We start from the raw sequence: 72,089 nt of genomic DNA on the forward strand, positions 1-72,089 counted from the left end.
GAAATGGTAAGAAGAGGGATTCAAATATATAAATTATAAGCTCACTTAAGGATATTTGGGACTAGTATTGTACATACGAGTCGTATTTTTAGATACAGTTTGAAAATGACACGTGTTTAGTGAGCCTGAGCATGAGCATGACTAGGTATAAAAAAATATATGCTACAAATTGACACGACACGAAAATATGAACTTAAATATACGACATGACACAACTATGCAAGCACAATTTTGATAATAGTAATAATATTTTGAGTATTTATTAATAAATATTTAAATATTAATAATTTTAACGATTTTGCTGTATAAATTTTTGTAAAATATTATTAAAAAATTATATAAAAATAATTGAAGCTTTAAAAAAAATATATATATAATTTAATAGTTTGGTAATTATCATATTAATTATAAAAATAAAATATGAAAAAGAAGAATAAAAATTTGAGTCTATATAAAAATCGGATCAGCATGAGTAAAGTACGACACAACACAATTCATATATTTTTATATGGCACAGTACATATAGGACCCACATTTTTAATAGGGTCACGAACATATCTTAAAAAGTACAAAAGAAAGAATCCTACTATTTATCCTAAGATTCCGACCGCTCCGATCCACGTAGCGGATGTGGGTTGGTCAATAAGTCTGAGGTCTGACTACAAACTAGTCGACCAATCCACATCCGCCACGTAGATCGGGTGGTCAGGATTCTCGAGATGAATGGCTTTATGCAAAAAAAAATATGGGTTTGCATGCACACAACACTATTTGGTACCAGGTGTGTATAGGATATTATTTTCGTGAGAAACCTTTAGTTATATATGGTGTAAAATTTGGGTTATTTTATAGAGTTTTCCATGATATATATACCTTTTTTTGACACATTCCAAGATATATACTTGGAACATGGAAATCACAATCTTTTTACACCAAAATATTCATTATAATTAGATTTTGTAGCCGCTTTCATGTTCTTATAAATTATTAAATTAATGTTTTAATAAGTTTTATTTTTTGGTCCGTACGTGTGTATGCTAGATGATTATGCATTGTTGACTAATGATATAATTGAAAGAATTTTCAAAAGTAATGTATAATTGCAATCTTCAGAATTGTTAGTATTTGACCTCATGCCCCTTAATTAATATATATATAAATATATATATATATATTTTTGATTGTGTGAATATGGTAGATTTTGTTGTTGTTGTTGACTAATGATGTAAGAAATTTTAGAGAAATATGTCAAAATGAAATGTCTTAATTGTTAAGATGTTTATTTAAGAAGCAAAAATGGTTGAACTAAGCCATTTGATTATGCAAATTAACTTTTTTATTGATCTCCCAAGTCAAATGATTTAATTCAACTTAAATTGGTAACGTATATGTTAAAGTGAAATTTAAAGCAACAATAATTGACATCTTGTTAGAGTAAAACATAAGAAAATTGTCGAATTTAGTAGTTGGAAAGTGAAAAATAATAATATTTACATTTTTTTTTTGACAAATGAGTTTATTTATTCTCAATATGTTAATTTTCAATCTGAATGAACCCTTTAAAATATTTATTGGTTTGAAGTGGGGTTGGGCTTGGACTTTTTTATAGGAAAACATTGGAATTTAAAATATTTATTGGTTACAAAAATATTTATTGGTTACAAAAATATTGGAATTTAAGTTAATTTTTACAAAAAATACTGTCACACAGAAATTTTTTCAAAATAGTGTATTTTTATAAAATAATAGTGAAACACAAAAAATAACAACGAAAAATAATAGTGAAACAACTAAAAAACAACCGTACAATAATAATAAAATTTTAACACAGTACACTAAAATAAAATATACACAGTATTTTTGAAAAAAATTCTGTCCCACTGTAAAAGAGTAAGAAAAATTTAAAACTTTCAGTGGTGTAAATATCTCTTCTTATATATAAACAGTGTGTGTGTATAATGAGGAAAAAGGTTGTTAAGTGCCCCAAAATGACTTCAATGAAGATAATAAACAATATTTTGTAATAATGCCATTTTTCAAAAGTAGTTTTAAGTCATTTTCTAGAACTGATGACTATGGGTCACAAACAATATACTAAGGTCAAATATGAATAAAATGGATGCACCTACTTACATTCCATTTTTCTTTTTTTAAAAAAAATAATAAATTAATAAATCATGTCATCAATTTTTAAATATATAATGACCATTAATAAAGTTAATTCCGTTTCCACTAGGAAAAGGAATCAATTGATCAAAATGAGGAAGATAAAAAATATAATTCCAAAACTATGTTAAGGTATAGTTTGGTAAAATTTTTATTTATTAATTTTCTAATCACAAAATAAAAGTAAAATTTTTGTTTTTAAAAAATAAAAATACATTTGGTAACTACTTTTGTTTTCTAATTTTAAAAACAAAAAACAAAAGTATGTTCTGTAAAGTTCATTTTTATTTTTTGAGTCTAGGTCTGAAGTCGAATTCGGGTTCGGGTTAGAGGTCGGGTTCAGTGGGAGGGATTTGGGTCCGGGTCTGGTCGGAGTTCAAAATATTAATTAAGAAAAAAAACTATTTAAAAAAATATTGAAAGTAACATTTTTCTATTTTTAAAATTTTGATTCTCAATTAAAAAATTAAAAAGTGAAAACAGTTTTATATAACATGTTTTTGAAAAATATTTTTACTTTTTCAATTTTAAAAATAGAAAACTGATTAAAAAAAAGTATTACCAAACACTACCTAAATTTTGTAAAAAAAACTCTCTCGATTTTTTAATGTTTGTAATTTTTATTTTGTTAATAAATCTTGTAAATTTATGGCCCATAATGTGGCCAAGTGGGCTTTCACTAACAATCAGTATGGTCGATTGTGTGTATCTTCGCTCCCAAACAATAACTTTTGTAATAACCGTGAGGTCTAATTTTATCTATGCACGTTTTCGTTTAAAAAAAACAATTAAAAGTGAACAAAAATAATTATTTTCTAAGCAAAAAAATAATAAATAATTATTTACCCAAAAAAACTATTAGAAATAATTAAATTTGAAATGCACTAAATTGCATTAAATTTGAGGTCTAAATGTGATTTTTAGTTTTAACAAAAATTTACTTGTGATTAAAATATGATATTTAGATACAAATTGTCACTAATTTAGTTTTAGTTACAAGTATTGTGACTAAAAATACATTTAATTACAACAATGTAATTTTGTAACTAATACTTTTAACCACAGACCTTTTAGTTATAACAGAAAAATAATTTATAATATTAGTCACAATTTTTTTTTTATTTTTTATTGTGACTAAAAATAAAATTTTTGTAGTAATATCTTATCTAAACGGGATCGGAAAAAGAAACATGCCTCATCTAAGAATTCTCATGTCCTTAATAGGGGGAGGGGACCCGAAGACCAACGGCCCCAAAAAGAGGGAATCCGAGAATAATAAATTTACACAAAATGGACCTAATTATATATTTTATTAATAAAACCATGGTGTCCAAAAGGAAAACAACGAGTTAAAGAAAAGAAAAATAAATTGTGTAATAAATAATTAATGAAATTGATTTTAATTTTTAATTCAATAAGATAATATTAAAAGAGAATTATTTTATATACTATTTTTTTTTTTTTTTTAAATTTACGATTTGGGTTTGTGAAGTAGTTACAGTACTAATTGCAATAAGAGTTTTTTTACGATTTTTTGTTGCAATTTAGGTTGCAGCGCTAGTTGCAATAGAAGTTTTTATGTAGAATTCCGTAAAAAAAAATTATTTTGAAGTGTAAAAATATAAAAGCCTCAATATTAAATTGATAATATATATATATATATATATGCATATTATATTAGTGAGCTGATTTTGTATTCCATGATGACTAGCTAAAAGTATTGTGTTATTCAAACCGAGTAGACATAACACTTATTTATTTATTTATTTTTATTTTTTTTAAATAACCGAGTACACAACAGTATTTGTTTGTCAAATAAAGTGTTTTTTTTTTCTTTGGAAATTAAAGTACGTACGTATGGACTTTCTCTAGAAGTAACTAATAGAGTCTAATAAACTATAATAATAATAATAATAATAATATGTAAAAGAAGATACTAATAAGGTCTTCGTAGAATGTATATATAATATATTATAATAAAATTTTAAGAAAATCGCAGAATCTGTGGCACTAATGGTGGAAAAATATGTCATGCACCAACAAATATTGTGACTATATTTATCTATTTATTTATTTATTTATTATGATTTAGTTCAATTAAGGACTTATTTAATCTTGTCAATTACTCCAAAAATACTCGTATGTCTGTACGTCATGATTTTATATTATCCCTCCACTAAATATATTCTTTATATATCTTCCAGAGAAAAAGAAAAAGTAAATATCCTTTATCCATATATTAAAAAAATAAGAATTTGAATTTGAAGAGGTAAGATATAAATAAATATCATGATGATGTAGAAAATTAAAGAATTAAATAATTTAAAATAATTTTTCAAAATTTGCAAAATATTTTCAACAAACATACTAATATACTATGATATTATCGATCTATATCGACTATAATTAATGATCATATACAGTAACATCTAAGCTTAACTATATAAATATTTTTAAATAAAAGATCAAAACACGTATCATAATATATATTTGACATATCATAATATATAATTTAAGTGTGCAAAAAATATACTTTATCAAGCTTTAAAAAAAAAATGTTTATCAATATATCAGTAATATTCTATTTTATATAAAATTAGAAGATTTCAGTTACAGTTAGTTAATAAATAATTACCAAAGTGTATATTTGCGGCAATAAGACTATTTCTAATAGAAAATTTAAAATTTATATTGTGTTTTATTGCACAAGATATAAAATAAGAAAGAATATAATAATAGTGATTATAATTTATTATTTTATTAAGAATACACAAAAATTATCATTTTTTATTCATTTATTAATTTAGAAAAATATACTAAATTTAACATAATTTTGAATATGTGACAAATTTAGTACATTTTTTAAAACATATTACACTAATAATTTTTTGACACTATGTTCTAATATCTATATATATATAAATGAAAATAATGTGTTCCTCATATTTTTATATATTAAAAGTGCCTATCTAACGGTATTTCTTGGTTTAATATTCTTGGTTTAACAGAATATACTTAAAAATAAAAGAATATTCTGTTAAATTTAACGATTAGGTTTGATCTCCCCTTAAAAATAAAAGAAGATTGATTGTGTTGGCTTAGAGATTTTTGGGCTTGGGCTTAAAAAAATAATTAAAAAAAAAAAGATGAAATGGGCTGTAATTAGTATTTACCTTATATGTTTGTGCTTATTTTTAGTTTTATTTTTAATTTTACCACCAAGAGGAGAAGGTTGAAAAATATTAGAATATGAAAATATTATTGGTGCTTATTAGTAATTTGCAAAGAATGTGAAAGTCTATAAATATATAGTTGTGTAGCTATTATTAGATATGAAATGAGATAATAGAACTTTTTTCAATTAGAAGATTAATGTACATTTTACTATTAATAACATACATTATTATAACACAACTATGTTTGACTTACTAAATATACTGACACATATTTTATTTTTATAAAACAAATCGTTCAAATAATTATATTATTTTAATTATTAATTAAAATAAAAAACTAAAATATTAAATAAAACTAACACTACGTGGCTTGGCACGTAACAATCACCTAGTATATATATATACCATTAAAATTAAATACAAATTCCCTAGTATGAAAAAACTATATATTTATAGATAAATTTAGTTATGACCCTTGCTAAATTAATTTAAATAATAAATGAGCTTAATTATATTTATAATATATAATATATATATAGCCCACCAAAGTTGTCATAGTGTAAAAATAATACAAAAAAGCATTGTGAACCACTGGCGCACATAACGACGTAGTAATGTTTTATAATATGCTCTTTCTTTTGCGTAAGAAAATTCAACGCTCAAAAAACTTAGTCAAACCACTGTGTTTGTTTGACCATATCAAATCCCCACGTTGACTTTCCCCTTAATTTACGTACATACGTGTACAAATAATATATATTAAAATCCAACCACACCTTATAAATAGAGATAGAATTTGAGAAATGAGAAAACCACAACAACAACAACAACAATATTATTACAATTCTCCAAAGAAAGAACTTCATCTCTCAATATTTTTGGTTATAATTATTTATAAATATATATAATTTATATTATTAATTATATTTGATCATGAAAATGGTGAAAGAGAGTAGTAAAGTGGCTCATAATAATAGAATGAAGTTAAAGCATGGTGCAATAGCTCCTAACCTTGTGAGATTACATCGCCGGCACCGGAAATATTCGACGGCGAATTGGCCAACGTTGGAGACAATTTTCGAAGAAGGACATCATAATCAAAATCATAGTATTAAACAAAATTATGGTGATGAGTACTTTCATTGTGATCAGATTATATCATCCTCAAAGAAGAGATCAGTTCTGTTTCTTCTTCCTGTTTTTGTTTCTTTTATTTCTTATGTTTTGGTTTGTAGACATGTAGCTTAATTAATTAAGCAATATATATATAATATATAAAAATATATATATGTGGAAAAAAGGTTTTTGTGTTATACATATAATGTGTTCAATAGACAAATATAATGATAATAATAAAAAACCATGAAAGTTGATCAAATCGTTTATATTTTCTTTTATTATTGCAGCAATTTGATTTTGCTTTGGCTGATAAACTTATAAATTTATATTTTATTTTATTATTTTTCTATATACATATTCGTCAATTATTAGGTAGGCCGAATAATAATATATAATATATAAAAAAGAATTAATAATTAATGCATGCATTAATTTTATCTACTTAAATTAATGCACCACACCTATACTTATGATGAAGAAGTCATTTTCAAATCTCCCTTAATAACATTCATTCAACTATATACAATTAATTCACTAATATTATATATATATTTATTTATTATTTTGTTATATAGAGATGGACTGTTTGGACCCGGAATTTACATAATTTAATTTCCATATATGGATAAATAATAATAATAATAATAATAATAATAATAATAATAATAATAGACATGTGTAGAAGTACAACACGTTAGGTAGTGTTGAATTATTGCTTGGATTTATATATATATGATTTTGCTGCCAATAAAGTATATTATATTGTAGTATATAGCTCACTATATATTTTCAATTTTGACGAAAATAATATCATTTAATTTCCTCACTATTATTATTATAGTTATAATACTTTGTCATATTTTGACCAAATTAGTTATATTTTGTTCCATTCTAATAACAATATGTATGTTTCTAAAACATTCATATGGCATTATTCTTATTTCCTTGATATGATTATAATGAGGATCCTTTCAACATATATATAAATTATGTATATATAATGAGGATATGAGAATATAATTATAGTCAAATTGAAACTATATATATTTGACCTTAAAGTATCGGAGACCACATATATATTGGTTATATATTAGGCTTTAACTTATTTAGATGGTGTCTATTAAGTTAAAACACTATATATTTTATGTGAAATTTATTATAAATGAACTCAGTTGTTTAAAAACAATTGCTATATTACACTAATTCTCTTAATTTTATATTTTTTTAAGAAAAAAAATTAGCCTCATTAAAACCCAAGGCCAACCCTAAAATTAATGGGCATTAAGAAAATAAAAATTATTGGACCCTTTGTTTAAAATATATATAGTATTTTTGAAAACTAATAATATATTTTTTTAAAGAAAAAATATATTTTGAGTCCTTGAACTGAGTAGGTCCTAGGCGCAAACCTAATTCATCTTAGCTCAAATTCGACCATGTTAAAACCTCTAATAAACTCATTAGGGGAATCCTCGAAAAGAAAACTAATAAAAAAAAAAAAGTGCCAAGAAATATTATTCATCAATAACCAGAACACTAAATATAATAATTATTCAAAAAAGAAAAAAAAAATAAACCTCTAGCCAATGAGTGAGTCACACAATTCTCTTAAAATTTTGAATGTATTTTTATCTACAAAGTTTATTAAATTAAGGGAAATCACTGTATATGTTTTAAATATTTTTGTCCACTTTGATGGTTTTTACTTTTATTTTTATTTTTACAGTTTGTGTTTTTTAATTTTACACTACCATTAGTTTTTTTAATTCATTTATAATTGCCATTTCTCTGCAGTAAACTTCCATCAATTAATATTCAACAAACCATATTTTTGTAAACTTTGTCTATTTTTTTTAGGGATTATTACGGTACCATTTTTTTTTTGTAAAAAAATTACACTTTTTAATTTTTTATATATATATTTTTACGATTTTTTATAGAAACAACAAGAATACTACATAAAAAATAACATCAAAACAATAATAAAAAATAACATACGGATAACAAAAAATTACCAATAAATTAACAAGAATACAACATAAAAAGACTATATTTTCTGTAAATAAAATCAAAAAAATCGTAAAAATATTTAAAATTCCGTGAAACTGTATTTTTGTAATTTTTTTTTTTGTTGTTTTTGTGTATTTGTAAAATAATTCTTTTTTATATATAAAAATAGAGATTTCTTTTTATATATCAATAATAAATAATTATGTAAAAATATTGAATTGTATTTTTTCTTTTTATTTGAATATTGAATTGTATATACTTTATATATAGAGTTGAACTTTAGTTTCTAGTTTCTACCTCCATCGAGAAGTTTTGTGACCCAATCAGAATAAAGTCAGCTGAGTTGATCCGATTGTAGGTACTACTTTGGGTTGTTTTTTCTTTTGAAAGGGAAGTAGGCTGCTTTGGGCTTTGTTTTTTCTTTCGAAAGGGAAGTAGGCTGCTTTGGGCTTAGTTTTGTCCATTTATTTCAACTTTTGTTATTTGAAAAGGAAAATTGTGGGAATTATTCTATATACTATTCTTTAAATTTATGATTTGGATTAATTTGGTAGTTTCTATGTGGGTTGCTATATTAATTTTAGTTGCGATTTAAGTTGGTCTGTTAATTGATATAGGGGTTTCTGTGTGAAATTCTGTAAAAATACAAAAAAAAAAAAAATATATTTTAAAGTGTAAAAATGAAAAAACCCCAAAAAACAATGTCTACTTTATTTAAATGAGAATAATAATAATATATATATATATAGGGATATGATTTTGTCCCGTGATTGTACTTTCACGGAATGCATTCCGTGATGTACGACAGCCGTCAGATGAGGGACTTATTTAATCTGACGGTTGAGATTGATCTAGGGGTAATTAGGGTTAAAAAGTAGAAACGTACCCTGACACTCATTTAATATACCCCGAGACCCATTTAATGTACCACGGAATACATTCTGTGAAAGTACATCACGGGACAAAATCATGTCCCTACATATATATTGTTAACGTACATTTTCGTTAACGATTATAAGCCTATTTTTGTAATAGGTTTAGCGCAGAAATTATAAGAAATCTAAGTAAGAATAACAGAAACAAAAATAGCACCAGATTTTTACGTAGTTTTAACTCTGGTTAGTCCACGAGTCAATCTTATTCAGATTTTTCTAATACAGAACTATGGTTCTTAACAATTAGTGCATTCCTTTTTTCTCTATAAGTTTTTTCGGTATAATCTGCTCCCTATTTATTGTAATATAAGTTGGCAGTTAATTACATTTAAGTTCAAATCCCATAGCAATATTCCTCGAAATTGTAGGCTTTAATTATGCTCCACGTAAATAAATATAGTTAATATTTGAAGACCACACAGTTGTGATTTAAACTGTTTTTAAGGGGTCAACGCTGACGTGGATTAGAACACGCTACAGAACGTACCTTGCTGAGGCGTCTCGCCTTGGGCATGGATGAATGGCTTAGCTTACATGCATTTCAACAATGGCAAGAGCATCAATGTACTGGGCAAACTTAAGAAATGCTCTTTGACCATAAGACCTTGCAGACTGGACAATCATGTCCTTCAAGTTATTGTAGCGTTTGGTTGGGAGGAATGAAAATATAGGAATAAGAATGGGAATGGGAATAGGAATAGGAATAGGAATAGAATGGAATAAAATTTAAAATGCATAAAAAATTGATAAAAAAATCATTAAATTTTTTCTCTTATTACATTGGAATGATGTTTACTTCCTTTTTAAAATGGAATAGTCATTCTACCAAAATGGTGGAAAGAGCATTCAATTAGAATGTCATTCCAATACTTTAAAATGTAATCAAACAAAAGAATGTAATGAAAATTGTTTCCTTTACATTCCATTTCATTTCATTACCTCCAACCAAACGCTACCTTAGTTACTATAATGTAAATCATACGCTAAGTGTTCTAACAACTTGTTCGCCTCGCCAATACCTCTTATACATAACGAGATGGATGTCTTGCTATGCGTTGTATATGTCCTATTTGGGACTATGCCTTCAGACGCGAAATAGTTTCTCGTAAATACGTGAATCAATAGTTTGTACATCCTTGTCTCGCTTAAGACTGTGCATTCAGCGAGTTATAGACATACTCTATTAATTCTACATTTAATGAGTTATTCCATTTTGTATTTAATAATATAATTGTCATTATATTTGCTGGTTCATATTCTTTGAGACTGACACGCGTCACTTTCTGAAGTAACAGCCGAATTTCGAGAACAACGTATTTATTCAAATGTGTATATCTTTTTCAATAAAATTAGTTTAACACAATAAAATATTTTCAAATAATAAAAGTTATGTATATACATAATTTTATAAAAATATTAGAGCAAATTAGTCTGAAATATAATTATGGAAAAACTTGTTATTTAGTTTCATTTATTACAATTAACTATTCATATAAATAAATTGGTGACAAAAATACTTATAAAGTTAATTATTAGCATATAGAAAAATTAATGGCATTCAAAACAGTTTTTTTTTTTTTTTTTTGCATTTTTACAAAATTTTACATAGAAACTTCTATTGCAACTAGCGCTGCAACTTAAATTGCAACAAAAAATCGTACAGAAATCCTTATTGCAACTAGCGCTGCAGCCACTTTAGAAACCCAAATCGTAAATTTGAAAAAAAAAAAATTAAAAAAATAGTATATGAGGTAATTCCCCAAAATTAATTTATAAGTAAAATTATTTTTAAGAAAATGAATACCTATATAAAAATAATTCAAATTAACTTTAAAAAAATAATAATAATTCAAATTAAAATTAATAAAAGTTGTAATTATTAATATTATTTTTAAAAAAAAAAAAAATAAATTTATCATTAAATATTATATTAATATTATATATACAAAATTTTAATTGTATACAAGCATATGTTGTAAGAATATACATCTTATGCCATAATGATAATATAATCTAAAATTATTTGTCGAAAAAACTTCTCTATCGGTAGAGATTTTATGCTATTGCTAAGTTATACTATAATTTTGTCCAATATATAAATATACATATTTATTGAAATAAAAAAGAAAACGGCCTATCACTTATATGAGCTCGAAGTTTCATTTGTAATTCTGGAACTTATTTTTCGTGGCTCTATTCCATGCCTCATTCATGGGGAACCTCACATATATTAAAAAAATAAATAAATAAATAAAAAGAAAGAAAAAGAAGTGAATTTGGTTTGTAACATTCAGTCCCCCTTGGAGTTGAACAACTTGCAGTAGTGAAGCATAATAAGTCCAAGTTTGATATTTATTTAAACATAAGCTTTGCATTGAATAAATAAATAAAAGGAATAATCAACCACAGTTTTTTCTGCAGTCTCCTTTATTATTTTTGGATAACAAAAACCACTGAACTTGGTATATAAAAACAAAAACAAAAACAAAATCAATTCAAAAATAATAAATAAGTATAAATTTTGATTCCATCGACAGTTTTGCTTGCTTGGATTCATACAATAAATATTATCGTATATTTTTTTTTATTATTATTATACAAAAAATTTGTATTGGAAAATTAAAAGAAATTTACAAAAATATTAGAATTTGAACTAATTTTTATAAAAATACTGTCATACGAATTTTTTTTAAAAAAATACTGTGTTTTTATATAACAACATGGAACACAAAATAAAACAACTAAAAACAACAGTAGAATAATTAAAAAATAATTGTAGAACAACAGTGAAAACTTAACACAGTATTTTTTTAAAAAATTCCACCCTATAATAAAAAGGTAAAAAAGTAAATTTTAGTATGCGGTGTAAATAACCCAAAATTAAATGAATGAAAAAATATTAACCAAACTAAAAATAAATAAGAAAGTAAAATTTAAAATATTTTCAAATCCCACATTAAAAATTTGGCTTTATGTTTTACCTTTTCAAGCATATAAAAGAAGAGTACTTTAATTATCATAATAACACAATATATATTTTTAATTTTTTCTCTATATACATACCATTTTCATCCCTCACATCTTCAAAATTCACCAAACTTTCCAATGATAATGTGAATTCATTTTCATTCGATGTTGAACATATTATTATTAGGAGAAGTACTATTTCATCACTTAAATATATATTAGAGTAGATAATGTTAATTGGGATTGATAATAATCTATTCTTATAATTTTTTTTTGTGAAAATAAAAAATCAAATGTATAATTAATTAACTTTTCGAAACTTTGAATAAATAAAACACAACCTTTAAAATATAAAGGGTAAATTGCGGCATAAATACTTAATGTTTCAGATTTTATACACTTAAATACCTAATGTTTATTTTTGGAGGTAAAAATACCTAATGTTACAATTCTCTTACATCGTTACTACTACTTCTGTTATTATTTCATAAATATGGACACGTGGAGGGCCCAAATGCATTACATTTATTTATTTTATTTTAAAATTTAATATTCTTAATATCAAAAAATAATTACTACTTATTTTTAAAAACAATAAGAGAGATGCAATACTAAATTACCATACCTGAGTGAACTAGTGTAGTATATGGAACATGATTATTGAATTGAAGTGCCAATATCATGTGAAAATTCTTATGAGAACAGATTTTTTTTTTTTTTTTGAAACAAGTAGCATTTAGTTTCTGAAATGAAAAATATTAAGTTTTAAAATAAAATAAAAATAAATATAATGCATCTGAACCCTCCATGTGTCCATATTTATGAGTTAATAACGAAAGTGGTAGTAGCGGTGTAAGAGAATTGTAACATTTTTTTTTTGCCTCCAAAAATAAATATTAGGTATTTAAGTGTATAAAATCTGAAACATTAGGTATTTATGCCGCAATTTACCCAAATATAAAATGTATACAATTAAAAGTGGTTTCATTTTTTTTTCTAGTGAAAAGCTGTACCATTTAAACAAGATATAAATACTCAAAGTTTTAAGATTATAAACAGAATAAATCTAATAATTTTTTTAGCGATAAATATTAATAAAATTGTAATTTTTTGTCAAATTCTATCAGTCCGGGCTCCGTTAGTATCATAAATTTATAATCAGACTTATTAGTTTTTAAATTTGTTGAAAGAAAAAATTTGAGAATAGTTACTAGTTACTACATGTTTCTGTGCAAAGCTTAATTATTTATAATTTAGACCTTACATATATCTTGTTAAGATACTAATAGAGTCTATAATGATAAAATTCAATTATTTAGAATTTAGGCTTTGTATATTAATGAAACTAGATGAAAATTACAATTTTACTAGTATTAGTACTTGTGTCGCTAAAAAAAATTATTGTATTTGTTTATTATAAATTCAAAATTTAAGTACTTATACCGTAATTTTTTTTAATTATTAAATTATTACTAATATATATACTAATATCATATATATTTTAAAAAGGTATTGTATATTTATTATAAAAAAAAAAAATAGGTATAAAAGTATAATATTTTAAAAATATTAAGTATTTTAATCATAATATACTTTAAGATAAAAACATTTAGTAAAAAATGGCACAATGAGTTCTTCACTTATTTGGCAATTCAATTCAATTACTGGTAAGATTAGGAGTAAAAATAGAGATTGGATTGAAAAGATTTGTACACGAAAGGGAATGAGTTTAAATGTTTGAATTGTAAGAATGGGAATGCTTTAAAGAATATTTAACTAATGTAAATTTATTTTAACTATTGGAGTGAAAAAATATGATAGAAAAATACATAATAATATGGCATCCCTCAATTAAATAGTAATATAATATTATTTTAATAATTTTTATAGGTATTTACTATTGAAGCATTTTAGAACAAAAAATATCAAAAATAATGTAGAAAAATGATAAAATAAAATATTATATTTTTAGGCAATGTGAAAATTTTTTATATTTTAAAATTGTTAACATTGGAGATGCTCTAAATGGTTCAATTTTAATTAAGAATAGTAATTTAAGTCACGACCTGCAAGTTTGACATGAATACGACTCGAGATTTTATGAGTTCGACATGGTACAATCGTGTTCGTGTTTTATAAATATTTTGTGTTGTAAATTGTGTTCGTGTCAGTCATTTAAAATAAATTTAAAAACTCCACACCATACAATAACACTAAAAATAGCAATTCAGCTTATTATCTGCCAACACACTACGAGATTTTACGGGTTCGACACGATATGAAATTTATCAAATCGAGTTCGTGTTTAACAAATTTTTTGTATCACGAGTCGTGTTCAGGTTAATAGTATTCGATACGCCAACACGAAATTGCCACCCTAATTTACCCAATAAAAAAAATCAAACCTAAGAATTTTGTAAGAAAAAAAAAATAATAAGAATTCAATTGCTATAACTTATAAAACCCAGATTTTAATTGCTAACTTTTTTCATAACTATTTGTTTGAAGGTTCTTTTGTAATTAAACATGAATTCTTTATGTGTTATTTGAACATTTTTTAATAGTTTATATTTAAAATTAAAAAAAAAAAATCAGTAATTACGCAGTATCATTAAAGAATAAAAAAGTGTAATAAAAATCCCTCAATTAACTCAAATTAAAAATTAAAATCCAATTCTACCATAGCTTTCCAATTCAAATAACAAGCTCTTATTAATGTATTCAATTTATGTTTGAAATTCCTAAACTTTTATGTAAACTGAAACTTGAACACATATGAATCTTGTACATTCATAAAAATTATACATTTATTTTATATGTGAACCAAAAAAAAAAACTAATCTGAGAAAAAAATTACTTGCTCAGTTCCTAACCAAAAAGAATTGTATTACAGAAGAAAAAATAAAAAACAACTCTTCTAGGCTAATAACAAAGACACCAACTCTTCTTATTTTCCTTGCTCAAATTCTTCTTGGATCAGACCAAAATGTGTTTATTTTCTCAGATTGTTAAGAAAAGTAACTCAAAAAGAGAAATTTGTGCACAAAACAAGGAAAAAAACAGCAGAGAACAGCAAAGGAAAAAAGCATAGAGACCCTTTTTGTGAGACTTCAAATCCTTCTGACCCTTCTTCCATTATGGGCTCTAATTTAGTATTTGAAGAAGAAGAAGAAGAAGAAGCTTTTTTCTGAGATATGAAAAGGGCTGGTGCAACTTCTCCCCAAGTTCTCATGTTTTTCACTTCCTTCACCATATTTTCAACCCCAAAAAAGAGTAAAGATTGGATTTTTATTTCTTTTGTATTGAAAAGATTGGATCTTGGGTTTTTCGATGGTTTTAGATTGTTTAGAGAAATGGGTTTTCTTTTTTTAGTTCTTTTGTATTGTAAAGATTGGATTTTTGGTTTTTGTTTGAGAGATTTGATGGTTTTAGATTGTTGGGGAAAATGGGTTTTTTTCTTTCTATTGAGTTGAGAAAGTTAGAGGTGAAGAGGGAGTGTATGTACATATATATAGACAAATATAATGATTTGAGTAGTGACCAAATGATAGAAAGAAAGAGAGAAGAAAGGACTAGGAAGCTTGTTGGAACTTTCAACCATAAACAACAATTTTTTTTTTTTTTTTTTAATTTGAGGGTGAGATTGCATTATATATTTATTAGTACTTATTTCATTTTCAGCTATGAAAAAAAAAAGAGTGCTGAAAGTTTAATTAAAGAAAGCATTTGACCTTTTCAAAATTATTTTTGGGTTAATTTTAACTTGAATATTGTGAAGTTCTATTTTCAGCCACTATTTTTTCATTTGTATTTTACTATACAAAGTGATGACAATGAGATCATCTTTTCAATCATTATCTGATAAAAATAATAAAAGAAAACTACCATTTAATCGATAAGTGATAGTGGGGTTTTTTGTATTTTAGTCCAAAATTATCCTAAAAATGAATAAATAAATTTCTTTCTTGGGTTGTTCAAAATCTACTGTAAAATGAATATGAAATAAATTTACAAATTTTTGAACACATAGTTCACATATTCTTTTTTGAAAAATAAGAAAATATATAATTTAATGAGTAATTTGCGGCATAAATACCTAAGTTTTATGCCGAGTAGCAGATAAATACCTAAGTCCTATTTTTGGCGGTAAAAATACCTTCCGTCACTACTCTGAAACTTCCGTAGGTACCTCTCCGTTATGTGCCAGGTTAGTGTCCACGTGTCACTACGTGATTAGTCCAGATTATTTTAATTTTTAATTTTTAATTTTTATTTGTAAATCAATTTAAAAATTAAAAACTAAAAAAAAATTAAAATAAAATAATAAATATTTAATATTCATATTTTAATTAAATAAAATTAAATAAATCATTAATTAAAACCTAAAACCTAAAACTAACAAATAAACACAAAAGAAAATAAGAATCCTCTTTGTCGTCCTCTTCTTCTTCCTACCCTTCTTCTTCTTGGACCATCGCGTTACAACAATGGCTTATAGAGGTGCACCACTGGGTCCCCCACCAATGGCTGTTGCTGCTTCATCATCTGCCTCCACAGTTCGGCGTGAGCTTCGAGATTGGAGGGTTAAGCTTCGTGAGGAGGGAGAATGCATTCTTGTAGTGATGGCTGATAGAGACCAGAAATCACGGTGGAGGATGGCGATAGAGGAAAATTTCAGTCTGAGAATTTTTTTTTTTGAGATCTTTGGCTGAAAAAAATTTCCTGGTATTGAAGAGAAGAAGATGGGTTGATGCATTTAGATTTTGAGGTATATTTAGATCTACCCAACAAACAAAATTCCACTGAAAATTCCCAGATCTAATTGAGGCAAAGGATGAGAAGATTAACCTCCTTTTGTCTGAGGTGAAGGGCAAAGATCTGATGGCGCTAATTGCATCTGGAAGGGAGAAGCTAGCATCAGTCCCATTTGTGGTGGTGCTGTTGCTTTCTGTGCACCTACAAGTGGAGCCGATGCTGCCCAAAAAAATTTGTGCTGTCGCTACTGCCGCGGAGTCAAAGAAGGAAGAGAAGGTTGAAGAGATAGAAGAATCAGACGAGGTAAGTTTTTTTTCTTTATTAAGCTGTTTGGTTTTGATTGTTTAGTGATCTTTTGAATTTTCACTAATGTTGTGTTATGTATTGTTTTGTTTCAGGATGATATGATTTTCATTCTCTTTGACTAGAAGCTTTGATTGGAAGATTTTAAGGTTTTGCTATTGGAATTTAGTTTTTCAGTCTCCAATTTATATGTATTTGTATTCTGGGTTTGGTTGAGGAATTTTTTTTGAGATTTTTGGGTGAGAAAAATTTCTGGGTTTGGGATGCAAAACAATGGAGAACACGATGAGGGAGATGAAGATTTAGGTTTTTTATTAATATTATTATTATTTTGTGTATTTAGATTTATAATCATGTTTAATTTTAATTTTTATTTAATTTATTTTAAAATGATTTTCAAATATGGTAATGAATTTTAAATAATAAAAATAATAATTAAATGATGTGGACTAATGTGAAGATGACATGTGGACACTTATATGTAACCTAACGGAGAGGTACCTACGGAAGTTCTAGAGTAGTGACGGAAGGTATTTTTACCGCCAAAAATAGGACTTAAGTATTTATCTGTTACTCGGCATAAAACTTAAGTATTTATGCCGCAAATTACTCTAATTTAATAAAAGTGATAAAATTTCTAAATTTAAATTTAGAATATATAATCAAGAACTTTAAGTCACAAAACATTTTAGGCTCATTTCTGATTTTGAAACTTTTAGTTTTATTTATTTTTTATTTTTTAAATCAATGAACCCCATAAGAATTTATAATGTTTTTCCTTCTCAAAAACTAAAACTCTGTTTTTCATAAAGATAATAATAATAATTATAATAATAATATTGTTTTGCCTGCCGACAAAATTAAAATTGCTTTGATATATTTCTTTTGTTTTCTTTCTAAAAACAATAATAATTCATATGGAAAATGTATTTGTTATTATCTCTTGTTTGATGTTATCGACACTTGGGATGGGAGTTTATACATAGAAAGCTTTTTTTTTTTTTTTTTTTTTTAATTTTTATATTTTAAAGTAATTTTTTTTTTTTTTGTATTTTTACAGAAATTCACATAACAACTCACATAATAACTAATGTAATAATTTAAATCTTAACTAAAATACATATAACAACTCACATAAAAACTACCAAAACAACTAAAATTATAAATTTAATAAAAAATTAAAAAAATAATATATTGATAATTGCCCATTAATTAATTAAAAGAATAACTAAGATTTATCCCCTGAATTATAGCCCTTATAGAGTTTTTTCCCTTAATTTTTTTTTTTTATTGTAAAAATTTTTGCTAAATTATAAAAATCGTTGGAAAAATCCACCTACAGTTGTATTATGATCATTTATTTAAGCAATTGATATAACACTATCATAACATTAATCTAGTCAAGTTCAAGAAATCTAACAAAAAAGTAAATGGTGATTCTACAATGCACTTCCTTAAAAGGAATGTACTTATGCATCCTCTACTTGTTTTGGGTTTTGGCATTCAGAAAAATTTTGTAGTCTAATTTTTTTTTTTCATATTCATGTACGTTATAGTTATTTAAGATATTTTTTAAAATTTTAAGAAAATCGAAATAATTTATAATATAAAAAATAATGTTGAAACAGTCTATTTTACACGTGTATAAAATAAAATAGTCATGTGTGCAACACACTGTTTGGACACAATTTTTGACGCATTAAACTTTTTTGAATTTCTTAAAATTTTGCAAGATATCTTAAATATCTATAATTTACATGACTATGAGAAAAAATATGACTAAAAAATTATTTCGAATACTAAAACAGATAGAGGTGTATTGGTGTATCCCTTTTAAAGAGGTGCATTATAGAATTTTTTAAAAGTAAATACATAAATAGTAATCTAATAATAAATTGTGAGAATATGTACTACCATTCTTATAGTTACTATTTGTATGTTTAGTGCTAATAAAGTAAATTTTAGGTATCTTAATGTTATTAAATAAGTTTTTGTATAACAATTATACTTGTATTTTATAGTCACATAAGTAAATTGTTTTAAAAAAAAAGTAAATAAATTGTAAATAAAAGGTGATATTTGTAACGATTTGTATAGTTTAATGATAAATTTTTACAACAGATTTAAAAAAAAAAATTAAAAAAACAAATGCATAATTTCCCTTGAAAATAAATAAATAAATAAATAAATGAGTTCAATTATTTATGTTGGATTATGTATGGAAGATCTTGAGGCGTTTGGTTGGGAGGAATGAAAATATAGGAATAAAAATGAGAATGGGAATGGGAATAGGAATGGAATGGAATAAAATTTAAAATGGATAAAAAAAATTAATAAAAAAATAATTAAATTTTTTTTCTTGTTACATTGGAATGGTCATTCCTTCTTTTTTAAAATGGAATAGCCATTCCACCAAAATGGTGGAAAGAGCATTCCATTGGAATGCCATTCAAATACTTTAAAATACAACCAAACAAAGGAATGAAATGAAAATTACTTCATTTCCATTCCATTCTATTTCATTACCTCCAACCAAACGCCACCTGATTGAAGAAGAGCCGTGTGAGTGTGTAGCGTGTGGGCCTCTCATCTCACCTTCTTCTTCTTGTTTTTTTTAATTGTGAATTAACTATTAAATTATACATTTGGTCCCATTCACACCCAATTACACAATTTAAATTATATATAATATTAAATTATCAACATTTTTTTCTTCGACTGAAAATATAACAGATATGTATCAACTTTAAGTGTAAAATTAAAGTCATTTTTTATTTAATATATAATTTAAAATTAAAAACACGATTGCACGTTTATTAAACTCATGAATCAGCATGTTTGATTTATTTTTCACATGTTTACATTTATCATTAATTAATAATTATTACCACCTAAATCTCACAAATCATTAATTACTTATTGAGAATTGTTAAAAGGTATTCTATAATTTTTAAAAAATATTATTAATTAATCGTGGAGCGTTACTTATAAAAAATATTAAATACCACTAATAACTAATAACAATACTTAAAGAACTCAATGCAAGTGAGTAATAATAGCTAAAAATTAAATAATTAGTCATAAAACACTATCCATCAAATTAGCTAAAATAACAAAAAAAAAAAAATTAAATAACCACTACTCATTTTCTAAATGTAGCTATACACAATTCATTCATCAAACTTATTTATTATTTTTGCTTCTTCCTTTCTTTCTTATATTTTTCATTTAAATAAATAAATAATATCTAAATATATAGTATTTAAATAATATAAAGGAAAAATATAAAAAAAAAACTCATAAAGCATAATTAAAAGTATACACATCCAATAATCAAAAAATGATTAGCCCACAAAATAAACCAAGTAATTTATAACATCAATAAAAAAAGGTAAATACCATTTTAGATCCTGTATTTTGCAAAAATTACCAATTGGACCTTCTGTTTTGTTAAATGACAAAATAGACTATGTATTTTCCAAAATGATATAAATAGGACCTTGAATTGGTTTTCTGTCAAAATAAAATTTAATAATAATTTGATCTAAAGGTGTTACGACAAAACTGTTTATATTTTCTATATCTGTTCGTGTTAGGAATTATCTTTAAGTTGGTTACATTAAAAAAAAAAAAGTTGTCTAAAATTAAGCTCAGGGTCTTATTTTTACCATTTTGAAAAATATAAGGTCCATTTTGTCACTTAACAATACAGAAGGTCCAATCGGTAACTTTTGCAAAACATGGATCCAAAATGGTATTTACCCATAAAAAATTACATATAAATGTAATCTCAAATAATAGAACAAAAAACCCTCATTAACCTAAAAGAACAAAAGACTATAAAATGCCCATATCAACAACATAACACTTAATCTTTTGGTTAGATGATCTACTAATATTGACTTGGTCTTGCAATATTCTATCACAATGTCTCATTTCTTGACCAAGTTTCTAACAGTGAGATATTTTATGTTATACCTAATTTTTGCAAAAAAAAAAAAATAAAATGGCTACTCTTGCACAAGGACCCACGTGCCAAGAATACCTTGAAGACACTAAAGTCAACCTTGCGACTTTGACCAAGGCTCATAAATATCAAATAAATCAAGAAATTCTTCTTGAGGGCCTCATGACACTTCTAGAGGGCTCGAAAACACCAGCCAACTATTTAGCACCGGGACTCACACACCCAAGTGTGCCCAAACTAGGGTTCATGGGCCTAAAAGTTTAATCTTAAAATTCTCCTAATTTACTCAACGATTTTAGTCATATAATATATCAGCAGAAAGAGAATTTCTTAATGAATAAAAATCCTAAACTTTTAAGATTGAAAAATAGAAAAATTTAACATAAAATAATAACGAAATTAATATGTAATTGGAAAAAATTAACATATACATATCAATTGTTACACAAAATTATCCTAAATTATATACAATTAACAATCTGATACCACATGTTAGAAAATTAATTAAGTCTTCCTCTTTGAATCTCTAAATCAGAAGTAATTTTATTTATCTAATTATCAAAAGTATACACTTGTGATGAGATAATATGTATTTATAAAAGCTCAAGTTAATTAGAAAAGCTCACACTTCTACTTCAAGTATTGGACTTTACACACACAGAGATACTAAGTCCATTAACTATTGATCACTGATATTATGCACTAACACAATAAAGATCTATCCAATCAACCTAAATTTTAATGAAGCCAATAAATATTAATGTAAGCTAAAATAAAAAGTCTAACATACAAAATTATGACTAAAGACAAAATTTGTGAGACTTAGTAATAAATCAAATTTGTAATTAACAAAAATTTGTGAAACATAGAAATAGATTGAATTTGCAATTTACATTCAGTATGTAAACCTAAAAGAAAAGCAAAATCATATAAAGTTAAAAATTTTCAATTATATTTTTATTGTTAATTTATTAAATTTGAACTTTTGAATCAAATAATATAATTGAAATGGGGTATAGTTCCTCTAAATGAAAAGATCTTTAAAAAAAATTTATATTTATGGCACGTTAGATGTCTTCTGGAAGAACGTTCTCTGAACTCTAACTTGTCCATCCGGAAGAAGTCTCGTGGAATGACAAAAGCCATTCGGAGAGGTGTCCCGAATGTCTATTGGTTCCACCCAGAAGGAGTTTTCGAGAAAGCTAGTCTTCCTCTGGGAAGGAGTTCGAGATGACTAGTTGTTCCCTCTTGGAAGGGAGTTCCAAATAGTCGACTCCAACTATGCTCTTTCTATCCGGCAAGTCCCTTCAGTATGTGCTTCAGTCCTTAGTCCCGAAAGCATTTGTCTCATCTGGAAGCCCTTTGACTTGTGTTGACGTGGAAATATTGTTATGAGGAGTTTGTTAAGTCTTAACTAACTTAACTGCTTAGCATTTACAACCATCGATTTTAAGATCTATATCCCTGAACCTATAAATACCACCAACACTTATCTTTTAGAAGAAGAATGAGTTCAGACAAGTTTCGAGAGAAGTGATCTTGAGAGAGAAAGATTGAGAGATAAATAGGGAGGTATAGAGAAAATAGAGATTGAGTTTGGGTTTTGTATGAAGAATCTTCTGTAAATGGAGAATATTCTTGGATAAGAGTGTGAAAGATAAATACTTTGAGAGAATACAAAAGAGAATTGATCTCGATTGTATTGTACTCTGTTCTTGCTCAATCAATAAAGAGGATTTGGTGGTATTTCAGAACTGGAATAGGACCATAAATCACATCGATCTATATGACTTGAACCAACATATATCTTGGTGTTAATTCTATTATTTTATTGCGTTATCGTTTCTAGTTTTCATATTCTACTCATTCCCATTTTAATCTCTAATTGTTGTGTGTGAATTATTAATCTTGTTATTACTAATTATTTATTGATTAAGTTTTAGTTGATTTGATTTTGCACATTAATTATAATTTTTCCACAATTAAAAAAAAATATTAATTATTTATTTAAAAATTAAAACAAATGAAAAAATTAAAAGAAATGAAAACATTGTGTATATGAAAAGGAAACCATTAAAGATAAAGTTCCATTTTTATCAATCTTCTTTTTAGAGTGTTACTTTAGAAAATTAGTATTAAAAGACTTTAAAGACCCCTAGTTTACTCGAGTTGGACCATTTACTAGAAAGTTTGTATCTTCAATCTTCATTTAAAAGTGTCCTTAGAAGAAAACAAAATACAATGCATGTCTCAAAAATGTTGTGTTGCTTTTTTTAAATCAATAAAGAAAATTGTGGACTTGGTCCTTTTTATAAATTAATTATTTAATTTCAAAAGCGTTTAATTTTTATTTATTTATTTTCATATGGAAAGTGTAAATATTACTTCAAATCAAGAGACATAGAAGTGTGTCCACAATTAAAAAATTATCATAGTTTAGAGACACAAACACCAAACACAAGAATAGTGAAAGTAACATAAAAACACTATTAATGGTTTTAAAGTACAGTGAAATTTGAATTTCAATATACTAATTTTTTTCTTTTTCTTTTTTACTATGAATATGTTGGAAAATTCACAAGAATCTGTCAGATCAAAATAAAACTGGTCTTTTTTAAGTTAGATTTTTTGGGGAATAATAATATTACTATTTCTTTTGTCAACTGGAAATACTTTTCTTGTTCCAAGATAAGCAAGGTGTTTCCCCATAAGTCCTGCAAATTCATGAAGCAATAAACACAATAAGGTAGTTTAGTTTGGAGTCCCATAAAATAAAATATAAAATATAAGGTTATTCACTATTAAATTACACCAATAATAATATGATATATTCTACGGTGTAAAGCATTCAAGAATTAGGTATTTGGCACTGGTCACCAAAATGGTCGCTGGTGTATTCAAGTTATTACATTTTGGTACTTGAATTTTTTATCTCGACAAACAAGCCCTTATATTTTTTTGTTTGAGAAATGCTAAAGGGCACCAATGGTGCTTAGCACATTCTTATGTGTCAGTATCGCTATTGGTCTAATTAAGTATCGGGTCCCACATAGTTTAATATAATAGTTTTTAGGGAGTATTGCTAGCCAATCACAACGTGACATGTCGAGAAGGTGTTAGGCACCACTGGTGCCTAATAGCAATGCTCTTTTTGTTTCCATGCAACTTTTAAACTCCCCATGTGAAAAATCCAGCATTTAAAATGGTCTTTTAGGAAGAGAAATGCTGAAAGACACTAATAGTGTTTAGCATCCTCTAAGATGTAATAGCGTTATTAGTGTAATTAAGTATCGGGTCTCATATAATTTAATAAAATAATTTTTAAAAATATCACTAACCAATTGCAAGGCGCGCTACCTTTAGATGGTGTTAGGTGGTACCTAATAGCAATGCTCTTTAAAAAAAAGTAAACTTGATCAAGAGGATTGGAGGGATTCAAACTTGGAAACTCCTCCTAATTGTGAGGACGTTATGCCTATGACTATGAGGCTATGATGACCTATTTCAAGGGTTCTTAAAATGCATATTTGGTTGAGTTCATATGGGCAAAATAGTGGTTAATGCAAAAGCTAAACTACCTTTTGTCTACAAATTTCAAGGAAACAAGATAGTTAAGGACTTAATTGCAAAAATTGGAAACTTAAGGACCAAATTCTAGATACTTTATCTCCAGGGACTATTTGTGTCTAATACAAAGAAAAGCTCAATTTGAACAAAGGATAAAGAAAGAACATAAATCATTTGATTCATTCATTTCTAGCATTGGAAGGTGATAATGGAGAGGCAATCAAATTTAAGAGTTGTTTGCTAAAAGACACCAGTGGTACCTAGCACCCTCCTATGTGTCAACATTATTATTGGTCCAATTAAATATCGCTAGCCAATCGCAAAGCGATATGTCTAGAAGTACTAGACATCACTAGTATCTAATAGCAATGCTCTTACACTTTAACATCTAGAGAATGAGTGTATTTGAAGACATGTCATAGGTCAATAACAGCTGGACAGGACCCATATGACCAACTAATAAATCTTTCAACTTAGATTATTTGCTTAATTTGTAAACGACTGCCCTACTTTCATGTGTGAAATGACAAATACCAAGATCATGCATGAGCATTGTAGTGAGATAAGATTTAGTAATGTACCTTGAAGTTGAAATTTTCATGTGTAGCAACAGAAAGACAAGAGCGACGAATATGCAGCATGAACCAAGGATAATGTACCATGTTCCGAGGAAATCATTTTTTCCTCCTAACCAGTTTGATGTCGAAAAAACGAGCTTCTTTTTACCCCCGAAGCTGTATATGTTGTAATTATTCATTAGTTTCACTACCACAACATCACCAGCTTCCAAATCCTCTTCAATTTTACCATACAATTTTCTGAAGCTGGGAAGCGCAGCAGTACGCATCCATACTATAAGATCTTCTTGCTTACTTAGCTGATAGATAATAATTATATCGGAATACACCCGAAATAGAAATTGTTAGATATCAGTTTTACCATAAGGAAACCAATGAAAAGTACAGTAAAATAGAGGCCTAAACAATGTAGCAATGCTCAATACTCCTATCCTTTGTATGATCATACTCATACCGATCTATCAGACCCAACAAAGTCATCCTACTTCCATGAAAGAACAAATCAAAGTTAATGTGCTTCTTTCTAAGGAAGAATTTAACACATTATACTTATACTTACAGGTACATTTGCATCTAAAGTTCCACCACCAATCAAGGTTCCGTTCTGAAAATTGTAGGGGTATACATGCTTCCCGAATTTGTGTTCTTGATCACTCTTCCATGCAATGTTCTTCCTGTTGACCTTTACTTTTGATCCCCCACGAAGAAATGTATATGTGTCGTTAAACAAACTCCAAGCTATTAGACCACAAGGTACAACCGGAAGGCCATTACTTAACTCTTCAGGCTGACAGGAACTAGTGCCATTGTAGCCTAGTCCATGTAAGAGTTGGCGATCGCTTCTACTTTTGACATACCTACATACAAATAAAGATAAACTGCAACTGTTAAAGCCATCTCAAAACTGAAATGTAAGAAGTAAAAAGTAACCCCATTTGATTCAAGAGATTTTGTCATGACATTTAGGTTAAAACAGTTGCGGATGAAGGATGACAATAGGTTCAACAAAAAGACAGCAGTGAGTTATGACGGGATTGTATCGAAGTTAGAGAAGGAATAAGAAGAGAAATCGGAGATGCCATACCTTCGGTGATTTTGATAGTAGTTATCAAGTTGGTAGTAAATATAGATTGGAGCTTTCATACGCTTGTCAATCTGAAAAACAAAAAGATAAATTAAGATATCAATAAGAATGATTATATAAAGGCATAATTTCTGATTTTGAGAAATCTTTCATACATAAAAGGAGAAATTGAATGAGATTCTGATACGGGGAAAAGAAAACATGACCTTAATAAACCGAGTACAGTTCTTCGGTATTGAGTTATCTTTTATATATGCCACCTTGTTAATTTTAAATTCCTCAGGCACACAATCAGCATCATACCGGTCCACAATTTCAACAATCTATGGTTCCATAGAGAAATAATAGTTCATATAAGTATGAATGATTTTAAAGGTCAAAAAACAAACAGGCTCCATTTTAAGATATTGGAAATGAGACTTACACTACGAGAGGCTCGAAGAGTAATGAATCCGGTAGGAATAAAAATGACACTGATCATAAAAAATGTACCAATAACCTACAGATAATCAAATATCGGAAGAAACTGTAAAGTAATGTATTAGAGAATATAACAACATAAAAATGTAGTATCAAATTACTCACCCATGCTGGAGTGAGGACAGGCTTACAAGCTGGAAGACTCTGCTGTTGAAATTGAGAAATAGCTGCAAAATCATCATATAAGTACCGAAAAAAGAAAAGATTCAATGCCAGCAACAATCAAAACTATCAAAAAAAGAACCCCACCAACAATCTGTGTCTTGAGAAAAAATATGATTCTCAAGTTACAACAATTCAAGACTTAGAATAAGAAATTCTAATGTCATCTTCAAAAACAAGTTACTAGCAAAATTCATAAAACAATTTAGAAATTTTATCATCTGGCTCAATTATTCCTCAAACAATTTTATCATTTAGAAACTAAAAGGTGTTCCAAATAATGTGAGAGTTCAATTAGCCTACATTGTTATAATCAAATGCAAAGAAAGTTACCTTCACGTCGTGTTGATCGCCGTGGAGTTGATTGAGACTCTATTGAGAAAGAGGTTGAGGTATTCTGTTCATCCACATCCATCTATTCTATCTAGACTTCAACAATTCAACTCCACAAATGCATTAATGTTCTTAATTAGCCTAAAGTCCAAATGATACACCCTGCAACAGAAATATCATTTCTTCAATTTTGTGTTTAAATTCAGTTCAAGATTCAATCAAATAACAGGATTGCAAATGAGACACAGACTCACATTGCTCACAAATTAACAGTCACAAGATTATTATCTAAGTCCACACATTTTGTTTCCCTAAGAAGTAGATATTCTTATATACATAAAGTTTATTGGACATAAGAACAAGATTATTATCTTTAATCCCATTAACTTTTTGATCAAATAAACCCCTAAAAACGAACTTAAAATGAATTTCACGCAAAACCCAGATAGTTCATTTTCAAGATTTTTAGATAATTCAGAAATTCAAAGACTCATACATAGAGAAACAGCAAAATAGTTTTTTTGCCAGCTAAAACAAGAACATGGATAAAGAAAGTAAAATGAAATTGATAAAAAAAAAACTGGGAAATTGATGAAGTCGAAAATGGGGTGTGAAATTAGTTACCTCTGAATCTTGAAGAGTCAAGAAAATGAAAGATCTTGGAGATTTGCGTTGTTGTTGGTTTAGCTCTGTTGATAATGGTGGGCAAAGATAGATTCTTGGTTGAACTAAAACTGAAATAAGTTTAATATTCTTAGCTTTCTGAAAGAGGAACTGTATATGTATATGTATATGTATAGATATATGATCTTTACAGAAGATATTATTATAAATATAATATAGAGAGAGAGAGGGAAAGAGAGATAGACCAACCACTGATATAACGAGAAGAATACCATAGAGTTTTGCCCCTAATTATTTCTTAAAAAAAAAAAAATTAGTAATTTTTTCCCCTGAACTTTGACATGTATTAAAGTGTGCTCCCTGAATTTTTTTGGCCGTTAAAAATTCTCCCGAACTATTGAGATTGTTAAATTTAAGGACTTTTGTCTAATTTTAGTAAAAAAATTCTAACATGGATAAAAGTTCAAGGAGCATGATTTTTAGTACATATCAAAGTTTGAGGGACATGATTTGGTAGATATCAAAGTCTGGGGAGCATGGTTTAGTACATAAGCAATTACTGAAACAGTAAAATTAAATGAAATTAGACAAAAGTCTTTAAATTTAACAATCTCAATAGTTTGGGGGGAATTTTTAACGGCCAAAAAAGTTTAGGGGCACGATTTACTACATGTCAAAGTTCAGGTGGAAAAATTACTAATTAGCCTAAATAATAGCAGTATAAATACTTAAAATTTTAAATTTGTACTTAAAATAAGATAAATAAATTTTTTTAACGGTATAAGTTCTTAATGTTTGTAAAATTATAATTTTTTTCTGTTTCATAAGTATAGACTCCGTTAAGATTAAGATTCTAGAGCATTGAGTTTGGACACGGAAATATGTAATATCACTTATTTCTAAATCTCTTTTTAATAAATTTAAAATGGAGTTTGTACTGACAAAACTGAAAAAAAATTACAGTTTTATAAATATTAGGTACTTATGCTGCTAAAAAAATACCGCTTACAAACTCAAAACTTTAGGTACTTATCAGACTATTTACCCTTTTATTTTTAGTAAGGGTGTTCGCAGTGCGGGACCTGCGGGTGGTGCGGTTTTGACAATTTTTTCAAACCAATTCGCACATGCAGTTTTTCTAATTTCCCAAATCGCACCCATACCGCCTAAAAAACTGCAGAAACCGCACCGCAAAAAATAGTGCGGTGTTGTTTTTATAGTTTATGCGGTTTAGACTAATCACTAATAATTAAACTATCACAAATACAACAAAGTTTGAGCAACACTTGTTAAAAATACCATAAAGCTTGAAAATAAATATGAACAAAAAAATTGAGAAAATTGCATTGTATACCCATTTTACTTAATTTATTTTAATTTTTATCTTCATTTTCATATTCTTTAAGATATACCTACTTTTATAAGTGGTGTTCCTATTATATCCCTTAGCTTAATGTAAAATATGTGCTAGACTTAAGTGAAGAGTGAGGGTATATTAGGCAATCCACTCAAAAAATGGATATATTTTAATGAAATGTAATATAAGGATATTTTTGATTAATAGATACAAAAAAGAGACGTTTCTCAACTTATCTCAAAAAAATTTAAGTTTTAATAATACAATTAGTGAACTTTGGGTTGGACATTTATATATTGGACCTAAATAAATATAAAAATTAGTATTTTTATTATGTGCGATGCGTTGCGGTTTGAAACACATATTACCAATTCAAACTGCGACTGCACCGCAAAGAATTTCAAACCGTATTTTATTGCGATGCGGTGCGGTGCGGACGGTTTGAGCGGTTTGATGAACACCCCTAATTTTTAGCCTTTATTTTTAGCTAATTAGAATTTTTGCCCTTAAACTTTAACATGTACCAAAACTAGTGAACTTTTCAAGCCACTAAAATGTAAAATTTTCTCGAACTATTAAGATTATTAGATTAAGAATTTTTGTCTAATTTTACTGACGGAAGCTTAACATAAATGAAAGTCCAAAGAATATGATATGATACATATCAAAATTTAGAGATACAATTTAGTAGATATCAAAGTTTAGTCGCACGATTTAATATATGAATAATCATCATGTTAGTAAAATTAAACGAAATTAAATATAAATTTTTTAAATCTATTACTTCAAAAAAAAAATTCTTTAAATGCCTAAAAACTTTAGGGGAAATATGATTTAGTACATTGGCTTTGGTGATGTAAAATTACATATAAGTCCTCAGATACATACATGCCAAAACCAAAACTTTAGACACTGAAACTGAAAAGCAGCCCAAAAATGTTCGTTGAGTTATTTTGCTTCGGACAATTATGCTGAGCTCGCAACGGTCAAGATCTCTCTTTTCCGACATTTTCATTCTCAAAATCCCACATTTTCCCTGTAACCAAACAAGACTCTTCACCACATTTTCTTCCCTCTTCAACCTCTGCACCAAACCCCAACAGCTCAAACAAATCCACGCCCGATTCATTCTCCATGGCCTGCAACAGAACTCAACGTTGTCTTCCAAACTCATTGACTCTTACGCCGAACTGGGCTTTCTTAGTCTCTCACAACGAGTCTTTGATTCCATTACCGAGCCAAGTTCAGGTCTTTACAATGCCATGTTGAGAAATTTGGCCAAGTTTGGTGATTTTGATAAAACCATTTTGTTTTACCAATATATGGTTAGGGAATCTATGTTCCCTGATGAAGAAACTTACCCTTTTGTTTTGAGGTCTTGTAATGGCTTAGGAGATGGCTTGAATCGGAAAATGGTTCATGGGCATGTTGTGAAATTGGGTTTTGATTCATTTAGTTTGGAAGAAAACCCTGTTTCAAGATTGGATTTTTGGAATTTTCATATCTCTGAGGCTTCTTCTCAAAGTGGTAATGGAGAGGAAAGTTTTCATCTTTTTAAGAGAATGAGAATGGAATTGATAGAACCCAATTCAGTTACTTTGATTAACATGTTGAGATCAAGTGTTGATTTGAAGTCAGTAAGAGTGGGAAAGAGTGTTCATTGTTTGGTATTAGTGAGTAATTTGGGAATAGATTTGTCTGTTAACACTGCATTATTGTCTATGTATGCAAAGTTGGGTGCTTTGAAATATGCCAAACTACTGTTCGATAAAATGCCTGAGAAAGATTGTGTAGTTTGGAATATTATGATATCAGCAAATTCTAGAAATGGTTGCCCAAATGAAGCTATTAAATTGCTAAGAGGCATGGGAAGATCTGGAATCAGAGCTGATTTGTTTACTGCACTACCTGTAATTTCTTCAATTACAAGATTGAAATCTATTGATTGGGGCAAACAAATGCATGCCCATGTGATCAGAAATGGTCTAGACTACCAAGTATCAGTTCATAATTCTCTTATTGACATGTATTGTGAATGTGACAAGTTAAATTCAGCAAGAAAGATTTTTGAGTTATTGGAAAACAAGACATTGGTTTCATGGAGTACAATGATTAAAGGTTGTGTAACTCATGATCAATCTGTTGATGCTCTTTCTCTTTTCTCCAACATGAAATCAAATGGCTTCAAACCTGATTTCATTACAATTATTAACATCTTGCCAGCTTGTGTGAACATTGGAGCATTAGAGAATGTAAAGTACTTTCATGGGTACTCGATCAAATCCGGCCTGAGCTCGCTTTCTTCTCTTAATACCGCTCTTCTCGTCAGCTATGCAAAATGTGGCTACATAGAGATGGCTCAGAATGTTTTTGATGAAGAGAAAATCAATAATAAGGATGTTATCACATGGAACTCTATGATCAGTGCTTATGCTAAGCATGGAGACTGGCAACAATGCTTTGAGTTGAACCGAAAAATGAAGCAATCTAATATGAAACCTGATCAGGTTACCTTTCTAGGATTATTAACAGCATGTGTAAATTCAGGTCTTGTTAAAGAAGGTAAAGGGATTTTCAAAGAAATGATGGAATTGTTCGGTTGCCAACCGAACCAGGAACATTATGCTTGTATGGTGGATCTATTAGGACGAGCTGGGCATGTGAATGAAGCCAAAGAGCTTGTGAAATCAATGCCCTTCGAACCAGATGCTCGGGTTTGGGGACCTTTGTTGAGTGCCTGCAAGATGAAGCATTCCGAGACTGATCTTGCAGAATTTGCTGCTGAAAAGCTTATAAGTATGGAGCCAAAGAATGCTGGAAACTACATATTACTCTCCAACATATACGCTGCAGCGGGAAAATGGGACGGTGTTGCTAAAATGAGAAGTGTTCTTAGGGATAAAGGATTGAAAAAGACTCCAGGCTGTAGCTGGCTAGAGATTAATGGAAAAGTACATGAGTTCCGGGTGGCTGATCGGTCTCATCCAAGATCAGAAGAGATATATACTGTATTAAGAAACTTGGAGCTGGAATTCAAGGATGCCAATGAGAATATGATCTGAATACTGATGTTGTTTACTGCTGTCTGTACCAAGACCACAAGAGGGTGAAGGCCATTAAAAGAATGCCCTTTAATCAGGCTTCCTTTATTTCCCAACTAAGACTAAATATGGAACTTTTTAAGGGAACTGTCTTAGATATACATACACAAAACACACACACACAGATGAATAGAGCCATAAACCGAGGGAAATCACTCATGTTGGGATTGACTTATATTTTGTAAGAGAAAAGGTTCTGAACAAGCAATTGGTTGTTCAATAAATGATTTCCTTTGGCCAAGTTGCAAGTTGCAGACATCTTAACTAAGGGTTTAGGTTGTTTTAGATTCTTTCTCTTAAGAAACAAACTTAGTACAAAAGATTATTCTACACAAAGTTTGAGGGAGGATGATAGAGTAAGTTAGCTTACTGTTATAGAGTTAGTTACTTCTAGAGTTGTTAGTTGTTACTAATTGTACAACTAATTATGTAACTAACCCTTGTATAATTACTCTGTATAAAGCTTATTGATTAGTATGAATGAAGTATCAAATTCATGATTCTTGTTGGAATTTTACCAATTTAATCTATACATAACAGAAATTAATTAAGTTTTAACCAAGGTCAATTTAGACCTTTTATCCCAAGTCAAACAATAGTTGACTGCCCTTTGAATCTTGAGTCAAACGACAATTGACTCTACCAAACTCACTGTCGTTTGGTTACACCTTAATCCCTCAGAACAATCTAGACAACTAGACCTAGTTCATTTCAACCTGACACAAACTCGATTGAAAAACCTTAGCAGAGATTAAACATGACTATTTTGGAGAGAGTAAGATGTATGTTAATTTACTCTGGTGTGCCAAAAAAAATTTGGACTAAGGTTGTTGTGGCTGCTACTTAATCAACAGGTGTCCCCTCAGCTACAATCCAATTCAAAACACCAATGGAAATGTGATCAGGACACCATGCAAATTATGGCAATCTTAAAACTTTTGGTTGCATAGCCTATGCTCATGTCAGGCAAGGGAAACTTGATCCCAGGGCAAAGAAATGCATCTTTTTGGAATATCTTGAGGGTGTGAAAGGGTACAAGCTATAGTGTATAGAAACTGGGAATCAAGACAGATGCATAATTAGCAGAGATGTTGTCTTTGAAGAAGACAAGGGTATACAAGGATGTCATGGCTACATAAACTAATTCTACCAGAGATGAGACTGAAGATGATTTGGAGTTTGAGGTGGAACCTGTTGGAAAGGTTCACGAAGAAAACCAAACTATGCATCAAGCACTAGTGATACATGAAAGTATTTTAGAAGATGAGAGTGAAGATGAACAACAAGAAGTAGTAGAAACCAGTCGTGCAGATACTTAGAGGTATAAACTAACCGGAGATAGATAGAAAAGGCAAACCAAGGCCCCTGAGAGGTTTGGTTTTGTTGACATCATACACTATGCTCTCAACATAGAGTTATGCAACAATGAGCCCAAACCCTATGCTTAGGGCTGAGCATCGGTCGGTTTGGTCTGTTTTTTTTTTTTTTTTTATATATAAAAATCCAAAATTCAGTTTTCAGTCTGGATTGGTGCAATCTGAAAAATCGACCGTTTTGAACCTCAGTTTGGTCAGTTTAAACCGCACAAACTAAACTTTTTTTTTTTAAAAAAAGAATGATCCAATTTATTCAATAAATACATTATTCTACATTTTACAACTACAAACATACAAATTAATTGTTCAAAAACTAATTATCTTATTCGTTTAACTTTAATATTAATAAAAAAATAATATATTATTTTAATATATTATTAGTAACTATAATATATGCAAAAAAAACTTAATAAATTAATATATATATGTATAACGGCCGGTTTTAGTTTTTTCGGTCGGTTTATTACCAAAAAACACTAACCGTCCAATGGCGGTTTTAACTGTTAGCAGTTTTTTTGGTTTTTCGGTTTTGTCGGTTTCGGTTCCAGTGGTGTTTGGTAGGTCGGTTTGAACGATTTTTTCAGTTTTCTAAATTTTATGCTCACCCCTACCTATGCTGAAGCAGTGGGGTTAATTGATAAACACAAGTGGAGTGCTGTAATGGATGATGAAATTATATCTCTCAAGAAAAACAAGACCTGGATTCTAATTAAGAAGCTTCTAGGACAAAGAGTGATAGGCTGCAAGTGGGTATACAAGCACAAGGACTCTGTTCCAAGAGGTGAAAAGGGTAGAAACGAGGCTAGGTTGGTGGCAAAGGGGTATACACAGAGAGAAAGGGTAGATTATACAGAAATCTTCTCTCTAGTGGTAAAGCATACCTCAATAAGGTTAATCTTGGCCATGATAGCAATCTATGAGTTAGAGCTTGAATAGATGAATGTCAAGACAACCTTTTTACATGGAGAACTAGAGGAGCAAATTCTGATGCAAGAACTAGAGGGCTATGTTGAAAAAGGAATGGAGGACATGGTGTGCTTACTTAAAAGGTCCTTGTATGACCTCAAGCAATCACCTAGACAATGGTACAAATAATTTGATGATTATACTTAAGACAGGCTTCAAAAGGAGTGTTTTGACAGTTGTGTCTATGTAAAATCATAAAAAATCAGGGCCAATGTTTACCTACTTTTGTATGTTGATGATATGCTAATTGCTAGCAATGATACTCAAGAGATTAATCAAGTCAAGAAGATGCTCAATGAGGAATTTGATATGAAGGATCTAGGCACTGTAAGAAAGATCCTTGGCATGGAAATATTCAGAGATAGGAGGTCTAAGACTTTGAAACTATCTCAAGCTGATTATATTTCTAAAGTATTGAGAAATTTTGGATTCTCAGATGCTAAGCAGTTAACACACCAATTGCATAACATTTAAAATTGTCTAGCAAACAGTCCCTCACCATAAAACAAGAAATCAAGGAAATAGAAGGAATTCCCTATACTAATCTAGTTGGGAGCATCATGTACATTATGGTATGCACAAGACCTAATTTGAGCCATGCTATTAGCATAGTCAGCAGGTATATAAGAAACCCAAGCATGGAACATTGGAAGGTTGTCAAGTGGTTAATGAGGTATCTCAAAGGTACAACAGATACTGGTTCACTATATGGCCCTAATGGAAATGAACCTGCTGTAAATGGCTTTGTAGACTCTGACTATGCTGGTGATATTGACACCAGAAGATCACAATCAGGCTGGGTTTTCAGAATCAACAACTTCACTATAAGTTGGAAAGCAAATCTCCAAACTATAGTGGCACTCTCAAAAACTGAGACAAAGTAAAGCTGTCAAAGAAGCTATTTGGCTCAAGAAAATTACTAGGGAATTAGGGATAAACCAAACCACTATCATGATACAATCTGACAGTCAAAGTGCTCTGCACAACAAAAATCAAATGTATCATTAAAGAACCAAACATATTGATGTAAGACTACACTTCATCAAGGATGTCCTAGCTGAAGAGAAGGTCAAACTGGTGAAAATGTCCACAGAAGAGAATGCCTCAGACATGTTGACCAGGCCTTTCCAACTGTAAAGTTCAAATATTGTCTGAATCTTCTCGGGATTATCAATGAATCACAGTAATCCTTGACAATGTCTGTTGTCTAGTTTGACATTCTTTCTTTTTGTGTCTATTGTTTGTAATCTTGAATGGCCTTAACAAGTATTTCAACCAAGGTAAAAATTGTTAGTTGTGGTCGGTATTTCTGTTAAGTTTCTCTTAACAACCTGTTAGGTTAGTTAGTTACTTATTAGACACTTAGGACAAAGCTATAAATAACTTTGTCTCATTCCTTGTAATAGGACAACATAGTTTTAGACACAAAAACTGTAAATACTACTACTATAATCAATAAAAGAGCAAGATTTCTTTTCATTTTTTATTCAAGCATGGTTTTTAGTGTTCTTGAATCAAGGTATTTGATTGCATAGGAATCGATCGTTCCTTACAGTGGTATAATTGGAAAACTTGAGGTTTTATGCTTAATGACTAATGAGGGGTCATAATTAAAAAATAATCCCTTACTTTTCTTTACTTTTCTCAAAATACAATCTCATAATTTTTTTCATTTCTTTCTTCTTAAATTTTCTTATACATGTTATAGTCGTATTATTTTTGGGTGTATGCGTTGAGCCGAAAACAACACATTTAATAAACATCTTAAGACGTATCAACACGACTTTGACACGGAAATTTAATGTGTTACTCCAAACCTATTTATTTCATGTTGTTTTAAGTTCTCATCATGTCGTGTCACAACATGACATTGCAAGACTAGCAAGAGTAAGAGGCATCTCTTATTCTTATTTTTGTATTTTCATTCTTCCAAACCAACGTATTCCTAAATATTTAGTATTGTATCATCAGAAGCGACATTCACACGAAATTGAGGGGGGAAAGAAGACAGGGAAGCAGGTCCAAGAGCAACCTGGAAAATCCGACCTATGAATCTCACCACCACCACCACCACTACCACCACCACGACCATGACCATCACTCGGAGCAAGGGAAAGGACACCTTCCCCGTTTTCGTTCCCTTGTTTCATTCCTTTTGTTGATTTCTTATTAGTGGTTGTGAGATTGCGAGTATTGGCTAGGGTTAATGATGATGAGATAATGAGAATAATAACCAAGTATATAATCAAATTAATATTATTCAAACTCATTTCTTTTTTTACAAAAATTAAGAGGAGCAATATATTATGGTTTTTATTGAATTGTGTCTTAATGCTACTATCTATGCATTTATTTATGGTGTAGAATTTATTAAGTAAGAATTAAAGGATAGAGACATTCATTTATGTCCATTCAATTATTGTGATTTGTTTTGTTTGTTTGTTTCATTACAGTGGAAGTTATTATTTTATTGTTTATGTTTTGAAATATTTTATCATTTATTGTTTATGTTTGAAATATTCTTAGTACTATTTTTATATTATTCTTCACAGATTGACACTAACAACTTCTCATAAAGAAATTTGTTTCTCAACAACTAAACTTCTTATGCTATGTCCATTTAGGGTAAAAGAAATTGTGTCTTTACTAATTATGTTAAAATTTTATTTGGTGACATTGTTTTTTTAAGAAAACAAAATCTGAACAAACATTTGAAATAGCCCTTTGTTTTTCAATGCGAAATGTTAACAGTAATTTTTTAATTTTATTTTATTTTTAATATGAGTGTTTTTTTTCTAGAAAATATGAGTGTATTTAGAGATGGAAATTGGTCGGTTAATGTACGGTGAATGCAATTCCCGCCCCCATCCCCGCTACCTATTTATACCCCCATCCCCGCCCCATCCCCGTCTAATAACCAACTGATTCGAGGTAGGGGAATACTCATCGGTTATGGGGAACCCATCAGGTATCCATTAAGGTAAAATGAAAAAAAATATTAATTTAAAATAATTGAAAAAAATAAATTAAACCAATATTCTTACAAATATTTATTATGCATTCATAATTCATAGAAGATAAAAGATAAACCTACTTAAAAAAAGCATAACCTAATAGAAAATAAAAACTAAATATGTCTTAAAGTTTGAAAAAAAATAAAAAAATTATATATATCTATATCGGGATCGGATGTTGTGCGGATAGTATTATTCCCGCCTCCGCTCCATCCCCGCTTCGAGTATTGAAATTGTCCCCCACCACCGCCCCATTAACCACCAAGATGGGGAATTCCCACCCCATTAGGGGCGAGTCCCCGCGGTTACCCATCCCCGCGGTATAAATTTCCATCTCTAAGTGTATTTGATAAAATAATTAGGATATTTATTATATCTACCACTAGAAAATAATTTTCCTTTTAAGTTCTTCTTCCTTTTTTTTTTTCTTTATCACAAAACACATTAAACGAATTTTCTTCTACAATAATCAAATTAAATTGTGATACATATATATATTTTTTTTTAAAAAGTTCTACTGTCAATTTTTTTTAGTTTAATTTTTTTGTTTTTATTTTCATGTACGTTATAACTATTTAAGATATTAGAAATTCGGAATAATTTACAATATAAAAAATAATGTTCAAACCGTTTATTTTACACGCGTATAAAATAAAATAGTCAAGTGAACATAATTTTCGGTGTTTTAAATTTTTTTTGAATTTCCTTAAAATTTTGCAAGATATCTTAAATAAGTATAATTTACATAACTATGAGAAAAATTTTGACTAAAAAATTATTTCGGATACTAAAACGGATATATCTGTACATCTTTTTAAAGGGGTGCATAATAGAATTTCTCTTTAATTTTTTTTTGGATGAAATAATTTAGTTGAAAGCCACTTATAAATTATAAGCCCTTCGTATTTAGTTTATTTACAATTTGGGTCATGGGAAAGGGACTTACATGTAAAATCATTGAATTTAAATTTGATGGGAGGCCCCTATTATTGCTGGATGAATTTCTGATGAGTTTCTCTTTCTCTGGAGAATTTGGAAGAAAAGAATGAAAGGGAAGTTAGTGAAAACAGTGCAAGAAAAACACAAACACACCAAAATTCCTTATAAATATGTACATATATAGATACACAAACACAAACACTCCTATACTAATACTACTATACTATTCCTAAATCAATTAAAGTTCAAATTTTTAGTTCAACCCAGAAAACAAACAATGGGTCAAGAACAACAACAACAACAACAAAACCCTTCTCTTTCTTCTTCTGCGGCGGCGCCCTCTCACCCTGACTCATCTGAAATTCAAACTCAACCTCTTCCTCTTCCTCCTCCGCCCTTCGATCCCAGTAGAAGTATTTTCTCTTTCTATCTCTTTTTCTCTCATATTTGTTTTTTTTTTTTTCTTTTTTCGAATTTTGGGCATCTGGGTCAATATTTTATTTGATTAAATATGTTTCTGTATAATTTCAAAGATTTACACTTTTTGAAGTTTGGTCATCTGGGTCGTCGTTATATTGTTTCAATTTTGGTTATAGCGTCTTATGTTTTATGTTTTTAGAAATTTTGGCATCTGGGTTGTCTTTCATTCGTATAGAATTGTATCTGTTGAAGTGATTGATTTGAGTATGTTTTTGGTATTGGATCAGTTAATTGTTCTTTCCATCAACTTTTTCTTTTACTGTTATTTCTTTCATTATTGGGTTTACTTTAATAACTTGTTAATTTTGATTTCAAAGCAAACTTTTTTTAACTCTGCAACAATCACACAATTAGATATCTTTGCTTTTGCCTCAAAGCCTTTACCTTTCGACTGTTTTTTTGTGCATTGAGTTGGAGAATGAGTTGTATTGGAATCTGGAAAGTAGGAAGAAGTTTCTGATTTCATTATATTAGAAGTTAATTATATGTAAAGATAGATCACCACTCTACAGTTCTTTAATTAGTTAGTTTTGAGCTAGAAGATTGAATGAATTTCAAGCTATGTTAGAAAAGAGATTTATAAACAGCTAACTATGATGAACTAAGGTAATAACTAAGTTCAACTTCCAATGGTCACTCTTTTGTTATGGTTGAGAGTGACTGTGAAGTAGTGATCAATGCTATTAATGAGTTGATTTCTAGATGGGAGATTTATAACTGTGTCACGGATTGTAAGAAACTCTCTAGCTTGTTTTTGGGTTGTACCTTTTGTAAGACTCCTCGTCGCTCATTGGGCGTTGTCTAAAAACATTGTTGGGTCCTTTGAGGTTTCCTCAACTTCTGAAACCTTGAACTACTAGATGTTGGTTTAGTAAACCCATCTGCCAATTGAGCTTTGCAAGTGTACATGTCTGACAATCTAGTAGTTCATATGCATCACCTTATTGCAGACAATGTAGAGGTCAAGTTCAATCTGTTTAGTTCTAGCATGTCACATTGGATTGGCTGAGAGCCTAAAAAGTAAAAGATGTTTTTAACAAATGGTTGCTCTTAACCATAAGTATAATAAATGTGCTTTTGTCTTACCATCTAAGTTTCTGATTTGTATTTGCTTTGATTTTTCTTTGCAGTGATTGGCATCATCAAAAGGAAGGCTTTGATAAAGGAATTAGCTGCTGTATACCATGCCGATTGCCTTACATACTGTCAAGAGCTGTTAGAGCTCCAAAGAAAGTGGAATGAGGTTAGATATAATACCATATTCTGCATCTCTTAATTCATGCTTTCTTTCTCGGTCTTTGACTAGCTTAAAGAGTAATTGTTATGTACGTACTTAGGAGGGACTCAAATATCAGACCTTGTATCTTTTTCACACCCCATTTATTGGCTCCAAACGCCTTAGCAGAAATGGACTCTCTTTTGATGTTGCATTATGTGAAGGGGGGCTTTTTTATTTTCGGAACAAATAACATTGATCTACTAGTTTAGAAGACTGAAAAACTTTATATGATATCAAATAATAGTTAAATTCTGCTGCTGATTTTTATTTCATAACTTTGTTATTCTATGCCATGTGAAAAGGATCATGAGCAGTGACATAATATTTGCACTTGTCTTGAATGTGTAGAGATTTTTTTCGATTTTATTGAGATAAGTTGTTTATGTCTTCTCACTGTAACTGGTTCTCGAAATGCCTGCAGCCATTTATTGACTTGAAAATTCCAGAAGATACAAGGAAAGACACAATGCGACCTCCAAAGCGTCTAAAGAAAGGCCGCTAAGCAAGCATTGATCTTTTTGAAAGATTTGCCTTTTGAAAAACATTGTTTCTGTTAGTAATATTTAGTCAGATGTAGAAACATTCTTCATGTTTCTTTCCTTACTGACAATTTTATTCCTGATTTTTCATTTCAATGGGCCTACTGCAATAGCAATTTGTATTCTTCAATGAAAGAAGTTAACTGACTATATTGTGTTTTACATGTATATGTGGTTAATTGAAAGGTCATCATATTGGAATAACCCCCATGAGAGGTCTGGTTATTATTGCTGCTTCATTTTGCTTAATCATTCTTGTCTTTTCAATTGTACAAGACCCTTCTTAACAGATTTCTAAAGCCCCTATACATTTTAAATCCAGGTTTTCCCCTTAGCAATGTTGAAATGAAAGATGTTAATGGTAAAATGCAAATTATGATATGCTTTTTCAATTTTTGATAAGCTCTAAAAAACTTACAAAATATAGGTGTTTACAAAAATGTTAAACATACTTGTACATGTTCTTATTGTTTTTCTCTTCTATAATAATGTTGTTTTGTTTCCCCTTCCTCAAAAACCCAACTAGTTAGCTTAGCCTAATCTGCAAATATCAATGCCCAAATCCTTTTCAATCGACAATTGTTGTTTGTAGGAGCATTTACAGAAGACCACAACCTTTGTAATGGACAACTTGGTGCAGGTCCTTCAAATAATGAACCCCATATTCTTTGCAATGGGCAATTTGGTGTAGTGGGTGCTGAAATCTGCCCTTTCATGGTAATTTCAGCTGATGTTCCTACTTCATGGACGAATTTTACCGATTCGGATAGTCGATTGAGTAGGTTCATCAGGGCAATAACTTCATTCCTTTGAAACTGCAGCTGAAGACCAATAACAATAATATTAAGATAAGTGATATGATGATGGTTTTTAATATGTCAAATGGTGAGTAGTAAGACATTCTAAGAGAATTCATGAAAATGGCTTGGTTTGAGATGAGCTATATAAGTTGTAAGTGGGAACAACAGTATCATTTTAACTTGGTTGAGAATTATTGGTAAATTTTGCAACTTTTTAGAGTCCACACTTTCTTCCTTTTCCACTAGTGGAATCAATGTAAATGTTCAGAGCACATTTCTTTCTTTTTCTTCTTTCAATTAAGCGAGAAACTTAGAGGTTGTATGACTGTTTTTAGTTTCCAAAATTATGTTTTCAAAAGTGAGAATAAAAAATAATTTTTTGTCATTTTAAAAATTTAATGATTTTTGGCTCAGGTTTTTAAAAACTATTTTTAGATTTTGTTTTACTAAAACTCTAAAAATAGTTTTGGGTTCGGGTTTGGGGTTTGGTTAAAGTTCGGGTCTGGGGTTAAGGTCTGTTGTTCGGGTATGGGATCAGGGTTCGATTCAGGGGCCGAATCCAGGTCCAGGGTCCGGTAAGTGAGCAAAAATGTAAACTAGACAAAAAAAAAATTGTTATAGAAAATATCATTTTGATATTTTTGATGTAATCTGTTTTCTAGCATTTTAAAACTTAATTTTTAAAAAATTTGGCCAAACACCACTCCTACTAGTTTTTAAGAGCTATTTTTCTATTTTTAAAAACTGAAATCAATTTTTAATTATGAAGCCAAAAAACCCTTTACCGTTTGATCGATGTTCTCGTGGCCATCAACGGAGAAGAGAATCTTTAACGCAGTACCAAGACCAAGAACCTGAAGCTTTCCCCAAAGTCGACACTTCTCACATCCTACGCAATCCATCAACGAACTGCAATGGCAAGAAATGAACCCAAGATTATTATGTTTCAGAAAAATAAATAAAGAAGTTGAAAATGAGCATTCAACTTCTAAGTGTAGCTAATACAAAAAGATAACCACATTTTCTAATCAAATTTCTATGGAATTACACGTCGATACAATACCTAATGTTTCTGAACTGCTTCTGTATGTTTTGTTTTAGTTCGGGACCCCTTTGCCCTTTCCACAATTTAGCTTCATCAAAGGGAACAGGGCAAGCAGCTTGTAGTTTTGGACTAAAGAGCAGCTGTTTCATTAATGATTGTGTTTTCAGATCCTCAACAGGGTTACCGGTTTCATACTCAGCATGTTCCAAGTAAGGTGCGGCCTAATACATTAAAGGGGAGACAATAGAACTTCATCAATGGCAAATTAGTTCTTAATGATAAACAATGAATAGTTCATAAGAGTAAAAATATCAAATATCAATACATTCATACATAGATTTACAAAAAGAGTGTGTGTTACATCTACATAAAAACTGAAAGTTGAATACACACCTTAGTCACAGCTCTGAGAACAAAGAGATATGTGAAGTACAAGTTTCTCACACGGTCTGGATATCTTAGGACTCGATCATGTAGTAATGAGATATTTTGACCCCACTGAAATGAAAAATTGACAGAGAATAACAAGTCAAAAAACTTCAAAATTTCTTGTACTAATTGTGCACTTAAGAAAGATGTAATGGGCAAGTGTGCAGAATTCCTTGTCCTATCCTAAAATGCATTAAAAGCAACTCAAATCAAACAATGTTCAGGTGCTAACATGAACACTATCTCAGTGAAATATAAACAAGAAATATACCAATTTATACTGTAAAGAGTAAAATGGCAAGCCTAGAATTATAAATAAAACAAATCTGTACCAGATTTTTAGCTTCATCAAGTAGATAATCCGCAGCTATGTGGACCGAAATAGAAGAGTGAAGACCAGATATCAACTTGTACAAAATTCTTTCTTCCTGGCATACTTCTTCAGAAGGATCTGGACAAGTTGAAAAATCACATAAAAAAACTGTAAAGAAAGCCTATTATCCGTCACAAATTTATCTTAAAGAAAGAACTAGAAAAGTAATTATATATACATAAAAAAAAGGAACAAACAGCTCACATTTGGGACAGTTCTCTGCGTAAATGGCATCCCAAATCCTTCTAGCAGATGGCCCCGTGTAGCCAGTATATCGTTCAGGATTAAGTTGTAGATTCACATATGTCATCTCGGCTGCAAATTTATATGAGCAAAAGTTATAAATCAAAGCTTCAAGATCAAAATTTGATAAACTACAAGTTCCAATTTTATTCCCTAAACTATTAAAAGAAAAAAAAACAAACAATTAGTTCAACAAGAAAGCAGTAATGCGTACTATTGTCGGTCTCATCATCATTCGTCCAAGGATTGTCCGTTTCTGTCCAGCCTCTAAAGGCGTTACTATCCAGAGTGCGGTCCACAGCAGCCTGTGGCTTTCCCTCTTGACAAACAAGGTCATCAGCTGAAAGGCTCCTTTGGTAATTCTTGAATGATTCAGGGAACTCATTCTCTGGACATTCACAAACACTGCAATCCCGCAGGCGACACATACCATCATCAGGCCAGAAAGGGCAGTCACACCACAATTTGGCCTGCGAAAATCGCACCAACCAGGTTTCAGAAACCGAATGCCATATAGAGTTCAAGGCTGGAAATAATTCCAAGTAGAGTATAATCCTATTTGTTTTAACTAAATTGGTTTTGAGAAATAAATTACTTAATGTAATAGTTGATATCCTAACAAAACATAAGCCTATAACATTCTGATTACTATTACTGTATATCTCCATTCTATCAATACAAGTTACAACTTCTTTATCTACATACATGCTGATTAAATCAGTCCTAATAAACTAAATGAATAAAGATAACAAAACATTTTCACCATACAAATTCAGCTAACTCGTAAAAGATCAACTAACCTTGAAATAGCGGAAAAATGGAGTCTTCACAAGCTCTTGTAGTGATGGATTAAGAACTTCCTCGTTCAGATGATCCACAGTTTCATAGTCACAACAACAATCCTCCACAATCCCACTAAACTTATGTTGATCCTAAATTCAATGAAATGAAAAACATAAAAGAATTTAGTATCACATTCATAATAATCCACCACATTTTCCAGGTAACCAAACAGAATTGACCCAAAATGAAGAAACCATACCCGATCACAGAGACAAGGCTTATTAGTCCGTCCAAAGAGAGAAATTCTTGGACAAGGCCTAGTAGTCATAGCTACAGCAACGAAAATGGCAATTAGAGCTCCAATTACCCAACCCCATCGTTTCATCTGACCCTTCATTTCAAACATTAATTATGCAACAGCAGCAAATGACACATAAAACTATCGAAAACTCAAACTGTCCACGCGTTTGGTTGCCGGGAAAGTTTAAGAAAAGTTTGAAGATTTAGTTGAAAAGAAAACGAATGAGAAAAATCAAAGTTAAAGGGTTGATATATATAGGGGTGAAATGAATTGGGTTTGTTCAAAAAACTGATTTTGATTGGAGCTATGATCTAAGCAAGAAAGTCCGGGAAAATCAACGGCGAACTATGGGCAAAGTGGGAAATTGGGAATAGTCTTGGAAATTCTGTGGAACCGACATTAGGAAATGGTCCCACGGTATTCACCACTATTTAATGGGCCTAAACAATTTGGCCCAAATAAAGTGGGCTGGGCTTAACTATCCTACTTACCCATTAGGAAAGTTTACATTTTTAGAAGGAAAAGTACATATTTTGTTTAGATTTAAGGTGTTTTCAATACAGACAATTGTTTTAGCAACTATGTTATTTGGAGGTTACAAAAGGAAATAAATGAAAAATAATTCACAACCCGCAAAAATGAAAAAAAAAAAAAAGATTTCTCAGTAAATTATATATGTAATCTCTCTTTTATTAAGGAAAATGTGTAAGATATTTTTTTGATAATTTTTTTAATTAAGTAGCTATAACACTATACTTGAATACTTCATGCAAATGGGTTGGAAATTCTTGACTTACTTGTTCAGGAAAAGAATAGAGTGCTCATACTTATTGTAATTGTTGTGATATTTTGCACACTCAAGTACACGTATCGTTTACAAGTAATAGACTCACTAAGAGTAAGGTCGATCCCACGAGAATTGTAATTAAGTACGTTAAAATTAAACTTATTGTAATTAAGTACGTTAAAATTAAACTTACTTCTATTTGGTTGAATAAAAATTAAGAAATGATTAAAACTAAAAAAATAAAAACAACGCAAGAATAAGCAATTAAACTAATAAGGAAATTAATAGTTAATAAAAACTAGGGCTTCGACTTCAATTTTTTCTATTGATTATGGCCTAAAATGATTATCTTCCTATTATAAATTTCTATGCAATAGCAGGTTTACTAAGGTAATTTATAGTCTTCTCAGATATATAAATCTCAATCACATGCAAACTTTCTACTCTCGTGATAAATTTAACATGCAACAGGCATTAAACACAGAAACCCTATAAGATATCTAAACCATATAGGTACTCTCGTCCTATATCGAAATTCAGTTCTATTTCACTATAGCATAATTGACACTCACTTCTCAGATCTCGCACCAAAATCATAGGCAGTTAATTGGTGATCAGACAATTAAAAGTAATTAAGCACGAATGAAATAGAATACATAGAAACTAAGGGGAAAATAAATCATATTAATACCATAAAGTAATATCAAAAATATTCATCTAACCCTAATTGTAAAGACCGCTTAGTTTAATTTAGAAATTAGCAGCTAATTATGTTTAATTATGAAATTATTAATAGCTATTTAAATAATTATTTATACTGTTATTATTGAATTCTGAGATGCATTTTTATGTCAGTTAGTAGTTTTCATAATTTTGCATTCTGGTGCCCGGTAACATGGAACTCGGTGTTTGGCTCAGTAAAATCACAACTTAGTATGTTAGTAGATTGGGACGGTTAATTAGACATTGGGAATGTCGGGAATGGCCGGGAATTCAGAATTTCCCAAAATACCCCTTTAGTGTTAGTTATGCTATTTTAGTGAGAAGGGGCAAAATGGTCATTTTGCCCCATTGTTATTTTGTCCTTTTGTGGACTTTATGTTGTGAAAATATGTGATTTTGTGGGTTTATTATTTATTGTGTTGGCTGAAATGAGTTAATAAAACCATTATTTTATCCACTTTTTCAAAAAATAAGAAATTGAAAAAAAGAAGCATATCTCTCTCTCTTCAAACTCTCTCTCTCGTTTTTCCCTTAAGAACCCAGCTAGGGTTGGTGAATTTGCTGCTTCATCTATGGATTTCAATCAAATTCTTTGTGATCTTTAATCTAGGTAAGGTCCTTAGCTCTTTCTTTCTTATTTTCTTGAATTGTAAGAAAAGAAATCATGCATGTAATGGAGTTTAGTTGCTGTTGGGGCTGTGGTTGTTTGTTGTTGATCTCTGAAGTTAGAATATGATTTAAAATGTTGATTCAAGCATGATTGTGCTGGTGATTTGTTGGTTTTATCAAGCTATGAAATTTTTACTCAAAACTATGTTTTTTCAAAGAAATTGATGAATCCGTTGCTGCTCTTATTGTTGTTGCTTGTTGTTGTTTTCTGAGATTATTTTATGCATATCTAGGAAGATTTGAGTTGGTTTGGATGCTTGTTTGTTAGATTTAACCAAGTTTGAGTTTTGAACTCAAAGCTTGGAGCTTTAATGGTGGATTTTGATTTTGTGCATGAAGCTTTGTTTTATCACTTGGAAAATGTTTATTAGGGTCTAATTAGCAGGTCTGGAAAGTTTGGTTGAGTTTGGAAACGTTTTGGTTGGAGAATTGATTTTTGGGGTTTTTCTGGGTAAAACCGGCTAACCGGTTTACACTGCTTGTAAAACCGGTTACCCGGATTTTGCAGTAGGGTGAGAAACCGGTTTTTCTCCACTTGTCGTTTCGTGCTAGTTTCGGGTTTTCAGACAGTTTATTCTCTGCTAGTTTGGGGGTATTTTTGTATTAAGTTACAGTAGGTTAAGTTTGGCTTTAAAACCTTTGTCCCGGTTGTGATTTAGCGTGTCACTTATCGGTGTTGTGATTTTTACGGTTTAGGAGCCTGTAATCCGCCGCGCAGTCGTTCCAGTCAGGTTGACTGGCACACCTGAATTCAGAATTGAGGTAAGATTAGTATAACAGTATGCATATGTAGATTACATGTTTAGCGTGCATGTAGGAAGCCTGTTAGATTACATTAGATATGTATGTTGGCTTCGAACCATCCAACTATGTCACGTCGGTACAGGCTGGAGTATGACCAGCAGCCGGAGTATGACCGGTTCGACCGATCAGGCTGACACTGTATCACGTTGGTACAGGCTGGAGTATGACCAGCAGCTGGAGTATGACCGGTTCGACCGATTAGGCTGATACTTAGGTTGGTGGTTCCGTACTATTTGACGTATCACGTCGGTACAGGCTGGAGTATGACCAGCAGCCGGAGTATGACCGGTTCGACCGATCAGGCTGATACTGTAACACGTCGGTACAGGCTGGAGTATGACCAGCAGCCGGAGTATGACCGGTTCGACCGATCAGGCTGTTACTTGTCAATAGTACCGTCCCTATGAACGTTCAGAACTCAATACCGTGTTGGACACAGCAGTTAGGGGGACTCTGTATCGTGTTGGACACGGTAGTTAGGGTTATGGTCAGGGGTATGGGCGTCTGATCATGACCGGGATTTATGTATGAGTATTATTATGGTTTTCTTACTGAGTCTGTCGACTCACAGTGCTATGTTCATGTGTAGGTAAGGGCAAGATCAAAGCTGTGGAACCGTGAGGACGAGCCTATGAAGATTGTACATGTCGGGGCGGTTAGGCCTGGAGCGTACGATCCTCGGGACAGCAAGGCTATTTTTGTAATTAGTCGCTAGGCGACAAGTATTTTGTATAGACAGTAAACTTTTGTAAATTTTTTGTAATCGGGATCCCGAGTATTTTGTATAAATATTTATAAGTTTAATTAAAAAGCAAAAATTTTAATTAATCACGTTTTCCATAAACCTCGTTGATTAGCAACGAGCTGCACAGTATGTTTAAAAATCACGTAATACGCCTATGCTAGTTAGGGTGTTACACTAATCAAGTGTTTAGCTACACATGTTCATGGAAGCAAAATCACACATATTAACTTAAGAAAATAGAGAAGAAAAGAATGTTGAAAACCCTCTAAAGAATGCCTCCAGTATTGACTTCGGTCTCTGAAATTCGTGCTCTATATTCTACTGTTTATTTCCCTTTGAATTCCTCTCCCAAAAACTATTAAAGTCCACTTCTTTTATAGCCAAAAAATGATAAAATAAAATAAAACCGCTGAAGAAAAAAACCTATTCTTCTTAGGATTAGAAAACCTATTTTGCTAAGAATTAGAAAAGGAGGTGAGTTTTCTACTGTGTCAACTGATAGTATTTTGGCCATAACTCTCTCGATATTGCTCGGAATTGGACGATTCAAGATGTTCCGGAAAGATAAAAGAGAGATCTAGAACTTTTATGTTTTAACTTTTCAAAAATCTAATCAGAACATAGTTGAATTCAGAATTGAAATTTCAAATTTATTTTCTTGCACAATTTTCTCTATTTTATACATCATCTTTTTGTGAGATTTTTTTATCTTTTTTCCATCTTATTCCTTTGATATTTTATAATCTTTTTCTATTTTAAATTTGCAAGAATAAAAGATAAAAAGCGTAAAATTGCTCCAAACAAGAGTAGAACTAAATTAAAAATATACTAAAAAATAACCTAAAAATAATACTAAAAACAACCTATTAGTAATCTTAAAGGCTTTTCTAGCCAACTTATAATAATATTGACTCGTAGACTAAGGATCGTTAATACTCCAACCACATAAAAATTTTAAGTGTCTTATTCATATATTTCATTCTCAATTGTATTTTCTTAAGAGCTAAAGAAAGCCATAATACCATCAAAGATTACGTTGTATAATTATGGTACTCACCCGAATAAAATATGGTCTTCATTACCAAGATAGTGCTGATCCAAATACCAAAATTAGGCTCGATGAAGATCCCACTGAGGCGACCAGTCACCAAAAAGGAAAATATCAGCGTGATGAAACAAACCTTCATGACGAACACATCGATGAAGGAGAAGAAGACGAAGAGTCTAAGGATTTATATCCTATGGATCAAGAAGACAATCCTGTCAATAAGGGAGATGAGCTCCATGAACCAAATCCCAATAACTTTCACAAAAGATGATGCTAAGCATGTGTATTTTTCACACAATGGCCCATTGGTGATAGAAGCTCAAATTACAAATAAGAAAGTGTCTAGAGTTCTCGTAGATAGTGGGAGTTATGTCAACATTCTCTTCAAAGTTGCCTTTCAAGCTATAGGTCTGGTAGAAATAAACTTAACACATCTTGTCCAATTCAACTCTAAGTCTTCAACGGAGATATATTGCTGCCAATAGAAAAAATACAACTTCAATTATATTAAATGGAGAAGTTTCTGAAAGTAACGTAATATCAGCCTTCAAATATTGTACATTTGTGGTAGTGGACTGTCCCACTGCATACAATGTTATCTTGGGACGACCTGCTCTAGTAGACTTTGGAGCTGTAACTTATATTCACCATTTATATATAAAGTTCCTAAGTAATACCGGAAGCATTGGAACTATCAGGCGTCATCAAAAAAGTGCGAGAAATTGTTATAATGTCTCAACCAAAATTATCCTTATGGTTAAGGAAGAGAATCCAGTTGAACTCGGAACACCCGTTCAACCAGCACTGGGGGTATTTCGGGAAGAAGATGAATTAGATCCACGTAAAGGAGTGAAAAAAATTATTGAACCAATGGAGGAGGTAGAAGAAGTGTGCATCAACGATGAAGATCCTATGAAAGTCATCAAAGTAGGGAAGAATCTGCCTCCAGTTGTAAGAGAGAAAATTCTATCAACTGTGAAGAAGAACAGTGATGTGTTGGCATGGAACCATTTTGATATGACTAGAATCAGTCCTCATGTAATCTATCACGCTTTAAATGTAGACCCAAAGGCAGATCCACTCAGTTAGAAGAGAAGGCCATATTTAATCCAGTTCGAGCGAAAGTAGTAAATGCGGAAGTAGACAAGCTAACCAACATAGAATTCTTATGGGAAGCTCTATATCCAATTTGACTCGCCAATCCAGTGTTGGTCCCCAAGCTTAATGGAACTTGGAGAATGTGCATTGATTTCACATATCGAAACAAAACTTGTCTAAAAGACTGATTTCTACTTCTACGAATAGATCAAATGGTTGACGCCACATCCAGGTACAAATTTCTCAGTTTCATGAATGCATACTCCGGTTACAACCAAATAAAGATACATGTAGCGGATCAAGAACATATCAGCTTCCAAACTGACAAAGACATTTATATATTATTATACAATCATGCTTTTTGGATTGGAAAATGCTAGAACCACATTTCAAACTTAGTGATAGTTTCAAACTTTGTTTTTGCTGTAGTTTATAGGGTTGTTCATCAAACCACTCAAACCGTCCGCACCACACCGCACCGCAAAAAAATGTGGTTTGAAATTCTTTGCGGTGCGGTCGCGGTTTGAATTCTTCCTAAACTGCGCGGTGCAGTGCGGTGCGGTTTGCAGTTTGCGGTTTTGACTTGTTCATATGCGGCTCAAACCGCACTGCACCACACATTATGAAAATACAAATTTTTATATTTATTTAGGTCCAATATGTGAATGTTCAACACAAAGCCCACTAATTATTGTATTACTGAAACTTAATTTTCTTTTTATATATTTATGTTCAAGCTTTATGGTTTTTTTTTTTACAAGTGTTGCTCAAGTTTTGTTGTATTTGTGATAGTTTAATTATTTGTGATAGTCCAAATCGCAGAAATCGCAAAACTGCACTGCACCATTTTTAGCAGTGCAATTTTTGTAGTTTTTTGGTTTCGCGGTGCGGGTGAGGTTTGAAAAATTAGAAAAACCACACGCATGCGGGTTGGTTTGAAAAAATGGTCGAAAACTGCACCACCCGCACCGCGAACACCGTAGTAGTTTCCAATGTTAGATTAGCATGAATCAATTGGAGTAGTGTTTGCTCTAGCATAAATCAAGTGGAGTAGCTACTATGGTAAAAAGTTACATCAAGCATAGTTGTCAGTATTTTCTTATATAAGTTTGTAATTAGAAATTTAATTAGTAGAGTTACTATATTCAAATAATATTTGCAAATGGCATATATAGTAGAGTAGCTTAAACTGTATTAATTTAATTTTCTTTATGAAAGCAGAAACAAACATGAACTGAAAATATATTTCAAGAGTTGGGAGCACTTTAATCCAAAAAGGTTTTTACTTAATTATATTTTGGTCATTGTATTTGCTAACACCTTGGTACATATTATACATATGAGTATTGTTACAAGGTATTTATAATTCTTAGCACCACGATAAAATATTGATTTATAATTAGTTAATAATTTTTTATAATATTTATTAAAATAAAGTAAGTGGAACTCATTACGAGGTTTCAATGGTTACATTTTTATTGTAATTATCATGGTTACATTTTTTTAAGCCATTAGATTACTATTAAATGGTTGTGATTAATTTGGAAATTAAATAAAAATAAATAATAAATAACTTGTAACCTGAAAATAACCTAATCATTTATTTCCTTATAAAACTTTAATTAAGATTAATTATATTTTAAAATTAAATTAATTATATTTATTAATTAATTTTTTTTGCAATTTATTACTATATAAGGATCTTTTAGCAATTTATTTTTTATACTTAAATTATTTAAAATTTTATAGCAAAACTTTTTATAATTTAAAATTATACACATATAATTTCATAATTTAAATTTTATTATACTTGTAATCTTAATTTTAAATTATTACACTTAATTATTTAATTTTTTTATTTAAATATTTAAAAAGTAAAAAATGAAATAAGTTGAAGGATTTTTTAGAAAAAAAATGGCTGCACTTGTTATCGATTGATTAACTTGAGGCCTCATACTTAGTTTATATAATTGTAACAAAATAATTAAATATCATTTAAAAATAATTAATTATTTGAAAATTTATTATAAGAAGAGAATTTTAATTTGTGTCAAAAGAAGTTTAATTTTTGTAAAAAAAATAAATTTTATTGTAAATATTATAATTAAATGGCTTAATTATTAAAATAATTCAAGTAAAGATTTAAATATAAATATTAATTGCTAAAAGAGGTCTTGTTAAATATTTAATTAATTATTTTAAGAAAATAGTTAATTATAATTAAATAATTCTAAAAAAAGGAATGTCTACTATTTAATTAATTATTTTAAGAAAATTGTTAATTATAATTAATTAAATCTAAAAAAGGAAAGTCTACCTATTAGTAACCTGCTATTACAGGTTAAAGAAAAATGTAACCATATGGTTACAATAAAAATGTAACCATTGAATAGTCACCCTATTATATATATCCTACAAAAATGCGTACCCTTTAATATTTTTCTCTATTGTATATTTGTGATGGGACACGAAAAATTTCCTTGAATTTAACCGTGGTTGCTTTTTGTAAATATGACCATATATGGTCATGACTTATCCTCAAAATTTCATATATGATGCATTAGATTTTAATATGAGAAATGTTAAAGGGCATCAGTGGTGCCTAGCACCTTCTTAAGTGTTGATATTAGGGATGCACATTTTTCCCATGGGGATGGTGTCCCGCGGGGACCCGCCCCTAATGGGGCGGGGACTCCCCGTCTAAATGGGGAACGGGGCGGGGACGGGGATCAAATTTTGTCCCCGAATGTTAAACGGGGCGGGGACGGGTATGACACTCCCCGCCCCGACGGGGACCCGTTTAATTTATTAATTATTTTTTTATTAATATTTTATATTTTATAAATGCGTTTGTATTTTTTTTAGTATATTAATATCATTTTTACAATTTTTGAAGTTGTGTTTATGTATAATAATTACTATGAATAGTAAATAATATGTAATATTTTATCTTTTATGTAATTTAATAATTTTATACATTTAATTTTTTAAAATAATTTTTTTTTTTACAATAGGGGATTCCCCGCCCCGTCCCCGCCCCATTAGGGGATTTCCCGCCCCGTCCCCGATGGGGAATAAGCGGGGATGGGGCGGGGATGGGGATTAAAATCCTTAACGGGGATGGGGACGGGGAGAGCACTCCCCGCTAATTCCCCGCCCCGTGTGCATCCCTAGTTGATATCGCTATTGGTCCAACTAAGTATCGAGTCCCATATAATTTAATATAATAGCTTTTAGGGAATATCGCTAGCTAATCGCAACGTGACAAAGACATGTCGAGAAAGTGCTAGACACTACAAACTACTTGTCAATATATATTTTTTATTTATTTTAAGGACCATTGTTACTCTACACCATAATGTTGAACTTTAATAATTAAATATACACGGACTAATTTCTATTATTATTTAAATGTTATTATGATTATTCCCTTTTAAAAATTATGCTATTATGATTGAATTCATATAAATTTATATTTATAGCATTTATTATGAATATGCATATATAACCCAAACTAGTTACTATTAACCAAAATCAAAATAACATTATATAATTAGGGAAGGGGATATGTTGAATATCATAGAAAATGGAAGCCATGATTTTTGTTTTTTTGATCTGAGAAAATGGAAAGGATGATAGCATATTGATAATATTATAGGGTCAAAGAGTCAAACATGAATTTGAAAACGGTCAAATGTGATGTGGGTCACATGCCATTCTAATTCTAATATATATTCCCAGTAACAAATTTGGCAAAAATATTGTTGGTGGTCAAATTTCACATCTCTTCCATGATTTCATATTATCTCATTAATCCAAATAAATAAAAATGCAAATGCAAATACTCTCTCTTATTATATGCAATCATTTTCCATGCAGTACTAGTAGTAGTACTATAGGGTTCTTATTTCTAGTAGTACTCCATTATAATCACCAACTTTTCTGCATGTTGTTTAGCTTGGAATGGCATACATGTGCATATACATATATAAATATGTTTATCACTCTCTAACTAATCAAGAAATTAAGATTGTATTTAGCTAGCTAATTATATATAATTAATAACTATTGATCAGATATATTTAGCCTGTATATTTAGTTATTTCTTAGTAGAAAAATCTACTATACACTTTTTGGTATTTTATCTGTTTGGTTATTTGGGATAATTTTTTAATTCTTTTTTTTCATAATTTTATATGTTGTAATTTTTTAAGATCGCGGTATATATATATATATATATATATATATATATATTTGAAAAATTGTAAATTTAACCATTAAACTTATAAGGTAGTTAAACTTAGGATAGCACATTTGTTCTCTAATATATAGGTAAATTATAACATAACCATTAAGTAAACTAAAACTTTGTTGATAAAATATAACATTTAGTTAAAAAGATGCGGATCTCAATTTCTTTTGGAAAAATTACATAAATTGTTATTTTGGTAAAATATTTACACTCTTACGTTTAAAGTTTTTTTTAACAATTTTACGGTATTCTATAAAAACACAAGAAAACAACATGAGAGTAACGGAAAACAATATCAAAATAACTAAAAAAAATAATATACAGATAACAAAAAATTAATAATAGAATATAAGAGTACAATATAAAAATACACCAAAAAATTATATTTTATGTAAATAAAATAACTATAAAAAATATTTAAAATTTCATACAAGTATTTTTGTAATTTTTTTTTGTGTGTGTGTTTTTTTTTTATAAATTATCCCTTTTTTATATATATAAGGTAAGATGGATCCCAATTTATTCAAAAATCATTGCCATAATTATTTTACATTTCATCTCATCATCATATTGATAGGATCGAGTGTTTAGTTAATTACATATATATATATTATATATTAATGAATAATTAACATTATGGTCGATCTTTTATCTTCTTCTTCAACACATGCAAGCTGACTTTAGTAACCAAATTGAAAGAGATATATACACACATAAATATATGAAAACAATATTTCCTTATTGAAATAAAGTTAGAACAATAAAGCTGACCATATGGTTCTAACAGCTTTTTTTTTTTTAATTAATTTGGTCATGAATGAATATATATAAACAACCAATAAATTAAAGAAAAACAGAAAAAGCAATGGATTATGTCAGGTCAATGCTTCATCATTTCCCTAGAGGATTTGATGATCATTGATCGATCCATTGCCTTGTAAAAAAACCATGCTAATATATATATATATATATATATATTATATATTATATATGGATCGGCATGCATAACACCTCTGTGGCTCTGCCACACTGTGTTTTTTTCCAGTACGAGATGACCTTATATTAGCTTCTTTAATTATACACACAAATTATATATATTTTACCCTATAACTTTTTAATTATCTTTACAAAAGATTCTTTCTTTTTCTGATCCATAAATTGTTCCTTTATTTTCTCCAAGAAAAATAAAATTACAACCCATTAATATATATATAAATATTTATAGTGCAAGATGTGATTTTAATTTCATAAGTATATAATGAAATTATACCCTTATATAATAACTTCATAAGTAAATTAATACATACATACATCTTTTCTTGGAATTAAAAAGAAAATTACACTACTAATAAACTAATTTATAGATAGAAAGTAATAAAAATTATTGAAGTCAAATATATGAAGAAAGTCAAAGCCAGAGAGCTCCAGCATCTTTGAGTAGAGGAACAAGGGTTCCATTAATATGACAAGCCATGAGAGTTTCCACACCACCTAAGAACTTACCGCCAACGAAGACAGCCGGAACAGGCGGCTGTCTCCGTCCTGATCCTCTTCTACCTCCTTCTCCAACAGCATTAAGGAGGTCGAAGAGGACGTTCTCGATGTGGGGTCCAGCCACGAGTTTATCAAGCTCGAAAACCGTAGGCCCCACACCGAGACTAAAAAGGAGTTGTTTCACCACAGTACTCATACAACACTCGCTCATGCTAAACACCACCACCGCTTTACACGACCCCATTTGCCTAACCATCTCGTACGGACTACCGTCGCTATTCTGATCAAACTCCTTCATCATCATCATCATCACTGATGATGATGATCCCGATGATTCTCCACCCTCCATGTTCATCATTCTTCCTCTTGATGATGATGATAACTCTAAAGAATAATAATATTAGTACAGTGACTTAATTTTATAGTATAACACTGATCATATTCATATGTATAATAATCAAAGAAAAGAAAAAGATGAGTGTGTGTTTTTACTAGGGTTTAGCTGGGGTGAATAATTAGAGAGTACCTGATATATAGCAGAGGTGAGGTGAAGCTTGAGTATGGTGGTTTGTACTGTACGGACACTTTTTTCTTTCTTTCTTTCTTTCTCTTTTTTCTTTTTCTTTTTGTTTAGGTTTAACGTGAAGATAGTTGTGGTAGTAAGAGAGTATTTATAGAGAGAGAGAGAGAGAGAGAGAGAGAGAGAGAGAGAGAGAGAGAGAGAGAGAGAGAGAGAGAGAGAGAGAGAGAGAGAGAGAGAGAGAGAGAGAGAGAGAGAGAGAGATTATATATATAGGTATATGTATATGTATATGTATGTAATAATAATGTTAATATATATTTGACTGAGAGTTCTATATGTATATTGGTTAATTATGTGTTTAAATAATTATGTTTTGTCCCCGGTCCTCTAACACGTGTCAGACTAAGGTCAATCCAAAATTAAACACTAGTAAGTTAGTAACAGAACAGGGGTATAAATTAATAACACTTCTTTCACAACACACAAAACAAAGATTATTAAATGTGTCTTTGTGTAAGGTTGTGTTTGTGTTCATATTTTATTGAGTATCAATGGTGCTTAGCATCTTTCTATGTGTTAGTATCGCTATTGGTCTAATTAATTATTGGGTCCCACATAGTTTAATATAATAGATTTTAAGAAAAATCGCTAGCCAATCGCAACGTGACATGTCGAGAAGGTGCTAGACACTACTGAGACCTAATAGCAATGCTCTATTTTATTTATTTGCTTCCTTTTTATGTTTCGTGTTAAGTATATCGATTTGTATTTAATTTTTTAACTCTAATCTGACTTGTAAAACATCATATTGTGTTCATGTTAATTAACTCATTTTACTATACTATTAAAACTTAAGTTATAAAGAAAATAATAAATTTGAAGTTGGATTAAAAACTTATATATTTTTGTATATATAATTTTTTTACATACACAAAAACATACTATTGAATCACTAAATTTGTATTAATACACTACAAGAAATATCACATTTGCCAGCATATTTTTGTGCTGACAAAAGTTAGTATTGTGCTGGTAAAATAGAATTTACTTGTGATATGTTGGCAAAAGGGAGTTGACAAATCAATGTTGGTCTTAGAACTTTTGCCAGCATAAAATAAAAAGCGCTGGCAAAAATGACTTTTCCCAGCGCATTAGTTAGATTTTAACCACTGCAAATATACGCTGGTAAAATTTTGATCTCTTTGCCAGTGCATTTTGCGAAATGCGCTGATAAAAGTTACTTTTACTAACGGAGTAGCGAACTGTACTGGTAAAAGTAACATTTCTGATAGTATTTGATCTGTTTTTATTTTGTATCAGCCTAACTCATAGAATTCATGTTATATTTATGTTAATTTGTGTCTAAATCGATTTTGTCCCTCTTTTTCTCTCTCTATTTATATTTAGAGTATAATATTATAAAAAACGAAAAAGGGCAAATGTTAACCGAAAATGAAACTTTATTATATTAGTCACGCTATAAGGACTAGTGGTACAAGTGTTATGTTATTGATTTTCTATGTTTATATAGAGAGAGTGATTTGAGTACTATAGTATAGTAGGTGTCACTCTCATATCATTTTGTTGTAATTTAATATCAAATATTATATATATTAATTTAATAACTACGCTACAAATAACTACACATAATATCTCTCATTTGTTACATGTATTAATATACATAAATTATGTTTAATGTATATATAAAGGAGGTAATTATTTATTTTTTTTCTTGAAAATAAGCGTAAATTTATATTAAATAAAACTAGACTTCATTGTCGTTACATAAAATGTTTTCCGGAACAGAATTGATCGGGATCGATCCATACACTTGGTGGGTAAAAGCCCACTTAGCGACATTGTGTGCCGCATAATTATAGTTCCTACTAACATGAGAAAAATTACAACACATTAAAAAAGGAGAAGACTGAGAACAAAATGAGACATAGTTCTCTAGAGCCCAATGGGACGCCTTCCCATTGAGGGCATTGATTACTAGTCTCGAGTCACTCTCCACAATAACATAATTATACTTCAAATCTAAGGCAACCGACACTGCCAAGCAACAGGCCAATGCTTCTCCACAAAGAGCTTCCGAGAAATCCAATCGGGATGTGTGAATAGATACCACCCTCCCCAGATGATTCCTAGCAACGATAGCTGCGCACATACTCTCCAAACCCACACGAACATCACAGTTTAATTTTACCCAATCCAGAGGTGGAGGCGTCTAGCTATCCTTCACCGGCGGCGGAGGACTAGGCAAGAGAGAAGTATGTGCCTCTGCAAAAGAAGAACAAATATGGTCAATACATTTAAGAACATTAGGAGGGCAATTATTGTGTACCACGTCGTTACGCAATCTCCATATATTGTCCACAACAAGCGAGGCATAAAGAAACACATCCTCCACTCGGAGACCCCGCCTATTAAGGCTCCAAATGAACTTCACCCAATTCCAAACCCGAATACCAGTGTCACACACAGGGAAGATCCCCCACGGAGAAGCACGCCATAAGTGCATCGCTACATCGCAGGTAAGAAACAAATGTTCCATAGTTTCCTCACCCATACCACACAATGGACAACTGGTGTCTTCTATCTGAAATCTTCTTTTAATCACTGCTCGAACAGGGAGAGCTTGGGAAAGGATGCACCACCAGAGAACCTTGTGACGCTCCATTATGTTACTATTCCAAAGAGCAGGGGCGACAATACACTGGGGAGCTCTCTCCAAGGCCTGGGACAGATAAGCCGATTTACTAGAGAAACGTCCATTACTCTCCAGGGTCCACAACCAACTATCCTTTCCCAATCCTAGGGGGGTTCCATTTTTCAGAATCGCTAAAACAGTCTCCTGATCGAACAGACTTTTTAGCTTAGGGATGTCCCACCCTCCCGTAGGCGAAAGTAGATCAGCCACACAATGATTATCCATAGCAACACTTCTATTTGGTTTCGGGACGAAACCTTTCAAGTGAGGGATCCACGGGTCCCTCCAAATGCTAGTGTCTCTTCCATCAACGACCCTCTTGCAGGCCCCTTTCCGGAGGATATCACTAGCTTTAACAACATTCTTCCAGAACCAAGAATCAGAATCTTTGTACTTGCAGTGGAGAAAGTCCTTTCCCCTTAGGTATTTGGCCCTGAGGATCTTGCAACATAATGACTGACTCCCTGTCAGTAAATTCCAACTCCACTTAGCCAAAAAAGCGAGGTTCATTTCCTTGGTTTTCCGAAACCCCAGACCCCCTAAAGACTTGGGGAGACACAGATTATCCCAAGCTTTGAGATAAAGGCTATGGTTCCCTTTCTCAAAGCCCCACTAGAAATCGCGGACCAGACCATCAATCCTATTCACAAGGAGGTAACTATAGTATAAGGGTCTTTTGTGTCCACATAATATTAGAGTCATTTATATTTTTATTAGTATTTGAAGAAATTAAAACTTAATTATTTTTATGATTGTCTACATTCTATTTATATAATAACCATCTCATCTATTTTTAATAAAAATCTAAATAATTAATTATTATACCAGAAAAAAATTTTAAAAAATATATATAATTAATTATTGCATGCACGTCGATAAAAAACACAAACAAGTATGCAATTGATTGTGTTTAACTTATTTTTTACAGGTAAATTATTCTAAATTTTTTGAAAACAAATAAAGCTATAACAACAATATTGTAAGCATTCATATCAAAAAAAATTATAATTTGTCTAGTGATAAAAATACCTCTACTAATAGGGCCAAAAGTAGTACTTTCAGACAGTATAATTTTTGAATATATATATAAGTAGTGTTGTAAATACAATCACTTTTTGAGATAGAATGAAACTAGCACGAGTTTGGAAAATACGAGTACAATCTAACACAAAAAATATGAGCTTAGACACGATGCTACAAATTAACATAACACGACATAAAAAATTTGGGCTTAAGTACACGTTAAAAACCTTATACTTATAATTTGATAATAATAATAAATATATTTGTTAATTATTTATAATTCTACAGTAAGACTCAAATATAACATAGAATATATTATAATTCTACAATTAAAATTATTATAAACATATGATTGTTTATAAAATATTGTTACAAAAATATATATAAATAATTAAAGTTATAAAAAAAAAATACATTTAGTTTAGTAAGTATTTTTGTTAATTGTAAAAAAAATGTAAAAAATTAGAGTATGAATTAGAACTCTTATAAAAAAATAGGTTAGCTTATTTTTTTAAGAAAATGGCCCACTTTAGTATTTTTCAATGTATATATCGCGTGTATTGTCACGCAAATATTTTTGAAAGATATATAAGCCCAAAATCTTTATGTTGTATAATACAAATTTGAGCATGATACGAAAATTTCAAACCTATCTGTTAAAAATACTAGCATGACAATACACACGATCTATACATTGAAAAACACTAAGAAAAGGAATATGAATTGGACTACTTTGCTGATGCGCACATATTTACAAGAATATTATTATTAAGTACTAATAATACATAACACCACCTACAAGTGACACTTCACGATTTATTAACGATATTTTTCAAAAATTATTATTTAAATTATAAATACTTAATTACACTAATAGTAACACAATATCAAAAAATGTGATAAATACCACTAATATTTTTTATCCATTCGGATGCATGGTGTTTTTTGGAAATGCATTAATTTCTTTGCAGAAAAGTATTGGTATAGTAGTATAGCTAATACATAGTAGAAAAGAAAATAATTTTAATTTTCTGTTTGTCATTAATTAATTGATGAGATTTATAAATAAATAATTTGTATATTTGGAAAGGAAAAAGGAGATGAAATGAGATGCAATATGGTCCGACAAGCCGACCAAGAAAAGGCTGAGACGCCGTCGTTTCACAGTGAAGGGGTTTAGGTTTTGTTTGGTTTCGTTTGTTTTGAAGTTTGTCGTTTTTGGGGACAGTGACGCCGTCAGTTTATGACTCCCAACAGAACAGTCTCATTATTTTCTATTATAATATATATTCCAATCCCCACTCTTTTATTAATTTTCATTTCAGTAATTATTTTTACCACCACTTTATTACTCTACTACTTTTTCTTCTTTTTCTAATTTTGTACCAGTAATATACTAATACTAAAGCTTTGTTTGGGTCCATTATTATTACTTTTTAAACAATTCACTGCACTCTAAGACTATGTTTGGTATAAGGGAAAAGAGGAAGGAAAAAAAAATTTAGAGAGAAAAGTGGAAAGATGCGGTAGAGTTCTAGAGTTTGAAACTTAAGAATAGAGTAAGTGAAAAGAAAGGGAAAGAAACAGAGCACAATAGAAAACATAAAACCAAAACTTGAATTCTTTATTTACAATTGACATATTTATATACAATGAAAATTAGAGTAACATAATTAAGCACATAAAGCAAAGACCAATAAATTGTTAGAAAAAAAAATTAGTAGAACTAACTGAATTAACTGGATTATACCGCTGTACTAACATCCCCTTCAAACTAAATGGTGTAGACACTATTTTTAGTTTGGACTTTTAGTACAGAAATCTCTCAGTGGACAATGCCTTGGTTAAAACGTCTACAGCTTGGTCCAATGATGAAACATGTCGAATTGAAACATGTTTGTCTAAAATTTGGTTCCTGACAAAATGAAGGTCTATCTCAATGTGTTTAGATCGGATATGAAAGACTGGGTTTGCAACTAAAGCAGAGGCGCTTTGATTGTCAACCCAAATGACAAGAACTTGAACAATAGACACTTGAAGCTCCTGTAACAGAGATCAAAGCCATTTTAGTTCAACTGCAGCATTAGCTAATGCTCTGAACTCACTTTCTGTACTAGGGCGAGCCACCACATGTTGTTTCGCGGACCAGCTTATCAAATTTTCCCCAAGAAACACCAAATAGCCACCGGTAGACCTACGATCGTCTACGCAACTGGCCCAGTCAGCATCAGAGTATGCTTGAAGTGTCATAGCCAATGAAGGTTGTAGCCACAAACCATTTTTAACAGTGGCCTTCAAATATCTAAGTAATTTCTTACAGGATTCCCTATGAAGAGTCGTGGGAGCATGAAGAAATCGACTCAGTTTCTTAATAATATAGGCAACATCCGGACGAGTAAGAGATAGATATTGCAGAGCACCTGTGGTGCTTATGTTCAAAGTGATGTCGTAAAATGGTTCTCCTCCAGTTAATGACAATTTGAGACTCATACTCGTTGGATTAGGACACGATTTAGCTCCTTCCATATGAAGTTTCACCAGTAAGTCAGTGATGTATTTCGTCTGTGACAAGTACATACCAGTGTTATCTCAATCTATTTCCACTCCTAAGAAGTAGTGAACTGGGCCTTCGTTGGATTAGGACACGCTTTAGCTCCTTCAATATGAAGTTTCACCAGTAAGTCAGTGATGTATTTCGTCTGTGACAAGTACATACCAGTGTTATCTCGATATATTTCCACTCCTAAGAAGTAGTGAAATGGCCCTAAGTCTTTTAATGAAAAAGACATATTCAGATCAGATATGAGCTTGGAAATTAAGGTGGCATTAGGACCTGTAATGAGTATGTTATCGACATACACCAATAAAATGACAAGATTTGTACCAGTTCCATAGATGAACAATGAATTGTCAGCACGAGAGCCTTGAAATCCCCAAGAGAAAAGAGTGTGTATTAGCTTGTCATTCCAAGCCTGTGGGGCTTGTTTTAAGCCATATATGGCTTTTTGTAATTTGCAGACATAGGTTGGGTGATCTAGATCTTCAAATTCAAGAGGTTGGCACATATACACAGTCTCATTTAAGGGCCCATTTAGAAACGCATTGCTCACATCTAATTGAGATACATTCCAGTTATGAGTTACAGCCAATGAAAGCACTGTTCGAACTGTTGTAGGTTTCACTAGACTAAAAGTCTCATCAAAATCTATGCCAACTTCTTGCAAGTAACCCTTAGCAATCAATCTTGACTTGTACCTGTTTAGACTTTGTTGAGTTTGACCCTATGTATCCATTTGCACCCAATCACGTTCATGGAGGAGTCATATGGAACAAGAGTCCACATTTTAGCCATTTGAGGTTGGTTAATGCAGCTTTGAGAGATCGTGGTTCAGAGGGTAATAGGGATTCTGGCAAGGGGTGTTTAGTGGTAATATATGATATTCGTTTAGAGATGCCATTTTGGGATCTTGTACGCATGGCATGGCTTCGAATAGGTGCAGATGAAGCAGGTGGTTTAGTATCAGTTGTGAGAATATGTGGTCTAGGGTCATTTTCAAGGTCAGATGTGGGATTTTGGATGGTGGTGTGTTGTGGCTTTGAATCAGGGGCGGACCCACATAGAGGCGAGGTGGGGCAGTCGCCCCCCCGAAGAAAAAAAATCAAGAAAAAAATATATATACATTTTAGTTAATTACAACATATATTTATTTTAAATACTAAAAAATACTTCTTTCTTTCCTCCTTATTATACCAAACAAAACTAAAGAATAATCAAATATATCCTCCCTTCATACTTTTAACCAAAATACTCAATTCTTTCCTATTTTCATCATGATCTTACCAAAAATAAGGGTAAAATTGGAAGAAGAATAGGGAGAAATTAAATATTAAAATTATTATATTATCATTTTTCATATAAGTAATTAAGTACACATTATTTTTAAATGGTAAAAAATATATTTTTTTATATAAACAAATTTCTTTTTCTTAGATTTTCATATTTTTGTATGAATTGAAATTTGTGTTTGGAAAAAAAGTCTCCCTCTTGCCAAAACCAGAAAAATTCATAATCCCTTTATTCCTCTCCTTTTAACACTATCTTTCATCCTTAATTCTCTCCCCTCTACCAAACAAAATACATGGAATTAATTCCTATGTACATATATACATCGAATAATTATAGCTAGGTTGTTTGTTATACTATATCTTTATATATTAAAAGTGTCTATCTAACGGCAATTCTTGATTTAACAGAATATACTTTACAAATAAAAGAATATTCTGTTAAATTTAACCCAAAAAAAATTATTCTTATTTTTTTAAAACGTTTTCTTTTAACACCGTTAACTTATTATTCTTATAAAAAAAATTAAAAAATAATTTCTCACTCTCAACCCTAATCTCAATCGTTACTTTAACTTCTTATTCGAATATTCAGCAAAAAAAAAAATCTTATTCGCATTCAGGAAAAAAAAACTCTGATTCAAATTTAATTTGTAATTGCAATTTTCTCTCTCAAACCCAAACATCTATTGCGATTGACATTGTATTCAAATTCTTTAAAAAAGTGTCTATCTAACGGCAATTCTGGGTTTAACAGAATATACTTTACAAATAAAAGAATATTCTGTTAAATTTAACCCAAAAAAATTATTCTTATTTTTTTAAAACGTTTTCTTTTAACACCGTTAACTTATTATTCTTATAAAAAAAATTAAAAAATAATTTCTCACTCTCAACCCTAATCTCAATCGTTACTTTAACTTCTTATTCGAATATTCAGCAAAAAAAAAAATCTTATTCGCATTCAGGAAAAAAAACTCTGATTCAAATTTAATTTGTAATTGCGATTTTCTCTCTCAAACCCAAACATCTATTGCGATTGACATTGTATTCAAATTCTTTGAAAAAAAATAGTTTTCGATCATTGTTATAGAGGATATGAAAATGACTCTGTTGTTCTGTAAATAAGCCAGCTTACAACTTCTCTTTTTTTTTCCAATAATTTGAATTTTATTTTATTTAGTTTTTCAAATGTAACTTGCATTGTATAACTTTAATTTGTATATATTTAAGTAGTCAGAAAATATTCAACTTTTTTTTGTGTGATTGAAGATTGTTGATAATAAATAATATTGGTCATTAATGTTATATATATATATGATATTCATCTTGATCGATTCTCAAAATATATATACCAAATTAAAAGTCTCGAAATCTAATGAATATATGATTCTGTTCAACCACAGTCGCATCAACTCTATTCCGATTTCGGTGTACTGACATCGATCCTTCCAGTTGACGACCACAGAGCCCAAATCAGTCGATGAAAGCTATGGAATGTTCAGAAACAATTTTTTCAGCACCGAGTACGTGTCATCGAGTCGAGTCACACCTTTCCAACCTTCTTGGTAGTCTCCCACTATTATCTTTGGTAGTCTTTGATTCCTTATTGCATCGCCATTAATTCTTATCAGATAAGTCTTTTGCTTTTTTTTTTTAACAAATATTTTTGTGATTTTTTTTTATTTAAGTTTAGTAATATTTTTCTCCGTATGACTTGTTTATTATAGTTTTTATTAACATTTCTGATATTCTTTTTGTTTTTGTTTTTTTTTTTTTTCAATTGGTGTTCATTGACAGAAATTGATACCCAAGGTCTTTTGATATCAAATTAGTAAGTCTTATTTCATAGTTTGTTTATGTCTAGAATATTAATTTAAAGCCAGTAGATATGAATCTTAATTTTTTAATTTTATATGATACCAAATTACCAATATTATAATGTTAAAAGATTTTTTAATTAGTTTTATTTTCTGGTGTCGAAAACCAGTTTTAGAGTACATTTTGTCAGAAATTTGATTAAGAAAGTTGTCGGAGTAGCACCATATGATAAGAGAATTATCCTGCTTCTAAAAATTAGATAGGATAAGAGTGCACTTAAAGTAGCAAAGAGGAAGCTCGGAACCCACAAGAGGGAGAAGAAGCGGAGTACTCTAATATTCTATGCAAGATGAGGTAATGTCAAAGGACCTTGATTAATAGAATAATGCTAAGATCTTCCCAACTTGTATTTTTTAAATTGAGTAGGTTTATGCTATTTTTTTTTTTTTGGCTTTCTGAAATTAAATTTGTAATAGGGTTTAATTATGCATTATGTGTAAATATTGATTTATTCTGGTTCCAATTCAGAGTTTTAATTTTCCTTTGTGATATGTTTGCAGATTTGGTGGAGCTACTAAAAAGAAATAATAATAATTCTTTTTCAATTTGTATTTGGGTTGCATTATAGTGTAAGTTTTTTTTGTTTGTTAAAGTGACATTAACTTTGGAAATTATGAAATGTAGCCTATAGTTTTGGTCTTATGATAGAGGATACACATTATTTTCTTCTCTTAAACAAGGCTTTCCTGTCTTTTCTTAATTTTAAAAACTTTAGAGCATATTTCCTTTTAAATTTTAGAATTGGAAACAATTTTTTTTTTTAAAGAATCAAAATGTAATTGCTTTTTAACTCATTTTGTAAATATTTTGCATCTAATTTACTATTCTTAAAACTTTATATAATTTAATTAACTTTTCTAAACTAAGTATATAATTACGTATACGTGCATTTGCACGTAACTTCTGTCTAGTATATTCTAATAAATATCATTGAATTATTCGTTATATATGTATGTTAGATCCTATATATATGCTCCCCTATATATATAATGTATCAAATGGACTATGTTTGAAGTTTGATTAGTGTAGGGCTATTGAATAATATTTAATTATGCACAACCTATAACATAGTCTTGTTTTTTTAGTGAAACAAAATCTTAAAGGAACACACATACACATAATAGTACGATGTACGAGAATGAATGTTTGTGTCCTTGCTTTTAATGGTATATATTAATGATAATAGATCATAACTTTGCAGTTAATTTAGTTTTTGAATAGGGACATTTAGAATTAAAGAGACATATATTAATACGAAGTTGGTGTGAAAAAGTGCATATTAGCTCTTTTTTTTTGGAATGAAAATGATGCTTTTATTAGAAATTAAGATCAGTCAATTTAGAAGGAGGATTGCTAGCAATAAAAGTGCGACGTGACAAATAACAAGAACTATGTGCAAGGAAGTGTGCAGCCTTATAGCAGAACGCTTTACAAAATACAACTTAACATGAATCAACTCAGATAATAGGTGTTGACAAGTCTTGCACCAGCATACCAAATGTAGAAGGCAGAGACATTTGGCTGTGAATAGCTTGGACTGCAAGAAGGCTGTTTCAAGCACAACACTATCCCATGCTTTGACCTTAATTCAACTAAGAGCTTCTTTTATTCCACCCAGTTCTGCAATCTCAAGGGAAATTTTACCATTCTTACTAGAAGAAATAACTTCAATTATATTTTGGGTAGAGATTTATATCCAATTTAATCCGCACTATTTTTTTATAGTACATCTGATACACACTAAGTGCAAATTTTATATTTTGAATCCAATCAAATCCGTACAATAATTCAAATCCAATCAAATCTATTCCAATCTGCAAAAGTGCTGATTGGATCGGTTACTTTAGATTTGTTATTTTTTTAATATTAATTTATTTAATATTTATTTAAAAATATATTTTTACATAACTAATAACAAAAAAAAAAAATTATTGTTTTTTTATATCTCCAATAAAAAATTAAAATAAACAAAATAGCAAATTCAAAGGAAGAAAAAAATTATATGTAGAGAGAAATGATTAATTTTATTTTAAATTATATTTTTCCCATAAAATATAAATTTAATTTATTGAGTTTTGAAATATATTTATATGATATGTATTAGATTCTTAAATTATTATTTTTTTTACATTAAAATATTAATTACATATATAATTTTTTTTAAATATTTATATATGTGGATTCAATTGGATCAGTTATTTTTACATATCAATCAACATACAATTCGCACTTATGCAGATTTAAAAATTTTCAATCTAATTTAGTCAACACAAGTGTGGATATCCGCACTTTACAGATTGAATTTGATCGAATATTTTATAAACACCTGATCCTATTCTTACTATATATGTAAATAATTTTACTTTTAGTCATAACAAAATTTGTGATTAAAAGTAAAAAAGATGTGACTAATTATAAATTATCATTTTTATGTTGTAACTAAAAAGTTCGTGACTAAATATGTTAGTCACAAAAATCACAATTTGTTGTGACTAAAAATAAATTAGTAACAACTTGTATCTAAATATTATGTTTTAGTCACCATTAACTTTGTGTGTTATATATGACTAAAAGTCACACTTAGTCATAAAAAAATTATGTTGTGACTAAAAGATTGTAACTATTAAAAATCATTTAATTAACTTAGCTAGGAACAACATATATCTCGCACTAACTAAAATACATATTATTATGTTATTCATAATTTATACACTTGCAATTTTACGAAAATACATATATAGAGAGATAATCCATACATATAAATCCATAGCTCTTACAAATATTTACATGTGATGTTATTGTTAGGATTATTTACATATGGATATATGAGAAACAAATTAAACAAAGTTATTAATAATTAGAAAACCCTAATTAATTAAGCTAGAGAGAAAATATAAATCAAAAAGCCATTCATGGCTGAAATAAAAAAAACATACCCTCTTATTCAACTAATTTGAGAGTAGTACTTACCTCATGACCTGATCATGATTAGAAAAGAACAAAATGAGAACTAGCTATCATAATTATAATTGAGACCAAACCATGCAAGGGAAAAACCGCAACAAAGGGCGAAAACAAGCCCTAATTGGCCCACCAACATAGATCCGCCAACATGAACGTAAAGATACCTTGTTCTTCAACTTCTCCCAAAAAGAAGAGAAACAACTTTGATTCCTAGTGGCCAAAATCGCCGTGGATTGAAGATAAGCCGACGCAGCTCGCTTCACGAGACGATTTTTAATGGAAATGTTATTGCAATTGAAATCGTTTACTCCTAATTCAGCCATGTCTAAATCTCTCAAACTTGTGTAGCGATGAATGGTAGAACTATTGTTATGATCTTCGTCAGGGATTGAGGCCGACGCAGTGTCTGAATCCGAATTTTGAGTTGTTGTTGAGGAATTAGGTTTAGGAAATTTGAGTGAATGCAACCTCTTCAATTTATGATTATGATCGCGGTTAATAATAAGATGATGATCAATTTTGGTATCCATTAATAATGGGGTGGAACATTTTTGGGTGAGTATTGACATGTTAGATTGAAGTGAAAGGATCAAAAGAGAGTTGTTTTTTTCTTTCTTTTGTATAATGATGATTTGTGAGTTTTGTGAAGAGATTATAATTAATTAGTTTTCTGTTGGAATATTCTTATTTATTGGCAAAGAGAAGAAATAGTGCATAGATAATGGATGAAGAGGTTTGTAAACAAGTAATCAAGGTCGTCAATTTTTTGTGTGGATTGGTCAATTTTTGTGGGTTTAGCTTTGTTATAGCACATTTGACTAGGAATGCATATTATTTGGGACAATAACTACCAGCCCTATTTAAATCCCAAAACACATGTTTCCATTTGAGGAATGATAGTATGTATATACTAGTGGCTTTCTTATAATTATTTCTAAAAATTATTAAATTTATTAATTTGAATAAATTATATATACAACACTTAAATCATGTGGCACTCACACTCAGAGTCCGATCTTAGTGGATAATAAAAATAAAATTAAACCTTCACTTAAAAAAAATGTAATATTTAGAAAATGAAAATATTACCAAACGACACTTTTATTTCTAAATTTTTAATTACATAAATGAAAATTTTATTTTTGAAAAATAAAACCGCGTTCTATAACCACTTTTGTTTTTCAATTTTTAAAAACAGAAAACAAAATTATATTTTGTAAATTTCATTTTTATTTTTATTTTTGATTTTATTTAAGTCGGGTCTAGGGTCTGAGGCCGGTGCTAGGGTCTGGGGCCGGTGCTAGGTCCGGGTCTGGTTTGGTGGTCGGGGTCTGGGTTCGGTTTGGTGACCAGGGTCCGGGGTCTGGATTCGAGTCTAGGTCTGGGTCCCAACCGTCGGTCTAGGACCGAGATTGGGTTTCGATGCTAGGGTATGGGTTCAATCTGGGGTTCGGGCCGAGATCGGGGTTTGAGTCTCAGGTCTGGGTCCGGATTCGGATCTCAAGTTCTAGGTTGGTATCAGTGTCTAAAATATTCATTAAGAAAAAAAAAATCTGTTTAAAAAAATTTTGAAAGTGATTTTTTTTTCTTTTTAAAATTTTGATTCTTAATTAAAAAATTGAAAAGTGAAAATAATTTTATAGGACATGTTTTTTAAAAAATATTCATTTTTCTAATTAAGAAAACAGAAAAATGGACTATTATTCCATCTTACATGTTAAAATAAATTAATTTTTTTTAAACACAATTAAGTTTTCATTTATTTATATTTTTGTGTGAATATTTTTGTATGAAGAATATAGAGATTTTAACTTAATTATTTTTGCAGAAATAAAGTGGCTTTGGTTTGATTAGAGAGAAATAGAATTATAGAAAGTTATCATTTGTGAAGCTTATCCTCCCAACTCAGTAGTTGGTATTTCTGAGAAGAGAAGTCCAATTGTCAAGCCCATATCCAACATCATTAAAACATCCCAAGCCCATATTAATTTGGGCTTTGAATTTGTAAGCGAGCCCAAGAGCAATAATGTCTTCTTAAGTCATTGAATCGTGTCCTTCAAAAAAAAAAAAAAAAAAAGTCATTGAATCGTGAGTCACTCCACTAAATGCACATCACTTGCATGGCCCCTTCTCCATATGACACGTCACTAATTTTATAATATTCTTTCATTTTTTTCCTTTCTTTTTTTTTGGTAATCATTAATAATGTTTAGCTTAAACTAATATTTCTATTGAGATTAAGAGAAAAAGGAGTATTTTATAGGGATAAGT

The 72,089-nt window shown here is 30.0% G+C and overlaps 6 protein-coding genes across 8 annotated transcripts; 2 read left to right on the forward strand and 4 right to left on the reverse strand.

Moving 5' to 3' along the window:
- Positions 1–23,865: 23,865 nt before the first annotated feature.
- Positions 23,866–28,539, reverse strand: LOC115697966 (putative ALA-interacting subunit 2). 2 transcript variants are annotated; one of them, XM_030625143.2, is made up of 9 exons: positions 28,227–28,539; positions 27,603–27,764; positions 27,213–27,274; positions 27,052–27,126; positions 26,834–26,950; positions 26,628–26,698; positions 26,103–26,400; positions 25,547–25,842; positions 23,866–24,112 (listed from the first exon to the last, which is right to left on the reverse strand). In XM_030625143.2, the coding sequence occupies exons 2-9, from the start codon at positions 27,682–27,684 to the stop codon at positions 24,058–24,060; spliced, it is 1,056 nt and encodes a 351-aa protein (XP_030481003.2). In that variant the 5' UTR covers positions 27,685–27,764; positions 28,227–28,539; the 3' UTR covers positions 23,866–24,057. The 2 variants fall into 2 exon arrangements, with proteins under 2 accessions (XP_030481003.2, XP_060975012.1); XM_061119029.1 differs by having other exon boundaries at positions 23,866–25,842; positions 28,227–28,495.
- A 1,846-nt stretch (positions 28,540–30,385) lies between these two features.
- LOC115696982 (pentatricopeptide repeat-containing protein At1g11290, chloroplastic) lies at positions 30,386–33,188 on the forward strand. Its single transcript, XM_030623878.2, has one exon. The coding sequence runs from the start codon at positions 30,552–30,554 to the stop codon at positions 32,643–32,645; it is 2,094 nt and encodes a 697-aa protein (XP_030479738.2). The 5' UTR covers positions 30,386–30,551; the 3' UTR covers positions 32,646–33,188.
- Positions 33,189–39,016: 5,828 nt separating this feature from the next.
- LOC115697457 (uncharacterized) lies at positions 39,017–41,481 on the forward strand. The gene is made up of 3 exons (XM_030624469.2): positions 39,017–39,392; positions 40,590–40,702; positions 41,160–41,481. The coding sequence occupies exons 1-3, from the start codon at positions 39,257–39,259 to the stop codon at positions 41,238–41,240; spliced, it is 330 nt and encodes a 109-aa protein (XP_030480329.2). The 5' UTR covers positions 39,017–39,256; the 3' UTR covers positions 41,241–41,481.
- A 177-nt stretch (positions 41,482–41,658) lies between these two features.
- On the reverse strand, positions 41,659–45,661 carry LOC115697456 (endoplasmic reticulum oxidoreductin-1). 2 transcript variants are annotated; one of them, XM_030624467.2, is made up of 9 exons: positions 45,210–45,661; positions 44,968–45,099; positions 44,382–44,637; positions 44,129–44,239; positions 43,884–44,002; positions 43,516–43,620; positions 43,141–43,343; positions 42,863–42,986; positions 41,659–42,098 (listed from the first exon to the last, which is right to left on the reverse strand). In XM_030624467.2, exons 1-9 carry the CDS (start codon positions 45,354–45,356, stop codon positions 41,814–41,816), a joined length of 1,482 nt encoding a protein of 493 aa, XP_030480327.2. In that variant the 5' UTR covers positions 45,357–45,661; the 3' UTR covers positions 41,659–41,813. The 2 variants fall into 2 exon arrangements, with proteins under 2 accessions (XP_030480327.2, XP_060975014.1); XM_061119031.1 differs by having other exon boundaries at positions 41,659–42,092; positions 45,210–45,648.
- Positions 45,662–56,631: 10,970 nt separating this feature from the next.
- Positions 56,632–57,529, reverse strand: LOC115696745 (glutaredoxin-C9-like). Its single transcript, XM_030623631.2, has 2 exons — positions 57,398–57,529; positions 56,632–57,255 (listed from the first exon to the last, which is right to left on the reverse strand). The coding sequence occupies exon 2, from the start codon at positions 57,227–57,229 to the stop codon at positions 56,786–56,788; it is 444 nt and encodes a 147-aa protein (XP_030479491.2). The 5' UTR covers positions 57,230–57,255; positions 57,398–57,529; the 3' UTR covers positions 56,632–56,785.
- A 2,095-nt stretch (positions 57,530–59,624) lies between these two features.
- LOC133039782 (uncharacterized) lies at positions 59,625–60,617 on the reverse strand. The gene has a single exon (XM_061118731.1). It carries the CDS (start codon positions 60,615–60,617, stop codon positions 59,625–59,627), a length of 993 nt encoding a protein of 330 aa, XP_060974714.1.
- Positions 60,618–72,089: the final 11,472 nt, after the last annotated feature.

This window comes from Cannabis sativa, chromosome 7 (genome assembly GCF_029168945.1).
Source record: "Cannabis sativa cultivar Pink pepper isolate KNU-18-1 chromosome 7, ASM2916894v1, whole genome shotgun sequence".
NCBI lineage: Eukaryota > Viridiplantae > Streptophyta > Magnoliopsida > Rosales > Cannabaceae > Cannabis > Cannabis sativa.

What these genes read in the sequence shown, in the direction of transcription:
- LOC115697457 (XM_030624469.2), top strand. Translation starts at nt 39,257, where the DNA reads ATGGGTCAAGAACAACAACAACAACAACAAAACCCTTCTCTTTCTTCT. An exon ending in GCCCTTCGATCCCAGTAGAA is followed by an intron (nt 39,393 to 40,589) that starts GTATTTTCTCTT and finishes TTTTCTTTGCAG; the next exon opens with TGATTGGCATCATCAAAAGG. An exon ending in TCCAAAGAAAGTGGAATGAG is followed by an intron (nt 40,703 to 41,159) that starts GTTAGATATAAT and finishes AAATGCCTGCAG; the next exon opens with CCATTTATTGACTTGAAAAT.
- LOC115697456 (XM_030624467.2), bottom strand. Translation starts at nt 45,356, where the DNA reads ATGTTTGAAATGAAGGGTCAGATGAAACGATGGGGTTGGGTAATTGGA. An exon ending in TTCTCAGAGCTGTGACTAAG is followed by an intron (nt 43,344 to 43,515) that starts GTGTGTATTCAA and finishes TTAATGTATTAG; the next exon opens with GCCGCACCTTACTTGGAACA. An exon ending in AAGCAGTTCAGAAACATTAG is followed by an intron (nt 42,987 to 43,140) that starts GTATTGTATCGA and finishes TTGCCATTGCAG; the next exon opens with TTCGTTGATGGATTGCGTAG.
- LOC115696982 (XM_030623878.2), top strand. Translation starts at nt 30,552, where the DNA reads ATGCTGAGCTCGCAACGGTCAAGATCTCTCTTTTCCGACATTTTCATT.
- LOC133039782 (XM_061118731.1), bottom strand. Translation starts at nt 60,617, where the DNA reads ATGAACCTCGCTTTTTTGGCTAAGTGGAGTTGGAATTTACTGACAGGG.
- LOC115697966 (XM_061119029.1), bottom strand. Translation starts at nt 27,684, where the DNA reads ATGGATGTGGATGAACAGAATACCTCAACCTCTTTCTCAATAGAGTCT. An exon ending in CTGTCCTCACTCCAGCATGG is followed by an intron (nt 27,127 to 27,212) that starts GTGAGTAATTTG and finishes GATTATCTGTAG; the next exon opens with GTTATTGGTACATTTTTTAT. An exon ending in TACTATCAAAATCACCGAAG is followed by an intron (nt 26,401 to 26,627) that starts GTATGGCATCTC and finishes ATTTGTATGTAG; the next exon opens with GTATGTCAAAAGTAGAAGCG.
- LOC115696745 (XM_030623631.2), bottom strand. Translation starts at nt 57,229, where the DNA reads ATGATGAACATGGAGGGTGGAGAATCATCGGGATCATCATCATCAGTG.